Source organism: Nestor notabilis, unplaced genomic scaffold (genome assembly GCF_000696875.1).
Source record: "Nestor notabilis isolate BGI_N333 unplaced genomic scaffold, ASM69687v1 scaffold9422, whole genome shotgun sequence".
NCBI classification, from domain to species: Eukaryota; Metazoa; Chordata; class Aves; order Psittaciformes; family Psittacidae; genus Nestor; species Nestor notabilis.
This window is the reverse complement of record NW_009917884.1, coordinates 10,587-80,898: the sequence shown is the minus strand read 5'-3', so window position 1 is coordinate 80,898 and position 70,312 is coordinate 10,587. Positions and strand designations below refer to the sequence as shown.

At 45.6% G+C, this 70,312-nt stretch overlaps 3 protein-coding genes across 3 annotated transcripts in view; 1 reads left to right on the top strand and 2 right to left on the bottom strand.

Annotated features, from left to right (window-relative positions):
* The first annotated feature begins 11,084 nt into the window (after positions 1–11,084).
* Positions 11,085–47,693, top strand: MGAT4B (mannosyl (alpha-1,3-)-glycoprotein beta-1,4-N-acetylglucosaminyltransferase, isozyme B). The gene is made up of 16 exons (XM_010009447.1): positions 11,085–11,142; positions 12,134–12,227; positions 32,859–33,076; positions 33,737–33,877; positions 34,698–34,831; positions 37,471–37,517; positions 39,608–39,721; positions 40,112–40,187; positions 40,565–40,679; positions 41,417–41,547; positions 44,394–44,501; positions 45,361–45,554; positions 45,927–46,005; positions 46,448–46,535; positions 47,477–47,589; positions 47,670–47,693. Exons 1-16 carry the CDS (start codon positions 11,085–11,087, stop codon positions 47,691–47,693), a joined length of 1,734 nt encoding a protein of 577 aa, XP_010007749.1.
* Positions 47,694–49,140: 1,447 nt separating this feature from the next.
* Positions 49,141–55,073, bottom strand: LTC4S (leukotriene C4 synthase). Its single transcript, XM_010009445.1, has 5 exons — positions 55,016–55,073; positions 51,443–51,542; positions 50,201–50,271; positions 49,487–49,568; positions 49,141–49,273 (listed from the first exon to the last, which is right to left on the bottom strand). The coding sequence occupies exons 1-5, from the start codon at positions 55,071–55,073 to the stop codon at positions 49,141–49,143; spliced, it is 444 nt and encodes a 147-aa protein (XP_010007747.1).
* A 6,421-nt stretch (positions 55,074–61,494) lies between these two features.
* The window catches only part of MAML1 (mastermind-like 1 (Drosophila)), a gene marked incomplete at its 5' end in the record, with an annotated part of 10,061 nt that continues 1,243 nt past the window's right edge, over positions 61,495–70,312 (bottom strand). Inside the window, 4 exons of the mRNA XM_010009444.1 lie at positions 61,495–62,488; positions 64,146–64,260; positions 67,545–67,814; positions 70,143–70,312. The exon at positions 70,143–70,312 is cut by the window's right edge and continues 1,243 nt beyond it. Coding sequence (XP_010007746.1) covers positions 61,497–62,488; positions 64,146–64,260; positions 67,545–67,814; positions 70,143–70,312 — 1,547 coding nt within the window. The remainder of the gene's footprint in view (positions 62,489–64,145; positions 64,261–67,544; positions 67,815–70,142) is intronic.

Sequence of the window (70,312 nt, the reverse complement as noted above, 5' to 3'; positions counted from 1 at the left end):
GAAACAGCTTTTGCTGAGCCTAAGACACAACTTGGTGGCATTGCTGTCCCATGGCACACCATGCACAATCAGAAGGTGCAGCGTGTGTGTGGTGCCAGGCTGGTGGCAGGGCTGGGGGAAGGTGGTGTGGCTCCAATGGGCAAGATGACATGAGCCCATGTAGGTGCCCATCCAGCCCAGCCCCTTTCCCACCAGCAGGACAGGAGTGCCTGGGACGTGCCGCCTTCTCCTGGCAGTTGTGGGCATCTCATGGGTGGCTGCTTGGACTCCTCTTCCTTGTTGATCAGCTGAAGGGCTCTCCTGTTGTGCTGCTGATGTGTTTTAAATCCCATCAGAGCTGCCTCACGCAGAGGCTTGGGTGACGGGCACTTGTAATGAGGGAGAACTGCTGGTGGGTTGGTTGGCTAATGCTGGGGATGTTTTTAACTGGGCAGAACGTTTGTACAACCAGGTGTATGTGCTTTCAGCAGAGATGTTACACCCTAAGTCTGACACTCATAGGAACACTCCGAGAGCTGCATTCTTGTGGTTCCCACTAAGCAGGTGCTTTACCTGTAGCTTCCTCCCATAAATGAAGTGAAACTGACGTGTGACACTGCTTGGGCTCTGAGCAGTCACTCCTGGTTTCTGAAGCAGGGTGGCCAGCCCTGTGCTGTCTGTCCTGTGTCATCCTTTGACTCACTTCTGTTTTCTAACAAGTAGCTTTTCCCCATTGCTCAGTTGAGTGCCTAAGTAACAACCGTGGTCACCACTGTCCCTGTCCTTCTTGGTAGGACCCTCCCTGGGATACATGTTTTCCTCTGACAGCAACAGATTGTATCTTGCAAATGGCAATGGCTACAACAGGTCACAAACAACATGGGTCAGGCTGTGTCAGCACAGCAGGTTTCCGGCTATTATGGTCACTTACGTATCAGGCTGTTACTCAATACGGAGCTGGAGAAGACCTTGAGAGGTCATCCAGACCATCTCCTGCCTCTGTGCGGGATCGGTGATAACCAACCCCTTCCTGACAGATGTTTATCATGTTCATTCTTAAAACCCTCCAACGGCAGATGCCTGAGCTCTCTGGACAATCTGTTTGACATTTAGCAGCTCTGCCATTAGATTTTTCTTATGGTCTGAACAGAAATGTCTTTTCCTTCAGTTTGGCTTCACAATTGCTCTGCTTTTTTCCATTTATTGGGCACGGGCAGAAAAGTTCCGTCTATGCAGGAGCCTGTGAGGTATTTGGAAGTTGCTACTGTGTTTTCCCTTAGTCCCTGCTGATATAGATTAAACCACGCTGGTTCCTTTGATCATTCTTTTTAGCTTATGCATTCTTGGTCTGCAGTTGCTCTTGTTCCTCTCTTCTGGACCACCACCCTTCGTGAAGAGTGATGCTTAACAGAGTAAGGGATTACTTCAGGTCTTTTACGTGCAGCAATCCTGTTTGTACATCCCAGTGTGTATGCTTTTTGCTTTTGCTGCAGGTGACTTGTGTTTCATTTTTTGTTTAATCCCATTGACCCTTCAGCCATTCTCCAGAACTCTTCCTGCTTTTCATTCCTCACCTTGTACTTGCTGGCTAATTATTCTTACTAAATCACATTACCTCATGCTTGTCCTTGTTGAACTGTGTCCTTTTGTGTTTTTTCAGACTGCTCCTTCTAAAGTGTCAGGTTTGTTTTGAATTCTGATCTTGCTCTCCTGCATGATTGCCGTCCCTCCCAGCTTGGTGTAGCCTTCAAAGGCAATTAGCGTGTTTTCTCTGCCATCAGCCAAGTTGTGGATGAAAACACAGAGTGGTATCAGATCTGGGATGGGTTCTCCTGGAGCCTGCTTCAGTAAAGTCCTCCCAGCCTGTGCTCAAAGAGCATCAACCAGTTCACCAGGGGGCTTCCCAGCAGTGGTGCACCCACCTTCATGTGGCTCAGTACAGCCCCTGCGTCCCCAGGGGTGCTATGGGGACTTCCTATGAGACACTATCAGAGATCTCTCTGAAACCTTTTTCGCTCCTCCCCTTCCTACAAGTCCTTGCACCCTGTCACAGAAAGGAGTATGATAGATCTTGATAAACAGAAGTTAGCTCTTGCTCAACTTCTCCTTGTCTTCTAAGCACTTCAACCAAACCTAAGCTGATTATACTATAATTTCCTTCATCCTCTTTGTCCTTATCACCTTGTTTTTCAAAGACAGGCTTTGTGTTTGCCAGTCCTATGTAACATCAGCCATCCCCATGAGTGGCTGGAGACAACTCCCAGTGATCCTGAGCTGCTCGTGTCATTGAGTTCTGGGGAAGGCTGTCAAGGAGCCCGTGTTGCCTCCAATGGGGTAAAACATGATATTAAAACCCATGTAAAGCATCACAACCTTCTTGTCTTCCTGCTCAATGTTGGGAAGACAAAACAATTAGTCAAAAGAGAACAAACCAGGTCAAACCAGCTCTAGAGCCACTTCTCTGTGACTGATGCAGGGTTTGTTTACCCGCTAATGATGTTTTGCTGTGCTGTGGTTATTAGTGAAGTTTTGACCTCATGGTCTGCAAAAACAGATGCTTCATCTTTCCAATTATAAATGAGGTTCGAAATAATCTGCTGGAGTAGGAAGAGAAGGGCAGCCTCAAATAGCACAACCAGTCACCCAGGCAGCCGATGTCCAGCATCACGGGTGGTTTGGGGGTGGACCACGTGCTGCACATTGTGGTGGTGGGTGTCTTGGCCAAAGATTAATATTCTGTCGTTGCTGATTTTAGGTCTAAGCATGATTTAAGTTTCAAAACCGAGCGGCTGCTTTGGAAGAAGCTCTTCCATAAACCGCTGTCATGAGGTGGACCTATAGGGTTTAACTATGTAGGGTGACCTGTGGTCAGAGGATCAAGGCACGGGCAAGCTCAGGCATTAGTGTGGCTGACATCAAGATTACAGGGGGTGTTCTACTGAGGACTCAGTAAAACAGAGAAGCTTTCATGACTTTAGATAACTCACAGGTGCAGATGGGATGAAGGTGAACAATTAAACCTACCCGTAAATAAATTGCTCTGCTTTTTTTTTCTTTCCATGGTGAAAACTGTTCAGTTCTCATCCATGATGTTTGTTCTCATCTTGACTGACCAACGAACTAGGTTATCCCAACATGCTGCCCATTGGGAATGCTGCATCTTGAAGGTGGGATTGCACCTCCAGGGTATGGCTGCGTAGCTCAGGATGGGCTCTGTGACTATGCTGCCTGTGCAGGCTTCCCCTGGCAGGTTTTTCCTCCCTCAAATTTTAATGATTTATAGTTACCCAGGACCAGCCAGCTCCAGGTTTCCAGTGTAAAACCATAACTTCAGGCACCTCCGTACCTGTAGGTTTAAGTGCACAGTGGGGTTGCTCTTTGCACAGTGACTTCACACTTGTAAGATCAGTTTTGATTGCATGGTATTTTGGAACTGTTCTTCCCACGGGCATTGTGGAAGCACTTCAGAATAGATGTACACAGCTCCTTGAAGGACTCACCACTCGCATCCTGGGTGGGTATCTTGGTGCAGGTCTGAGCACAGGGTCTCTCCCGTGACTTGTGAAGGTGGTGGGGAATGGGGTGATGGGGTGAGGGTGCTCGTGGGGCACCAGCTGCAGTGTGGACATTGCTCTGGTGCCTGTTGCAGCCATGGAGGCTCAGACAACATCTTTGTAAGGTAATATTGCTTGTCTGATGCCACGTGTGGTGCAGGCTCCGCTCGCTCGGGGTGTCCTTTGTGGGAAACAGACTTTGTCCTGGAGGGACACTCCTCTGAGCATGTTTACAAAGTCTTCTTATATAATGTGTAAGAGCCGTGAACGCTAATCCTCTCTAGAAGCAGCAGAGTCAAAGCTTGTGATATTGCTAAATACGGGCCATCCTGTGGCATGCGCGGCTTCCTGCTGCTATTTCATTCCTGTTACCTGCAGCAGCTTGACTTCAGGATTCTGTCCTTTCTTTGAGGTCTTGGGCACTGGCTGCAGCCGGGTGGATGCAAGTGAAAGCCCGGGTCTGGGGTCATTTCACTATAACCCTTGGAAGCACTTAGCAGGAGGAGAGATGCCGGCAGCAGACCCAGCGTGTGCTCCTAATGGCTGGGGAGGTGCAGGCAGGGACCTGGTTGAGGAACCCCGGAGGTTAGAAATCTGTCATTAAAATGCATGGTGAATAAAAAGATGTGCAGGAGCATTTCTGAGAGCCTTCACTTGGCCTGTGTGGTGCCCAGCAGACGTTCTGTGGAATTGGTGGCTGGAATGCAGCAGTGTTTGCAAAATTATTCTGCATATGATTTGACCAAATTCATCCCAGGAGTGAGGAGCACCAGGCAATCTGTTCATATGCATTTATCAGAAGAACCCTTTCATTGTCTGGAGTCACCTGTATTTCTGGTTTTATTTCTTTGCAGTTTTTATTATGTCTTTAAATAGGGCTCTTGACCTGTACTGTGCAAGCACTTGTCCATGTCTCATTGCTGCTTCAACAATAAGAGCTGTGGTTGTGTGACAGAGTTGAAGTTACTGGAAAAGGGATTCTTCCTAGCCTGGATAATGTTCCCCCGTATAGGAGACTTGGATTCAGGTCCTTACTATGCTGTATCCCTCCCAGTCTTGGGAAGGTCCATCAGCTGGTTTCATGCCTCAGTGTCCATCTGCTCTGTGGGGACAGTGACATCTCTTGTCACAGGGGTTTGGAGGACACAGCAGTGTCTGACACCAAGGTCTGTGTCTATGCATAGTAGCAGAGCAGGCAGAGGAAGTTAACACACACCCCATTGCATCAAGCACTTCGCTTGGTTTACTTCTGTTACAGAACAAAACCCTTTCTCATTTGTGATTCCCTTTGATTCATCTAAAACAAATCATTGATTTGTGCTTACATCCTGAATGTTCATTGATTATTCACTTAGTGTTTAATGTAGAACGCATCTATAGTGGGCTAGTTTAAGTGGAGCTGCCTGCCAGTCATCTCTAGAAAGCTCTGAAGCCTGCTAAGTGATGGAGAAATTGCTTTGGTGATAGGCTGGGCAAGGCTGCTGCAGGTAGGCATGGGTTAGCCACGGTTCTCCCTCTTCACAAAACCCAAACCAGGCACCAAAGTACCAGTTTCTCAGTTCATGGATGGACAAGTATCAGTCCTGAGGTGCCTGGCTTGGCACAGACACCCACAACCAGCCGGCACTTTGCAGAGGTGGGGCTGAGCCGCCTGCCTAAAAGTGACAAATATTTATGTTCGTCTGAAGATTTTCCATCTCATGATTGTGCCAATTCTAATGTGGATGTTTTGCTTCTCACAAGACAAAGCCCAAGAGATGTTTGGGCCTCAGTGGGTGAAAAGGGCTGCGGCATAGGCAGAAGTCACTGGTCAAAGTAAGGGACTATGGAAACTATTAAAATAAAGAAAGGGTTTCAGCGGGGGCTGGCAGGTTAATGTGGGGAGGAGGAGAGGCTTTTTAGGGAGTGCTGATCCAGCATCTGCTTAACAGCTTCCTGATTCAGGGAGAGGATTGTTGTCTTTGATGAGGGAAGTGCATTTTTTCCACCTTTTTTATTTGAATTGAAGTGTAGGGAGCTTCTTATTCAACAGTGCCCTTCTTGGGTTTGCTTTTTGAGCTCATGTCAGGCTTCTTTTGGAAAGCAAAATTTCTGTTTTAAATCATCTCTTTCTGTGATAATTGGGCACTGGCCACTTCTCCTTCTGTTTTTGTCTTGGTGTCAAGTCACATTTGACTCTCCGGTGTCTGTGCATTAGCGTGGATGTGTGTCTGATGCAGTAAGACAGCTCTGTAACTCCATCTTCCCTCCTGCCTGCCCCTGCCTTGGAGTCGCTCCCCTGATGTTTAAGTATTCCTGCTCTCTTGCACTAGGTACAAGATAAATACTTACCTAGAAGTTAATTTGTATTTTGAAGTGACTACACACGTTTGTGCAAGATGTTTTAATTTCTCCTTATATTAAAGTGGACAGCATTGAAATGTAAACCATTAGGCTTTGAAGAAGCTTCTGTGCAAAAGTTAATCTCCACCCATCTTACTTTCATTATGAGTTTTGTTGCACTGCAGTGCCCATTTACTTATAATCGTCACGGGGGTGGTTTAGGGCTTGCTGGTAGTGGGATAGATGCTGATCTGGCGGAAGAGCACAGTGTTGGTTTGTGTCAGTGCCATTACCTGGTCCACATCCATCCTTCAATGAGTTTTTAGACCACCCTGATGACATTTTCAAAGCTGCCTTAGAGCACATAGGTTTTTCGTCTCTTCCTGTGATAGCAAGAGCTTTCTGGAGTAAGGTTTAACCTGGAGACCTTTTTTTGTCACTCACTACTTGTGTGTATGCTGCAATAAATCCTCTATGTATTGTCACTGCTCTGAGGAATTTTATGGCTGTGGTACCAGAAAAGTTGTGTAGCCTTGTAAATAATCAAAGAAACACTTTCAATACTGAGATATGAGCTACTTAAGATACGTGTAATAGCACTACGTGCTTGTATAGCCTGTTCTAGTGAAAGCATAGTAGCAAGACTAACCCTGCCAGTACCAAGAACTTCATACAGAAGAAGCTGGAGAAGTTTTCTGAGTGAGGACTAAATTGCTCTATTCCTCCCCAAAAGACGGGTGCTCAGGTGAGCAGAGCTGCTGTGCAGTGTCCCCATGGCCTGTCCCTATGCTGGATGCAAAGAGCAAGAACAATATTTGACTGTATGGGTGGACCTGGATGGTGTTGGATTCTCTCAGACTCAACCACTGCCACAGACAAGTACTTGTCAAGTGAATTGTTCAGTTAATGATGGTTAAAGCTGTGTGGTGGTCTCCCCTCCCTCCTCTCTGTGCCCAGACTGTGATCTTTTCCTTTTATTTGATCTTGCCTTTTGTGTTTTAACTATTCCTTTTTGTTGCCATCTCTCATTGTGTTCTTTCCGGAGCTGGCTTTGATATCTTTTCTCTTCGTCTTCAATTTCCCTCAGTTTCCTCCCTTCCTTCTTCCTTTGATGTTGCAGAAAATGACTGGGATGGACGTCCTCCCACACCTCTCTCCCTCGCTTAATCTTGTCCAGTTCAAGTTATCCACTATTTGAGCAACTTTATCAGATGCTCATCTAATAGTGCAGCTTTGTTAACTCCAAGCAATGATTTTGGGTAGAATCCCAGACTGGTTTGGGTTGGAAGGGACTTTAAAGCTCATCTAGTTTCAACCCCTGCCACGGGCAGGGTCACCTTCCACTAGAGCAGGTTGTTCCAAGACCCTGTGTCCAACCTGGCCTGAACCGGCCTTGGAACCCTGCCAGGGATGGGGCAGCCACGGCTTCTCTGGGCACCCTGTGCCAGCGCCTCAGCACCCTCCCAGGGAAGAGCTTCTGCCTCAGAGCTCATCTCAATCTACCTTCTTTGAAGGGGGTTGAAGCTGGTGAAGGTCGTCTGCCCAGGGAGGAAGTGGTGCTGGTCCTTGCAGTGGGTGTCAGGGATTGCTCTGAGTCCCTCTGGATCCCAGGAGTGATGGTGAGGCAGAGCACAGCCCCTGAGGATAAACCCTCTGGGTTCCAGAGTGGTGATGTGCCATGGCACAGGCATCGTGCGAGGGCAGCTGGTGCTGCTGGGCAGTGAGAGCACATCCTGCACCAGGGATGGAGCTTAAACCACATTGAAGGCAAAGCAAGAATCATATTTAATATCAGACTGATTTACTGCCTTTGAGGAGCAAGAGGTATTTAGGAAAGAAAAAAAGGGAAATGCAAATTCTAGCTGAGCACAAACATTGTCATTTGATGGCTAAAACCTTCTGCTCTGTCGTGCCAGTGGATCTGCATGAAACATGTCTTTTCCCTGGGCTAAAGAGCTGACCTGGGTGGGGGAGGCAAGTACCCGGAATGGTGGATGAGCATAATTAGGACATGGATTGCGGGTTGGCTCCATATAGATCAGTTTGTGTTCCATTAATGTCTGGTTCCACCCTGTCTGTCTGTTTTATTAGATTAATTTATTACTCTCTGAAAGTGCCTCTCCAGTGAGCTAAAATATCTATTTACTGGAAGTATTTGGTTACCATGAAGAAGTGTATTTGGCATGTGTTTGGCAAATATTAACAACATTCTTCTGTTTCTTTTGCAATTTAATTGTCTATTTATCTTGGGTATTGATTGCTGAAGGCCTTGGTAATTATTTGCTGATTTTGGAAATAATGATTTTTAAAGGCTCAGATTACTTTTGTAATATTAATCATTAGCTTGGTGCGCTTGCCTCAAAGGATGGGCTCTCTCTGACGTCTCCAGTTGCAATGTGGACATTTACTGTCTGAAACTATGCCGCTGTCTTAAAATAACAAAATCATTACTGGCGTTTTGTGCCTGAAACGAAGCAGAGATTTGCAGAGACGCAAACCTGGCAGTCACAATTAGCTCACAAATTTGCTGTTCCTGTTGGCGGGAGGAGTGGCCAGATCCTGGAGTCAAATACAAAGATAATTTGATTTACGTTCTGCCGTTTCACTCTTTTCCACATTAATTTTCTGCTGTGTTGGTCTCAGCTCTGGTTCAGGGTCGGTGGGGAAATGGGCTGCTCCTCTCCAGCGGCTGCACAGGAGCAACACGGCTTTGCTTTGCCGGAGAGAGGCAATACTCTGAAAGGGTGTTACGCTCGCAAGTGAATGTGCTGCCATACAGCAGCACATCTTGCTTTGGGGGAAGGTGAGAAATTGGAAAGTATCCTCTGGGAGCTGAGTAATTGGCACCTGCTCTTATTGTGTCCCTCTTCCCACTTTTAATAACTTGTTTATGAAGAGAACTCTCCCACAGATCTCATTACACAGCCATAAAACATGCTTTTTAGAAACATACATGCATTCCTATTCATGTCAGGTCTGAATCCCTACCTCCGTATGTTTCTGTAAGGAGGAGGCATAGTTTTTGTGTCATCCAGGCATCTTTACTCACTGCTGGGCAGACTCGCGGATGGCCATGGGGAGACAAGCTGTGTCCTTGCCATACCTGGGAGGAGATGTAATTCTTCCATTAATACAAAACCTGACAGGTGGTTAGAATGGCTGAGAAGGGAATTTTGTCTTCTTGTTGCTTTAGGCCTTGAAGCAAGGGATTGTGTTGGCTGTTTGAGTGATGTTGGCTTTATCGCCACTGGAGCTTGCCTAGTAACATAGATTACTAGAGAGCACAAAATGCAACATTCAGCATATGCCCCTGGGATCTCCAGTGCAGTGAATCCCACTTCTTTCTCTTGCATCAAGTGATTTGTTTAATTGGGTTTAATAGTTTCATCTTTGTTCTTTTATTAGTGGATTGTGGTGCAAAAGGAAGCTGGGGGAGAGCATTTTTGGATCCTGTCCTGAGTAATTTGATGACTAAGTCTCGTTGAGCTTCATCTCTGTGCAGGTGCAGTGATACATCTCCTGCAGGGAATGCGGTGGGAAGAGCATCTCCTCCTCCCAAAGGCACATGTGGGGAAGGAAGAGAAGAGGGCAAAATCATGTCCATGACAATTGTTTTCTGATTCTTTTCATCACCTTATAGAAGAAAAATGATAAGAGGAGCCTCAGAAAAGAGGGCATTGCAGCAAGCCCTGGAAGGGATGTAATCTCTTTTCTTTGTACTGAGGTATAAAGATAATTCTGATCAGGATTGAAACAGCGGATGGCAAATAATTCTTGAACAATCCGCTTATGGTGTTCCAGGATGCGAATGAAAACCACTAATGGGATAAAGAAGTATCAAGATAATTATCTCGGCTGCAGTAAATCCCATCCTTTCAGGAAAGTACTTTTGCGTGGCCACTAATTTCATGTGTATGAAATGCTAAAGCTGACTGGACATTTTCAGAAGTTAGGTGATTCCAAATGAGCCATCCTCTACCTTTTATCTACCTGGTTGATCCTAATAAACCTGAGTTCTGGTCTTTGCTATCCTTTTTCATTTCCCCCCTCCCTGCAGCAGGTTAAAGCTGTCATGCACTTTCACTCCAGGGCAGATTTGAAACCTCCTTTGCCCTTTTCTTTTTCATTTGGTCTGCTGTTTTGGGAGACTTCCTGGGGCTTTTTTCCCTTTTACAGCTGGTAACACTGTTGTTTTAAGTCTGACGGAAGAGCTGCTGCAATATTAAGGTATGCAAGATATTTCTTAAGTTGATCTATTTTTTTCCCCCAGCAAGAGCTCTGCTATGCAGTGCAGGGGATGGCACTGTGCTCCAAAACAAATCCAGTTGTACAGTCGGTTAACGAGGCTCTTGTTGTAGGCTCTTTGCTGCCTTTGTGTTTGAACCTAATGGGTGCCCCATGGATGAAATGAAAGGATGGCAGGAAGAGAAAGGAGCAGCTTTGTACTGACAGCATCCGTGATGTTTGGATGGGGCTGGATCACTTAGCAGCGTTCAAAGATCTGCGTTACAGATCTCTGATCAATACGACCAGAGGTCAGAGGAGATCTGCTGTCAGAGGTATGGGTGACAGAATGCGTTTCTAAGCGGCTGGTTCTTCGTTATCCCCCATTAGCTGCAGGCAGCTGCATTTGCCAGCTGTCAGAGAGTCATTTCTCTCCAGCCTCACACTAAGTGAACTGAGGCACGCCTGAACAAGCTGCAGCATCCTTTGGTGAGCCAGGCTGTGCATCCAACACTGGGAACCAGGTCTGGGCACTTCAGCTGAGATGGCTGCCCATGAGCCATCCTCCGGCTGAAAGAGGCCAGCATCATCCCTTTGCACATTGGAGGACAGATGCTGTGCATTGCTGTCTTGTTGGGGAAAGACTCCATCACTGAGCATGTGGAGAGCACCCAAACATAGTTTCTTAGTGGTAGACCCTGCCGAATCACAAGGTTCCCATCTTTTCTTGCTGGCGTGGCAGTACAGTTAATGTCCAGATGTCTTTTGGAAGTACAGAAGGGCTTCCTTGCTTTTGATGAGAAGTCAAACAAATGTGGTCCTGTCCACGGTGGGCTTGGATTTCCAGTCTCCTTCATGTGGCACAGAGAGGTTATAAGGGCCAGTCTTGCGCTGAAATTCAAAGAGCTGGTATGTCTATTTCTGCTGCGGACTGGAAGTTGCTCTTGATGCCAGATTTGCCATTCATACTACCATGAGCTGTCACTTGCCTGTCCTAACCGGAGGATGTCCTTAGAGGCACGTGAAGCTCAGGCCTCCCATACCAGTTTTGGATTTGGGACAGGTAGGCTGCACAAGGGTCTGATATGCAATTAGGCACAAAACTGATAAGGCAGTTGCTTACCAGGGCTGTGTGTATAGAAGAGGGTTCATGGGATCTGCTTCTGGAAAGCTCTTTAAGAAAGGAGTTGTGTTTAAGAAATGTGGTCACCTTTCATCTCAGTGACTTTCTTCTTGAACAGCAGCTCTTAAACTGAATTGCTTGCACGTAAGAGTCAGCATCAAGATTTCTTCCCTTGGCCACAGTTGCTAGCCCTGTAGCTCTAGGAGCAGGGCTCAACTTTAACAGTGATGCCTGGTGCAGGGTTTTGCCCTAAAAACGTAGACATTGTGCAAGAGGAGTCTGAGGTCTGGCAGTTGACCCCTGAGAATTGATCGATTGCTGTGTGAGGCAAAATATCCATCGTATCTCTGAGAACACCAGCTCCTACATGCTCTTGATGTGCACAGAGATCTTAATGGGGATTTTTATCAGGTCCTTGGTATCGCTGCGCACCCTTTGAATGAGCCAATCGCTAATCTCTTTGCTTGCTCCTTGTTAAAGGTGTCTGGTTAGTGCAGTTGCTAGTTGAAGTCTCCTTTCTTCAGCCCCATCCTGTCAGGAAGTGGTACCTGGGGCTGCTGTGCCAAGTGTTACCTCCACAGAGCATAATAAACTATCTCCTGCCATCTCCTGCTTGAGAGAGAAATGGTGTTTTCTTAGCGGCTGTCTGCAGAGTTCTCTGTGTGTACATCATTCAAGATGCTTGAGAAAGGCAGATATTTCATGTCTCCTTGGAAATCTGTCAACACAGTGGCAAGATTGCTTGGCCTGAGTGGTGTTGTCTTGTCTGTTCATACCTGCTAAAATGCAGGTCAAGAAGTATTGCTGTAATAGTTAAAGGTTAGGCAAAATGACAACCTTTAGCCCTTCATAGCAGCTATGGTCATCAAAGGAGGTGTTTTACTCCTAGGATTGAAACTTAAAGCACTCCTCTGTTCCTCTATTGCTCCAGAGCACTGGTTAATTATTCTTAGAGTCTTCAAAGCAAAGGTGGTCATTTCTGCAGCTACCTCTGATGATGACCCCGTGGTGCTCAGAAGCCCCAGGTGAGAGCAGGATTCTTTCTGGTGTGCCCTGAATGTGCTGGGAACATGGGAAAGCCTTCCATGTAGCTTCACCATGAAAGGCTGGGCTAGAAGTGGTCATGTAGGTGAGGCAGTCATCAGTGCAGAACTAGCCATTTAAAATCCACGTCTACTCACTGGCATCATTTGGTGACCAAGATTTCTTAGTGCTAGGGATGAGCATGTGGGTTGTTTGCATCAGACTTACAGACTTACTTTGAGGGTGCTGAGGCGCTGGCACAGGGTGCCCAGAGAAGCTGTGGCTGCCCCATCCCTGGCAGTGTTGAAGGCCAGGTTGGACACAGGGGCTTGGAGCAACCTGCTCTAGTGGAAGGTGTCCCTGCCCGGGGCAGGGGGTTGGAACTGGATGAGCTTTAAGGTCCTTTCCAACCCAAACCATTCTATGATCTGGCAGAGAGGAGGAAAGGGGACGATGTTGGCAAGAGAGGTGGGTAAATCCGGATTGCCAAGCAGTGCAGAGAAGGTCAAGAACTTCTTTTGCCTGCTGGTGTGTGGTGTAGCACACAGGTGAGAAGGTGTGGATTCATTTTCATGTGCACTCTTGTTTCATTTCACTTCCAGAAGTCCTTATTTCTTCTCTGCTGCCAGCTTCCTCTGCGTTGCCATCTTTCCCTCTGCTCTGCCTACATTTCTTGCTGTGATTTCAATTATTTATAGCATTTCTTTTCCCCTTAAACTACTCTGCTGTGTGTGCACTATTTAAGCAGCTGTCGCTTCCCAAACCCGTTCAGCTGACAGGTGAAGAGGCAATCCCTGTGCATACAACTCGTTAAGAGCATTTCAGGGCTCTTCAGCATGGGCAACTATGTGAATGTAGAATTGCAATTGGATCTCATCTTATGGAAGGTTTTGATTGCGGCTGAAGAAATAATGATGTGCTTATTAATGCAGAGTAACAGGAGGAAGCTGCTGAGGATAACAAGGGAAGCGGAGGAAAGGTTTTGCAGAGGAGCATGCCCTCTTTTTTTGGTGAAACTTAAACAGCCTAAACCAAGAGGCATATTCTCCTGTTGGTTACATCAATATGCATTCGGAAGGACCTCATTATATTAACTTAATTTCTTTTCAACACAAGCTGGTGTCACAGAGAGGGGAGTCCTGGGAAGCACAGGCTTACCATGCTGGGCTGAATTCAGAGCCAGGGCTGGGAGAGGCAAGTTTAGCTTGTTCAATTTAGTACTCCCTCATTTTTACCTCTGCAGTATTAAGCTTTGGGAATAAGCAGAAAATGTTTAAATCCCTTTCCTCATTGCTGCTGTGTTCAAACTGAATTAACTCTCATCCAGAGGAAGCCTGCACTGTAGGAAACATCTGCTGTGGTCCAAATTGTGTCTGAGGTCGGAATTAAAATGTATGTAACTGTTCAGTGGTGAGCAATGAATACACAAATCCTGCTCTTTGCCAGCAGTTGCTTTGTGAGACATGATTTGTACTCTTCCCTTGTACCTGTGTGGTTACATGAGTGTGTTATTGGAATACAAGCCAGCACAACCCATCTCAGGAAATAATGATTATAAGGTGGAGTGGCTTTCTAGAATGTCAGATAATTTCTCATTTCGAGCTTACATTTGTTTGTTTATTTGCCTTCCACAAATGGTGTTTCTGGAGTGTACTCATAATTGATGTGAGGATGTAATTGTATTCATGGTGCATCTGTGTTGGGGCAATATTTATGTGCAGCGTCTGCTCTGTGAAATATTTGTTCTTCTCCATCCAAGGAGTTGACGTAAGCTCTCAGGGAAAGCACAAACAATTTTTAGAGCTGTTCTAGATACAGTCCTTGTGCTTGTGTATCTCAAAAGAGCTTTTGAAAAGATAGAACAAGTCTCAAGTATAGATTGACCGGGGAGAGGCTGGTGCTTTGCTTTATTTGATGAGCTTTCAGTCTGCTGAATTAAGAAAACCTAAACCTCCCATTTTATGGAGTATTGTCTGAGGACTGGGACTCTGGGGTGTATTTGAGTGCCTGGGCTTTCTTCTGGCTTCTTTTGGGTAAAGACCATTCAAGTTTGAAAAAATTGTTCAAGTTCCTTGAACTGTGTCCTGCCTTTCAGTGGGAATTGCAGAGATAATTGCAAAATAAACTGAGGAGTAACTGACAAAAATGACTCTGGCAGAAGTCTGGGCAGGACTCACTCAGTGGTGTGTGCTGATGCTGTATTTCTGGTGCACAATGGCAAACGTTGGTACCACGTGTATTTCAGAGATCAGTTACATGATACTGCCAAATTCCTTCTGGATTAATAGATACTTTGGTTCAGACCGACAGCTCCTGAGGCCCCAGAGCAGCAGGGTGAGGGTGGTGGCACCGGACTTCTGGATGTGCAAGTGGATTGATGCAAAGTCCCCTGCAAAGTTGGCTGGGCATCATTCATCCTATTTCACAGGTGGGAAATCAAGGCACAAGAGGGGTTCCTAACCTGCAAGTTGGGACCTCCTTCTGACCATCCCTCCTGCAGGTCCTCAAACGCAGAAGCCATGTCTACAGAAGGATGGGTTTGTGTTTATTGGGTTGCTCTGGGAGGTCTATGCTTTTACTGGGCTGGAAAGTCTGCGGAGCTCAGGGCAGCGACCTCGAGAACAGCCAGATAAAGCATCCACGCTGCAGCATCTCGCCTTGCTCAGCTGTATGTTCCTCAGCAAGACTCCAGTGCTAGACAAAATACATGTGTGAGGAGGCAGACGGTGCCAAAGGAGCTCCAGGAAAGCAGCAGTTGGCCATCAATTTACTCAGAGGTTGGGCTCGGCGGATTGATTCTGCTGCTGTAGAAACCCAGGTGGATGAAGGGGCAGGAGGCCGGTGGGAAGTAGGTCACACCAGAGTCTGCTGTCAGCTCAGAAGAAAGAGGGGGATTTTTATGTTTTGTGGTGCCTCTTTTCCTACTTTGGAAAAAACTGCTTCTTTATGTGCCTGCATGAATGCTTTATAGCCCGAGCGCTGTGACTTTGAGTAGTTCCTTGAAAATTGGTGGTGAATTTTGACCACGTACAGCCAGTGTCTTCAAGTTCTTAAGGAGTCTTCTCTCAGTTTGTCGCATGCTTTCTTACTGCATTTATATGAGTGATTTTATATAACTTCTGAGTATTGGCAGGCTTACAATCACTTCCTCCCCCCTTTTTGGTTTGCTTGCTTTTTTGTCTAAGCTTGTCTTTTTCTAAGGGACTGGAGCTTTGTCCTTCTTCCCAGTATGTTTCAAACTTCTAGTCTCACTTTAGTCCAATTGGACCATGGTATGGAAATCCCAGAGGCGACCTAAAATCCTCCAGGTACTTATGGAGGTAGCCAGGAGAGTGAAGAGAGAAGGTCTGTTGGTGGCTCTGCCAGAGGGTAGCGTGAGCTCCTTTGTCAGGTGTGGGTGAATCCTTATAGAAGGTGTCATCTTCACAAAGCCCCAGCCACAAGAAATGCTTTAATCAAAGCTTTTGGTTGAGTATGGAGATGCAGATTTTGGATTCCCCCCTGAGGTGGGGCGTGCTGGGGTGGCCGTGGCCAACACCATTCTCTGTGCCTGGTGAACAGCTCAGCTGATTCCTCATGAAGTCCTGATGAGTGCAGAAAATAAACAAGATTAAGTTTGTTTTTTCCTTCTTGCACCTCCAGCAAGGGTTGGAAGTAACCAAGAAAGAAAATGGTCATCTTTTCTTTCTGGTAATGGGACCATCCATTCCATTACTCCTACCTACAGCCAATGCCTCATTCTCTAATTTTTGTTGCTCCAACTACTTTGTGTTTCCTTCGCTGCAATCAAGATAATGCAGCACAATATTCCACTAAGAATTTCAGCTATTCAGTTACCTTTCAGAAGTTGTCTTAATTGGCTCTTTAAGTGATAGCTCTCTGTGTGCAATCAGCACGACTCAAGGAGGGAGCAGGAAGAGGATAAGGACTTTGTTTCTAATCAATAAATAAAGGTCTTTGAAATAATGCTGCTTGCAGTTTGTATCACCGGTTAAATTACACCGAAGATGATAGTCTGTGCATTCCTTGTGGAGCAGGGCTGTGACAGAGTAACAAGGCTTTGCTATCAGCAAGCATGTGGACTATTTTACTCCGTGTTTCCAGCAAATCCAATATTCTCCCCTTGGTTTTTTTTCCTCCCAAGTATTAGAGAAAAACAAAACAAAACTGCTGCAGAGCCTGGCACAGATGGTTTGGGAAAGTCTAATATGTAGTGACTAATCATTTGGTTTGCACCTCATAAACTATGCAAATGAATGTGATACCTGATGATAAATAATTAAAAATGGAGATGCAAGGCAAGGGGAGATTGTAGATGGAAAAAATATATGGTAAATCAACTTAAAGAAAATAAGCAATTCCGAAAGCCTAAGCTGCTCTTCCAAGCTACAGTCCATAGAAACAGCCACTTCTTGGTGGAGGTTTGCCTCTGGTGCTTGGATCTAAGGGACTTTTGGCCGGCAGTCAGGGTTTGGCCAAAGCTGGTAGTCTCAGGAGCTGCCACCCTTGCACAGCTCTATTGCATCTCAGGTTATTACTGAGCTTATTCCTGCCCTGGTTTGGGCAGCAGGAAAACGTGGCCAAGCACACCAGGTTTCTTTTAGGTATATATGTTTTGGGTTCTTTTTCTCCTAGTTCATGGGGTAAAAGTGATTGGCTGCTTCATACTTTTTTTTTCTTTTTAAGCTAAGGTTACTGACCATAATTATTGATTTAGTCCTAATTAAAAATATTTTGCATCTAGAAAGGTCTTCTTGAGATTGCAAGAGGCACAAGCCTGGAAGTCATCCTCAATCCCCTGGTGCCGCCACTGCTTGGGACAATTCCAGCTCCTGTCACCACGGTCTCATCCCTGAATCTATCCCCTTCCCAGGCATGGGGGTAGATGAGAACTGTAGGCGCTGACCTGAATAGAGCAACAGGTTTTAAGTTTTAAGCATCCAGCACGCTCCTGGGTACGGTGCATGTGTCTCTGCACTTCATTTCCAACACCTCCTGCACTGTAGGGAGTTTCATTTCATCTGGGGGACTGACCAAGGGATGTTCTTTGCAAGGATCCTCTAGCTCAGACCATTAAAGCTGAGATTTAATTGATTAAAGATGCTTCTTCCTTTGCTCCCTGCCCCATCCTGGTATGGGATGGATAATCATCCTCAATGCAATGTTCTTGCTGCAGGAGAGAAGGTGGAGGTGATCCAGATTTATAAACCTGCACTGAAGAGCAGCTTTAGGACCATTTCACATGTCAGCTTGTAGGAGTTTTTATGAAACTGTGGAGGTAGCTTGAGCTTGCCCTTTTACCAGCTAGAAATAGTGATGCTACAGTGTCCTGGTCCGGCTCAGTGTTAAGCAGGTCCTTAAATTGCCAACAATCTTCTCCTGGCAGCCAGTGGCTGGTGTCAGGCGCTTTCGTGCCCAGACACCCCAACAAGGCTGTGTTTGTTAGCAGAGGGTTGGTACGGTCTTGCCTCAGTGGAGAAGTACTGAATGGTCATTTTGTGATGACAGTAATTGCAGCATCCATGTAGTTTCACCATCCAAGTGTTTTACTGATGATCCCAAGTGCTGGGTTGATTCCATACTGACTTTGCGGAGCACTGTGGCGCTGGGAAGGTGTATGGCATCTATTTATAAGATGCAGTAACTGCTGGTTTGCCAGTAATTTTGTCTGTGTTGAGTTAAGCAATACAGGGGAAGAAGGGAAAAGAAACAACTTCTCTTTGCTGTAAATTTACACCGTGGCTTCCTTTGCTCATGGGAGGGGCTGTTATGATAAAGTCTGGTCTGTTTTCACATCTGCCTATGAAGAAGGTAGGATTTATCTTTCAAATGAAATTTGCGTTGCTGTGCTGCCAGCAGGTTTTATTTTTTGAGTAGCTATTTTTGTGAAATATAACCTGAGAATTTATATTGGCTTAACACTTAAAATGTAGCCAAGGGAAGATGGAATATTCATCTTTATTGTATTTGTTTCTCCCATAATGAGACATTACTGTCTGTTGTAAAGGAAGCGGTCCCCAAGCCCGGGGAGCATGCCCAGGTTTTTTCTGCTTGCTCCATTAGCTCGTGTGCAGACCTCCTGATTTTTTTATGTGCATGTGCTTTTCTACTTGTTTAATCCTGCCAACTGTTCTTCTGGTTGGAAATCCATTTCTATAATGCTGGGTATTACACAAATTTGTTGAAGCTCTTAATGCAGATAACGGGGGTGAGGCTGGTTTGCCCAATCAGGCTGTGCCAATTTTCTGCTTCCCATCAGTCACACAGAGAGCTTTACGCTGCCGCTCACCGAGGGCATAAAACGCGCGCAGGAAAGAAAAATAAAGTTTAAGGAACAACTAGAGTGCTGTAAACGTCGCTTGGATTTTGATTTAGAATCACAGAACTTCTCTGCTTTGATTTACGACGTCCCAGCACAGCACAAATTGTATGGCTCGTCGTGCCCTGTGGAAATCTCTCTGTATTCTTGTTGTCTGAAACATTTTCATAACTAGTAATCATGGGATCCTAGCGGAGAGCCCTTGTGTAAACAGCTTTTTGGTCACCACTGCTGTTTGCTATTACCCTGTACAGCATGGTAATGGAAGCTCCTTATTCAATACTCATAACGAATTGCAGCACTGATGCAGGTGGTGGAGCTTTGCAGCCCCGGATTTCGGGGGTTTGTTGTGTGCATGATGCTCTGGGGACCGGAGCTGGGGCGGTGAGAGGCATATTCTCTCCCTGGGCGCTGCGTATGATTCACAGTGTTTGTGTAGTTGTTTCCAGCAAAACTGAGCACATCCCTGCCTGTTGTACTGTTCTGCTTGTTTTAATCTGTTGAATTTACCCATGGCATTTTGCCTGGTGGAGAGAAGTGGGAATGTTGTCAGCAGTGGCAGAGAAGGATGCCAGGCTGCTTTTTTATGATTATTTGTAGTGAAGCCATACAAAGTCCATCCAGGGCCTCATGGCAAGGGTTTAAGTAGCTCTCAAGCATGCACGTACCCTTTGTTTAATCAACAACCTGCTTAAAGTTTGATGTGAGTTTATATACTTGTCTTAACTCCTGACTTAGCTTTTATTACATATAAAGGGAACTAAATCATTCTGGCACACTTTGGTAGCTACAGCACTTGGAAACCCTTCAGCTTCTCTCTTTCCTCTTTCCTGATTTCTTCCCAAGAATAGTTGCAACACTTTCCTTTTTTAGGACTTTGCCCTAATAATTACATCTGTGAAGATCCGCTGGGATGGGTTATCCCACAAGCAGGATTATGCCCTTAAATGGAAAATAAGCCGCCGTAACTGCCAAAGTTTGGGAAAAAATAATATTGTGGGAAAACTAAGCTGCTAGATCTATTATTCAATGTCGTGGAGCTGCACAGTCAGGAAATGCTTGATAGTGTGGAGAGGAAATGCTCATGTCTGTTAAGTGCTTATTGCATTCTTTTTTAATTGTTAAAACAGGAAAACATACCTCTAATAAAATACCATCTAATACACCCTCTGTAAAAGGGTGGGAGGCGTGAGAAAACATCCGAGGGAGCTGGGGAGGCCAGGCTTGCTTTATGAACTCTTTCATTTATTTGCTGGCTTCTGCTCCCTCCCTTTGCCCCCCAAAACCAATGGTGGTCCTGGTCCTCTCCAGGCTGCCCGGCCTGTTCCCTCTCGGCAATTTGGGCTAAATAATCCAATTAAGCTTTGCAGCTTATATAACTCCCTTGGCTCGAGGCAGCAGCCGGACTGACGGGGATAGAAAACACATCTGGAAATAGTGTACTAAACATACTACTGCGGCCGGAGCCAAAGCGATTTGGACAAACTTGCTCATACGCACAAGATGTCCTTTGAAGAGCAAGATGTGTGCGTACCGTCTCCTCGCTGAAGGAGTTGAAGCTAGAAAATGCTCCTATCCATAAATCGCTGCCCTGGCTGGGAAACTTAACTGGCTTTTCTCCTCTCCCTTTGCCCTTGGAACATCATCTGGCTCTTCCTCCTCAGCTCCAGAGGATCAGCCAGTCCCTGTAGTTTGCTGGTCATAAATAACATGTACGTTTATGTATTTCAAAGGTGGGAAGGAACATCCAGCTTCATTTAAGCCCAGTTCTTGTCTGAATACCCATCATAGGAGTCGCTTTTTATTGAAACTGAAATGTAACTTGGAGCATAACTGGAACATAGCTCTGAAGAAACAATTGAGTTCTTTCCTGAGAATTCATTACATCCCTGGTAGTTTATGTTAATGGTTAATGACATTAACTATTAAAACATGTGCAGTTTACGTCAGCTTGAGGGTTGGGGAGAAAGAAGAACTCTGTGATTCTGTATTTCAAGTAGTGTGCCCAGAACAAGCTTAGTAAAAAACAGTGCACATCTTAGCACTCTCAGATGTCTGTTCTCCTGTTGATATCCATTATTCTCAGTAGGGAAGTTATGGGCATTAGCAGCAGAATGAATTTCCCCTCATGTGCAATGATATACTCTTATAGCTTCTTTTTATAGTCTACTGTCTAATGTTAAAGTAAAGAATTTATTTGCCTTTGCAGGTGTGCAAGGCTGGTTTAGCACTCTTGTTCTCCCTGTTTCTGGGTGCTTGCATGGCTGCCTGCCCAACACATTCCAAATCTGTGCTGGGGAAGCGCTGTAGAAACATCAGCCCCTGAAATGTGATATGCCAACACACATACAGAGGGGCTTGTCCTCGGGAAAGCATGTACAGGCAACTAGCTACAGGCAACATGCGCTGGCTGGGTTGCAAATGAGCAGTGCCAGAGCTGCAGGAGTGATGGAGGTGGTTTGGTGGATGTCACTGGGATGCAGCGATGCTTAAGCAGTGTTCTGTGGGATCCTGACCCTGCTTTGGCTTTTGAGATGGTCTGGCCACTTCTGAATGGTGCCCAAGGATACACACCCAGGCAAAACCCACAGTGGCAGGGAGGTGGTGCAGAGCGCACCAACACAGGGCTAATAAATGCTTGACCAACATTGGCACTACCTGGGATCCCTTCAGTACCTTTGCACTGGCAGGGCTTGCTCTGGTTTGTTATGGAAAACTCCAGATTTTCTTCCAGTGTTGATTTGTAAGACTGTCAGAATGCCCCTGGTCTCACCAGGCTTTGGACATGGCCATGGGAGTCTTCTAGAGCATCTTCGTAGTTGTAACTATCTACATACAGTCATGATCTTATAGTTTATACATTTTGGGGTTTTTCCACGGTCATTAACCTAAATAATGAGTTCCCCAAAAGAGGCTGTGTGTCTTGAGCCACTTCTCCCAGCCCTTGACAGCGTTGGAGCTCACCCATCTGCATTGCTCCTCTTCAGACAGGGGTTTCTGGAGATGATGACACAGCTCTGCCTCCACTTCTTCCACATTGCTACTTTATCTGACGGACCGACTGCCCTCTCTTGATGTTTTACCCCTAAAGAAGGGTGTATGGCTGCACTGGTGCTTCTGGTTTGCCTAAGATGCAACTGCTTAGTCATGGAAAACTCTACATGGGCTGCGAGAGGCTGTTTGCTGGGTGCAGCTTGTGGGTTCCCACAAGCAGACACAAGGGCTCTTCTCCTTTCAGCAGGTAGACTGTCCATCTTGTGTTCCCCTTGCAGCACCTAAGCCTGTCAAACTGAATCTTTCTGTAGCACAGCTTCCCTCTGAGTTGGAAAGTCTGGAAAGCTGAGCCACAGCAGCCCACAGAGCAATTAGCATTACCTTATGTATGCCACCAGTAAAGGTAACGGGGTGTGAAATACTGAAAACCCAAATGCATTTAAATAGACATGTTCAAAGGAAATGAGAGGCATGAACTGTGCATCTCTGCTCACAGGGAGCGTGAAGTGTCCTCTGCCAGCTCTAAACAGCACTTTAGGAAGAGTCGTGAAATTAAGCATAAATACCATGGTCTTGTGGTCCCGGGCTATGGGAAGCATACCTATTTTTGGAGGTGGTAAGCAGCATGTCGTAAGGCTCAGTGCATTGCCTTTAAGCCATTAAGTAAACCTGACATTGCAAGAAAGTGAAACTTCCAGGGATGTGGTTTCACAAGACATTGGAACTGCTCTCCATTTGGGCTGCTGTCCAAAAGGGCATCCTAGTTCCCATGTACTTCCTTTACACCACTGGCTCAGTCAGCAGGATGATCTGGCTGAAAATTAAACCCATAATGAGGATGCTGAACTTTCCAGCTGGATCAGCCCATGGATGGGGTGGACCATGGGGCTGCATGGGTGTTGGTGCCATCCAAAGAGGCACAGCGCAGGGAGCACCCTGCTCATTTCAGCACTCCTGGTTTGAGATCACTGAAAGCCACTCATGACACCTTGGAGCTTGGCTTGAGGGAGTGGAAGATGCCAGTAACATTTAAGAGCAGCAGCTTGTTGAGAAGCTTTCAGGCATCATTTAATAAGCAACCAAAGGTCTTAGCAGTAGGACACTTGTGTCGTCAGCATCCTCCTCCTCCCCAGCTGTTGGTTTTCTACCCTTGAAATGTCCTGCAACCCCCACCTTGTGCTGTGCCCATCACCAGCATCTGTGTTGCCTCACAGCAGAGCCAATCTTCTGGAATAACGCTGCTGCTGGCATGGGGCTGGCAGGCAGCTCTGCAGCTGAACTGTTGTTGGATGTGGAACTAAGGCCTCCTGGCTCTGGGTTTAGTCCCTGAGTTTTCAAATAGGAAACAGTTAAATTACTGCAGGTTACAAATTGGGAACTCCAGCTTGTTTGTACTTCCAGTGACATGTTTTCTGCAAGGGAAAGAAATAAGGGTTTTCTTTTTTCACTCTAAAGCAGGCTGGTGTGGTTTTGTAGAAGGGGGTGCTGGTATTACTTAATAACCCTTTCTCATGTTTTCTTGGCTGCCAAATGAGAAGAAGGAAAAGTGGGTCTTCCTACTCTTTTAGCGGTATGTTTTTCTTCCCAGGAATTATCCTAGCATATAAAATGAAACAAGAGCCCTCAGACAGCACCAACACTTAGGGTTGGTCTAAGTGTGCTATTTAATGGCAATGTCTTGTTTTTTCTCTGGAGAGAAGAAAATGTACCCCATTAAGTGCTCATGTTACAAGTCCGCACCCTGGGGGATAAATATGTCAAATATTAATGCTGAGTAATTTTTAAAAGGTTCTGTGTGCATTTTATTTTAAGCATTCTGCAGATTATTCAAGACTGTTAAAACAAAATGCAATTGAGATCAGCTCATCCCATGATCAGTATGTGGTGACTTAAAAATCTGCTCCTACCCACCACCAGCACAGTTGTGCATCCGATCGGGGCATTGGTACAATAAGGAAATTGTAATCTGCTGCCATGGATCTGTAGTTAGACAAGATGTACAATTTACATAGACACTGGAGCGAAGGGAACACTCTAAATATCCTTTCACTCTAATACAGTCACATGCATTGCAAATGAGTTACTCTTTTGGAAAAAGAAGTCAAACCTGACTTGCATGGAAGTTCTCAGCTATTAACATCAGCGGAGCCAGGGACTCCAGCCAGAACTTCTGTGATTTCCTTGATACCCCTCTTAGTACATCACTCTAACTTTCCCATATGTGTTCTCTGATTTATAACACAGCAATACTTTATTTTGTAAAATTCTTTCATACACTCAGCTGTGCCAAAAGATTCATATGTTCTTGATTAAACAAATACCCCCTGTTCCAGGATTTCGGCTGTTCTGAGTCTGGCGGTAACTTTAGTGGAATGATGAGTGCGATGGTCGATCGTACAAGGTGGTGGAGAAGGACAACGTCCTGGCACTTATTGCTGCTGATCAATACGTTATCCTTCAGTTTGCAGAATGGAACTGCTTTTTCCACCTGCTGCTGCCGCATCTCATCCCAAGATGGGCTGAGCTCATCCATCAGCTGTGAAGTGCCGGTGGCTCGTGGTCATTTGTGAGGATGATGATGGTGGTGGTTTTGGATTTTAGTGGTGTTGGGAGGAGGATTAACAAGAATTTCATATCAACTCCTTCACAGGCAATTAGCGACAGCTGCTGCTAGAGAAAGGGTGTGATGATTAACACAGTGACCTTTGCAAAGATCAGCTTCTCTTCCTGGAGGGATTCCTTTTGGCTGGACTCACTAGCCATTAGCACTAGGCACAGAGTGGGATGCATGGGTGCTTTGGGGGTTGGTGGAACAAGGCCTCTGTTTTGCTGTTAACATAACTAGGTTGAAATAAGAAGGGGTTTCCTAGTAGACTGTGAGGCATTTGCTCTGCTTCAGGGTTTTCTGCTTCTTTAAAGCTACAGAGTTAGGTTTTGCCAGCACCCACAGGAACGTGGTCCTGTGCGCTCCAGACTTTAGCTGTTTCTTCAGGGCTGATTCGGTTCATGAGATTTTACTCACTAACTTTGGTATTTGTGGTGAGAACAAGGCGAAAGGGAAAGAAATCCAGTCTGGAGGTTTGCAAGTGGTGAGAGCCAAGCAAGTCCAATTTGGGTTTTTACTGTGTGTGATAGTTTGCAATCCAGCATGAAGCTGATGGCCACAAGTGACAAATAAAACAACCCATGGCATGGTCAGTGCCAAGAGTGATGTGCCTGGACCTTGATGATCCAAGACCAGGACTGACCACATATGCAAGCTCCCAGCTTTTCCCATTCTCCTTTCTCCCCCCTTTCTTTCCACCCCTCACCCAGGTCTGCCTCTGTAATGTCTTCACTTAAAAATCCTGTAGAGCTGCAATTATTACGAGGCGTAATGACCCATGATTTCTGTAATGCTTTATTTTGCTCACTTTCAGCATGTTTTTATTCCCCAATCAAATAAAGAGTATTAAAAAACCTACCAAGAACAAAGCCTTCACTTTCCATTTGTGGGAAAAATGCTTCGAAAGCTGTATTCATGCTACCCAGGTAAATAATTAGATTTTTAATGACTTAGCTTTGCTTTGAAGACGAAAGCTGTAGTGTTCCTAATTACGTTGTGAGGAGAGACACAGAAATTTGGGGGGTTTTCACCCAAGAAAAAGGTGGGGAAAGAGGACTGCCACCCCAGACAAGGCTGGGGACCACCTTGGTCTCAGCCCCATCTCGTGAGGCCTCTGTGCTTGCAGCACCTTGTTTCAATGTTTAAATTCATTCTTTCAGTGTTTTCCCATGACAGTGAATTGAGAGACATAATATACTTTCTCTGTGCACCACATTTCCTTTTATCAGTTTCGAATTAATATTTCAACTGAATGGTTACTCCTATATTTTGAGACAAGAAGAATGGAATTCTGTGATATATTTTCATTATATCACTCTGGTTTATATGCTTTTCATCATGAGCCCTATTATTATGCCCATCCTAAAATGAGTAATCTCATATATTATTTTCTTTCTTCATAGAGCAGGGTGGGTGTTTTTTCAGGCCTTTGATCATTCTCATCACCCTCTTCTAAAGCCCCTTTTAAGTCGGTAATAATGCTCCTTTTCAGATGAGGTGAAAACTATTCTGGGATTAGCCAGCATAATTTTAATAACGTTATAACCTTCATACTATTATGCCCTATCCTGTCCATTAAGCAGACTAACATCTTGTTTGCCTCCTTTTCCACCCCCCTTTTTCCCCTGGATTGCTGCTGCCCGAAGAGCAGCATCAAGATGCCGATGCTCTGGTCTCCTTCCCAGTTACTATTGTTAATTAAAACCCAGGTGAAAAACACCTTGCTCCCCCTGCCCCCAATTAATTTGTATCCATCAGCTTTGGTGTCAATTTGCCATTTTGTTGCCTTTTCTCCTGGTCATTGCTGGTTTTCTGGCTCTGAGGAGCTTACCTCTCTGTTAGCTCTGTATTTGGCTACTTCACAAATTCCTCTTGTTCTCCAGATCCTCACTAAATCTATTAGATGGTGAGTTTAATACCAATCCATATGGCTTCCTCTTGATAGTTAACCTTTTCCTATGATGAAAATTCACTATTTAATTCTGTCTTCTTTATCTTCAGCTCAGTGGCAGTATTTGCCCTCTTCCCTTCTCCTCCTTAGCTGTTTTACAGCAAAATGAATTGCCAGCTGTTTTCTCTGTTTTGTTAAATCCCTTGAATGGGTTGATAAAACCCCAGGAAAAATCAGGAGGACTAGTTCCTTTTGCAGAAGCTGGTGGTGGTTTATGCCTGCTGGGGGTTTCCTCACCTCCTGATGCTTTTGTTTGGGCAGGTAAAACCCAGGGGATTCACAGTGATCTTGGAGCTCTTTGTATCATTCAGTGTGATTCACCCTTGGAGCTGGGCTGCAAAAAGAGATCCCAAACCTGCTCTGCAGGTACTGGAGAGCCGTCTGATGGCTCCTGCTGCCTCCTCTGGCCTGATCCAAGATATGTGAGGTATAGGAGAAGGGCATCGCTGTTTGCTTTCCCAATTCCTGAGTTTCTACATCCTTGCTTTGGAGCCTGTACCCCTCCTGCAGCTCCCCGGGGAGTTTTTGAGTCTCGCCACAGGTGCCCCTGTGACCTGCTTTCCTTCTTGGATTTATAATGTTAAGATCTATGTTGTGGTTCACCATCCTCATAATGGGAAATCTACTCATCCCCAGCTCAGAAAACTTACTTCTTAGGACTTTAAAGCTTATTTTTGGAAGTATCTGTGTGAATGTTGTCTGAACTTGATCTGAGATGCAAACAGTTGCTCCTACTTTGAAATAATAAGGTGCAGGTGATATGTATTTTCCTCTCTCTTTCTGAGGACATATGGGCTGAGACAACACTAAACTCCACCAAGGAGACATGCAACAGGAATATGATCAAAACCTACTGCGGGAAAAACAAGAAATGGTGGCTTATGGGAGCCTGTGTTCCCTGAGTAGAGACCATCAGTGGAGAGATGCACTGCGTTTCTACCTCATTATGCAGAGCTCTTGAAATGTTGTTAAATATACCACAGGCTCTTCTTAAATGGCTTTATTAGAAAAAAGCCACACACCCCCCCCAGATTGCAGCTGGTAGAAGCACTTTCTTCATTTGAGGATCATCTTGTCAGACAGGCTGACTTTTAATAAGCCTTTTCTGCCAGCTGATGTGTGTGTTCAGCGTGATGGTGACAGAGTGGGGTACTCAAATCTAGCAGCCAACCCAGAGCAGTGCAAGACCCTCCATGCTGGTGGGCTGATCACTTCTGCTAACATCACCCGGCTGGGCAGCCAGCACCTTTTACTGGGTAAGGACATTGGGTACCTCTTTTTGTACCATGCCATAGACCCTGATGCTGCAGACGCTCAATGAGCAGTCAGGACAGTGCTTGAGCACAGGCTCTAGGTTGGAGTGTGGCAGTGGCACTGAGGAGTGCGTTTGGCTGGTGTAATTGAAATACATTAATGGACCTTATTCAGGATAGCACACACCTATGCTGCCAAAATATTTATGATTTTAGAAGATGAGTCTAAGGCTGGGTACAATGATCTGCTGGCTCATGGAAGCAGAGATGATGCATCTCTCATCTTGCTGGTCTTACAGGAGCACAGTTACTGTTTCTTCAGGTTTGAAGGAAAGGACCTGCTCAATCTTCATCTTGCCTGGTAAGGCAAGGACTTTTGGGGTATTTTAGATGCTCAACTATCCTTTTTCTTTCTGCCACTTAAGAGAACATTTTTAGTGTCGCAATTTAACCTGTAGCTCCATGTACCCCAGCAGAGTTGCTTCCCAGTGGCCTTTTGGGGGATGTGTTGAGGTTAAGTTCATGGTGAGTCTCTAAAGCTGTTTTCTTCCTTCTCAGCCAAAGAAGCAAATGGCAACATTTTGCTTTTAATGTTATTAAATGTTTATTATGGAGTGACTGCTGAATCCTGTGTAGCTGTGTGCAAAGTGTCTTAATACCTGTGTGTTTCACTAACCATCAGATTGCCATGTAAAGCAGGACTATCCTTTTTTGCTGAGTTTAATTCACCAACACGGCGCAGAAACTCCTAATATCCATTTTAATGGTCCAGTGAAATTCTGTTAGCAAAATGCCTAATGAATGCTGTGATTCAATCAGGGCAATCTAGAGTGTAATGTGTGGAGTGGTGCCAGCATTATATCAATCACTGAACATCAAAACATAAAAGGAAGAAAATCCCTAATCATCATCTAACTCCAGGAGTTGCTGTGAATGGCTGGGGATGAAGCCAAGCACCGGCAGCCTGGGATGGGGACAGGGATGGTGGTGAGCTGGGGAGGGATGGATCACCAGCTCTATTCCCTGGGCTTCACCGGTTGCATTTTTGGACTACACAGATGCTGTAGCCTGGGGAGGGGGTTGTTTGTGTGCTCCAGAATCCCCCCAGGGCCTTGCAAGTCCTAGAGGGGGAGTGGTTACTTATTAAAGGGGTGCTTTGAATAAAAGAGAATAGTCATTGCAGAGACATTTTCTGTAGGCAGTTTAGTTTTCTGCTCCAGCTCCCTTCGCAGTGTGAACTGGGGACTGCACTTTTTTTTCTGTCTCTTTGCCCTGGGAACTCTTGTAACAGACGGGTCAAAAGGTGCTCTCAAAGCCCAGATTTTATAAAGATAAACAGTTTAGTGGTTTGGGGGTTGTTTTTAGTTTTTTAAACAAAGTCTCTTGAAAGTCTTCCTAATGAGAAGCAAATCCAGCTAGCAAAGACTTTGTATTTGCTTTTGAAAAGATTGAATTGGAGGGAAAGCTTTGGCTTTGGCCATGGGTCTGCTCTGCTGGGAGAGGTTATCTACAGAGAACAAAACCAGAAGTAATTGGTCCTGAAATACGGACACGTTTAAAATGCTCTGCAGGTTCCCTGGGAGGTTGGAGTGTGAGTTGAAAGACTAATGCAGAATACAGAATTATAATATTCCTGCCTGTATATATATATAAAGAGATATATATAGACATATATATAGATATGGAAGACTGTGAGATTTCATGGTGGGGTTTTATTGGCACTGGTCTGATTTTGTGTCCATCTGCTGGTTTAGGATCAGATTAGGTATTTTGCTTTCACTCAAAACCTGAAAATGGATAAGCTGTGTGGACACAGATGTCCCAGCCTTGACCTCTGCAAGCCTGGTTTGCACTTAATAGTCACTTAAATAAGAATGAAGCCACAGAATTCTCCATCACTGAGAAATACTTGTTCCTAAATGCATGCTGTCTTGGATGGATGAAAACCTTTGGGAATGCTGCAGATCAGCTCTGCGGAGCTCCTATGAGGCTCCTGGGGAGCAGCCCATGCGCCCTACAGTGTGTGCCCATCACTGCGCACTGCTGCATCCTGCCTCCTGGGGAAGGAGCCCGTTCAAGCATCCCTGCCTGCTGCTTCACCAGCAGTTCCTGCTGTCACCCAGCAAACCCAGCACAGGGTTCTCAGCTGGCAGCCGTGGCCAGGCACAGCCAGGGCAAGAGAAGGGAGCAGAGGGGGACTGTGGGTCAGTAAGTGATGCTCAGCTGGATGCTTCCTATGGCCACTGCTCCCCCCTCCAGGGATACACCCCCAGATCCGCTCCCACAGCACTGGGATGGACAGATGGAGGCCAGAACTCAGCTGTGTCCAGTGCTGCCTTCTCTGGCCTGCAGAGACACAGCCTGTTTGGAGCTGCTGGATGCACGCTTGGAGCCTTACAGCCAGCCTGTTTCTAAAGGCAGCTTTGCAAAAGACCATTGGGTGCAAATATTAAGCATGACAAGGTGAGAAATGGGTTATTCGCAGGGCACCGGGCATGCACGATGTGTGCTGCAAGTTTGAGAGGATTTTGGTCTCCCAGCTGTGTCCTGCGGATGATTGCCTAACTCTCGACTTTCTTTCTTTATTAAACCAGTGTATTTTAAGCCTGAAGCAATGTGTTATCTCACAAGAAAAAGTAAGCTGAGTCTTTTTTTTTTTTAATATAGTTATAGCTATAGGAGTTTTTATCCTGCAGTGCTTGAGTCTGGAGATATTTTAAGAGCTCTGCTATCTTGTGCTGGGAGGGAATACAATAAATATGTAGATAGGGAGTGCTGCTGCTTTGAAAGGTAAGTAAAGGGTCTGTGCTGAACTGACATGAGCTGAAAAATCTGTTCAGCCTAATTAGCAGCAAATCACTTCTGTGTCCAACCTTGCTCGTAGAGATGGGAACTGGTTCCCTCCCCCTTTATCCTCTGATGTCCTTCGTGGCTTTTCAGAGAGCCCTGGCTGAGCGGCTGAGGGTTTTTGTGAGGACGGCAGATCCGCATCCATGTGTCTGCGCAGCCCGGCGAGCCCAAAATGGCATTACTGGGAATTCATGGGAAACTGTACACCCATCCTGGGCTTTGTCTCAGACTGTTGGAGCTGTCACCGGAACCAGTCATGATCGATCAGCTTTTAAATTTCATGAAATTTTAATTAAAGAATGGAAAGCCTCCGAAGACAGCACAGGACAAGAGCACTGGAAACAAATACAATTTCACTTCCAACCATTAGCTAGAAAAGCAGTAAATGGTTGACTGCACATCACCATTGCAGTTCTAATGAAAAGTACAGCTCTTGGCTTCGGCAAGCAGGTCATTAGTGACTGAATAATCAGTGACATTTCCCTTCTAAATCTGACACAAACGAAGTGCAGTGCTCTGGAAAAAGCCATTAAGTGCAAAGCCTTGCCTTTACTGTGCTTCCAGGTATTGCAGGACGAGATCTAATGGCAGCCTTTAGCTGTGATTTGGCTTTGATAGCATCCATGGGATAGTAACCCCCTGGTATGCTGAGCCAAATGCTTCCAGTCTTGCACAGGCACAGTTCCTGCTGCCATCACATCTTGCAAAGACAGAAAGTGAGACTTGTTCCTTGCTGCTGTTCTCAGAGGCAGCCAGTAAAAGATACAAGTAGGAAAACCTATAATCTAGAGTACTACTGGGAAGCTGAAAGGTTTATTCCGTGTCTGAGAGGTGCCAGCAGGTAAAGCTCTAGCTCATCATGGAGTCAATTTAAAGCCTGACATCCCTCTGTGAATTCCCATGCCAGCTCCCAGATTTTTGTGCACATTCTTCAACGTTTTCTCAATGGGAGTGGAAAGCGAGTGGCACCACACAGGAAAAAGGAAGGACTGGTCTTGTTTATGTCTATCCCTCAGCTCTCTCTGAATAACGTGTTGTCAGATGGACGGAGTCATCAGATGGGTGTGACTTCCTCTGCTCGCTCTCCACGTGCCAGTGCCTTTGAAAATAGCACTGAAAGGTTAATAGGAGCCAGAAGGCCTTGGGGGGATCCCTTGTGCTGAAGCAGGGAATCTTTAAGAGGGTTTTTTTGAGGGGGAAAGAGACCTCATAGGGGAAACTTTTCCTAGACAAAAGCATTAGTGGGAGCTGGATTGGGAAGCACTGTTGTCTTGGAAACTCTCTGCTTTGGAGCTGGGTATGTCTGATCTTCAAAATTCCTTTTTCTTTATGGACCCCAAAATAGAAGCAGTCAGTGTATCTTTTTTCAATGGCTCTGATTTATATTTAGCCCTGTGTTGGGAAGGTCCAGTGCAGTGGTTTTGGCCATTAGCTCTCCTGGCTGTGGGCTCTCTCATTAGCTCTCCTGCAGACCCTGGGCTAAAGGTCTACTAGTCAGGGAAAATCTGTTTTGAGTATAGTCCTGTGAGTTATAGCCTTCCTAAAAACACATGAGTGACCACAGATAAAAGTAGAATTTTTTTTTAATGAGTAGTTTCATTAATAATGGGGTAAAAAACAGCCCAGGAAAGTTCATTAGTGGCTAACTGATTCCACTCCCAGCTATTGTATAGTTAGTTCCAGCTGAAAGCTCTTGGTAGTTTTATTGCTTTAAGAAGGCATGCTGATAAGATGTTGTTTCAAAATAAAAAGCTTTGTTACCCTATCAAGTTTATTTTTTATATATTACATTTATGATACATCCTTAAGATTTATATCCAAACACGTGGATTTATATAAGCATCCAGACAACTATTTCCATGTGATATTCTTTACCCCGCTGTGTTTCAGATAGGTTCCAAAAATCCCTTTTGGCTGTTAGAATTTGAGGTTCTGTTCCAAAGCTGGAGGAGGTGCTGCCTCCTCCCTGCCCTCGTCTCCCTGCAGAGCAGCATCCCCTTGCCAGTATCTGGCTTTCCATCACTCACGGTCATCCATGAGATGCCCTGTGCCATCTGTAGGAGACCTTCAAGATGCTGTCCAGGGATTCTCCCAAATTACCCACTTGAATGCCCTTTGATGTGTACTCTTAAAATGCTTTCCTTTGTGTGCCATAAGGAAGCCAAAGCAAGGAGCAAGGTGATTAAAAATATTGATCTTCCTTGGGTTTGTCATGGCTTTAACAGGCCATCACCACCAGTGCTTTCAGTTCTTTCTCACTTGACTCTGATTCCCTGCTGCTCACTCCAGCAGTCACCATCACACACACCCAAACTTCTGGAGGTCCAGAGAGATGCAGAATATTGCTTGTAAAATCAATGCCAGCAGCTGACTCCCCTTTCTGAGTATAGAGTGAAGAACTAACTACCATGCAACTTACTCTTTGCTGTGTGCTTCGATCACAGAGAACCAGACTGCATTTCTATGTGACCTGGAAACCAAAGTTTAAAGAGAAAACCAGGAGAAGCTTTTTAATGGTAGTTCTATGGCTTAAACTGCCCCCTCTGCAGCCCTCTCGCTAACCAGTGTGCTGGACCACAGCTCCCTAAATCCACATGGACTGTGGAGGCAGGGGAGGTATGAGTGATGAGCATTGCTTGTATGGCTTGAAACCCTTCGGAGCACAGAGGAGAAAACTTCTCTCTCTTTTCCACCTGCAGGTGACGTTGTGGACATCTACCAGCGGGAGTTTCTCGCCCTCCGGGACCGGCTGCACGCAGCCGAGCAGGAGAGCCTGAAGCGCTCGAAGGAGCTCAACCTGGTCCTGGAGGAGATCAAGAGAGCGATCTCAGAGAAGCAGGCCCTGCGGGATATAAACCGGACCTGGAGCAGCTTATCTGGTGAATAAACAGAGACGTTGAGGATCTCGGGCTGTGTGGAAGCTGTTGCTAATGAGGAGGTAGAGAGGTGTGTGCGCGTGTGTGCAGGGCTGCGGACAGGACGTGCTCTTCTCTCCCCAGCAGCAGTGAATTGTGGAGTTCAGAGGGACTTGGGAACCCTTAAACTCCCATTTAATTAGAGGTGCACAGTCATCATTAAACACTGAGATTTGCCCGTTTGCTTGCTTACAAGCTTTTTTTTCCTTGCAAGTCATACATGCCTTTTCCTATGGCGGTATTGAATCCATATGGAAAATGGGTATCCAAAGAGAGCGGGCAGGAAGGAGTTAGGCTGGCTGAGCACCCCGTACCCATTTGTTTGTTCTTTTTTCTTTAAGTTGCATAGTTGAAGAAAATTGGATCTCTACAGAGAGATCCGATTTGACCTTCATTTTATCTTCATTCTCCCCCGACATCCCAAATATTTTGGGACTTCTTCAAGGCCCTCATGGCTCCTGCTGTACTTTTTTTTTTGGGTTTGTGGTAGCATGTTAAAGGTTGGCCTGATTTTTATAACCCAGCAGTAGTCTCGGGTGGCCAGGCTGCTCTAAAAAGGCTTCTTGCCTTGCAGTCTCTTCCTACCTACCGTGCCTTGCAATTGATTCCCTTTTCCTTTTTAAGACGAAACCAAGTTAAAACTGTGGAATATCACCAACAAGAATGTGCTGCACCTTCCCACCATCTTCCATCATTTGCCACATTTGCTGTCAAAGGAGAACAGTCTGCAGCCAGCCGTGCATGTGGGACAGGGGCGCACTGGAGGTAAATGGGAATTAGTGCTGCTTCTGGTGCTCTTCCTCACCTTGATGCCTGTCCCTCCCCTTTCCTCCGGGCCTGGCTGTGGTATGGACATGAGCAGGGCTGGAGGAACGGCTGCATGCATCATGCAAGCTTCCTTGGTGACACGTGGGGTGGGTAAGTCATGTCACGTCTGCAAGTCTATGGGGAAGTGCTGTCTATGCTCTTGACTGGCACCGAAATGTTCTCGATGCTTCTGCCAGATATTTTTTGCTGCTTTCCATCTCCAGAGTGCTCTAGACTTTGCCTGGAAGGTGGTCAGATGAAAGCATAGTTTACAGGGTGTTTCATGGAGACTTTCAGGTCGTCATAGGCAACAAATCCCATCTGAAATAGGACTTTGGTTACTAGATGATTCCCCCCTGCTCCCAAATCCCAAAGCCAGAGAACTGACTTGCCCCTCCTAAACTGAGGTGCTTCTGGCCATGGAAGGGATTTGGAGAACAAAAGTGATCTTGAAGCTACCATTCACAGGCTGAAAAGGCCCCTAGGAAGAGGGAGGGTTTGGGTTGTTTCCTTAGACACGAGGCTTGAGGGAGAAAAGAGGTCTGTCTGACTGCCATGGGTGCCCTGCCAGCCTGGCACACTGGGGTGCTGCTGGTTGGTGTTGAGATGGGGGACAAGAGTATGGGAACCCTACGTAGCCCAGGAACCTGCCAGCCTGCTCATCACTGCTGGTGTTTAATGGTGGAGCGTGGCACCAAGCAGGTGCGGTCGTGGGAGCAGAGCAAAGAGTCTTGTCCCAGCACACCCCTCTCTAAAATCTCTCCATGGCCCTGGGCAGTGTCCGTTGTGATGGGAATCCCCAGCGTGAAGCGGGAGGTGCATTCCTACCTCACCGACACCCTCAACTCCCTCATCTCGGAGCTCACACAGCAGGAGAAGGAGGACTCTGTCATCGTTGTCCTCATTGCTGAGGTAAGACAGAGCTTTGCCTGTTTACCCCATTTCCCTGGCCCCCATCCCATCCCATCCCATCCCACTGTCTGCCAAATTCAGTGCCAAACAGGATGTCTGCCCACCTGCAGGTCAGCTCTGCTGCTTGTTGGTGCAGATAAGCCCAGCCTGGGGCTGCTGTCTGTATTAGGTGCATCCTGCCCAAAACGAAACAGTGGTTGGGACATAAGAGGGTCGGGATGTGAGCAGGCAAACATGTTGCGTTAGTAGCTACCAGTGCAGCACATCCATTTATCTTTTCCATCTAAATCGGGATGGTTCTTGCAGGGTGCTTGAGTGGTTATTCCCAAAATGTGCTGGAGCATCCCCATGGCCATGTCTAGGGGAGATCTCAGACCTGCTTCTGAAGCAGTTTTGTTTCTCTGCATACCTGTGAGACAGCACTAACACCCCTTCAGAACCAATCAGCAGACCCAAGAGTCTGCTGATTTGGGGCCGTGATTAATATGCCTCTTTGTACTGGTATCTGGAGCCCAGAATCAGTTGCTGAATCCAAGGGTTAAAAAGCCTTGATACATTAATCCACAAGAGCTGCTTTGATGTATGGGTTTAGATGGTTATTTTTCTCCGTGGCTTTCCCCTCAGGATTATTTTCTTGAGCCTGAAGTGCATTTGTCTAAATTTCCAGAAATCGGTGAGAAGGATAAACCTCAGTTTATCAGCATGTTACGGGGAGCGGAACAGAGATAAATGTCTGGGTTTCCTGCCTGTTTACCCATAACGTGATGTTTTGAGTAGCATTTGGCCTTCAGGTCTCTGGCTGGTATTTTGTACAAGGAGAAGGTGTGCACAGATGGGTGCAGCCCAAAGTGCCCGGGATGAGGTTGAATCCTGGTCATCCCTTTGAGCCAGGGCAGGTTTGTTGGCTGAGTTCACAGCAGGTGAGTTAAAGCAGGAGATGTTTTAAGCAGCTTGACCAAAACCATGTCCTGTTTTGGACTGCAGCAATGTTGTTTGTAGTTAACTTGCTGTGATGGCAGCTCCTGACTTTCCCTGTGTACCTGTGATGAGGGAAGCAAACAATGAATACATTAATTCTGATTCTGTGAAGTGCAGGAGCACACGTGCCATATCCCAGCAGCAGTGATGGTAGATGCTGCAGATCACCACCACCATCTCTGTCTTCTCTTGCCAAGCTTGCTCTTGTAGCTACACAACATACTCTTTCCAAGTGCTGACCACCACCATGCCCACTCTGTCTCTTCCCAAAGTGTTTCTTGATGCACTTGCACTTGGCATTGCTTATAGAGCTACTCAGGCACAGGATAAAGAGTAAATAGTAGAGAGGGTGGTATGAACCTGGAGTGGACACTGGAGAATTTGGAGACTCAGGACAATAAGTGGGGCAACTGAATGTCCTTTTTGGGATGGGGACTTCTCATTTCTGACCCATTTCTAGAATGGGTCTCATTTCTAGATGTGGGTCTCATCCACAGTGGCTGGGCAGCCTAGGAAAGCTGGGGCTCCTTGGCTGATGGAGGGGAGCCCCGGGGTGAGCTGAACAGCTCGGCTGTCACCAGCACATGATGACCACTGCAGCGGCAGCCGGGCGCTCAGAGCAGAGCTGTGTGTTTGCTCCCAAAGCCAGGAGTTTCTTTCCTGTCTTTGTTTTTCCCGTTGCTGTTTTCGTGGTAGCACTGGGGTAAGAAATCAGTCCAGCACTGGGAGCCTGAGCCTTGTTTGGGAAAGGGACCTTTTACCTCCTGAGAAAAAAACCCTCCCTTGTCACTGTTCCAGTGTGGAAACCCTGTCCTCAGCCTGACGCATGCATCCCCAGCATCTCACTTCTCACCTCTGCCTGGCGCCAAGTGCAGCAGCAGCTGATCCCGGCTTCTGCGATGCTGCGTCTGCAGATCCACCCAAGACACGCGGTCCCATGATCCATGCGACTGCCCAAAACAATGCCAGCATCAGGAAGCAGGAACAGTTTTTGCTTCTGGGGCTCCTGCCCTTTGTTCTTGGATTTTGTTTTCCTGGTCACCGTGCAGATGGTTTCTGTCCGGTGCCTGTCCCTGTGTTTGCACTTAATCTCGGCTGCAGGTAGCTGTGTGCGGCACTGATGACCTTTGCCTCCCGACTGTTATGGGTTGCCAGGTTGATTGTGGGAACAAACTGTTTTTCTAGGATGAAAAGCATCAAAATGAACCTGAAATGGAAAATGAATGCGTAGAAATAGAGCCCTCTTTTCCACAAGAGGGGCGGGGGGAGCCTTTTCTGCCAAGAGTATTTGCTTGGATGAAAGCCAGTGTGTAGAGAGAAAATAAATAGCCCAGGAGTTAACACTTCGTGCAATCGCTTGGTGCTGGCAGGGGCAGAAGTGCCAGGAGAGAGCACATGGGGAAGATGTGCAGGGTCTTGAGTCCTTTGGGGTGGATTTTGGTGTGTGATGCCTTTGGTTAACACTGGCCATAAAGGAGGGCTCCTAAAAGTCCATCAGCATGGGGAGAGCGGTTAAATGGGATGAAAGGAGACATGAAGATGAATAAAGATGGTACCGAGGTTCTGGCAGTACCCCTGGAGCATGTTGAAGGGGATTTCTGAGCCACGGGGAGCAGAGGCTGAGGCTGAAGGATCTAACAGTGCTTATCTTCTGCTTTCAGACGGACCCGCAGTACACAGCCGGAGTGGCAGAGAACATCAAAAACTTGTAAGCAGTTCCAAATGACTACAGCAGTACAGTCTGTGCCTGTCGTGAGGCCAGGGAACGGCTTCATTAAGGAGAAAATACACACTTTGCTGCTTCCTTTTTGGTTGTTTTTTTGTTGTTGTTTTTTGTTTTCCTTCTATTCTTAGACTCTGCACTGTCTTTGCTATTGCTGCTTCCACTTTCTGCTTGTTCTAAGATGCCTCCCGTGTGTAGCTTCCAGTAGGCTGCTTTGTGCCTGCAGTATGTGACACACGCAGTAATGCTGTTTCATTTTGCTCTTTCTGTCCTGTGGTGTTGTGAGAGGATGGATTATTTAGATTTCCAGCAATCCTGGCAATTGTTTCTGTGTCTAGTGCAGCCCTCTACCTGCTCTGTGGAGTCAGAGCAACCGGGCAGTGTGGTAAGCACACCCGAATGCTCCTGCCTTCTTTTGCTTTAAAATCCATGATCCATTTTTCTTCCCGCTCCAGCCTGTTTGTTTTTCCCTTGTTCTAGCCACTAGTTACATTAGTCTCTTACACTAGCTGCTATTTATGTCCTGGAGTCTTAGTGGCTTTTGCAGCTTCGTCTGTGGCTGCTTAAGCAAAAGCCAGTGATGGATTTTTAACCGTGAGCTGGTCCAGGCGTTAACAACATCAGAGCTTGGAGGCAAAAGAAAAAGGTGGTGAGAGAAGAGGCTGTGACTCCCGTCCAGCTCCTGTGATTGCATGTTTCTAAAGGACTACACTCGCTGTAAGGAGGAGATGCAAAAGGGCAGCACATCCGTGTCCCAAGCCGATGATGGGAGAGGGGCTGGGGTGTGCGTCGGAGGGTTGTGTTCCCGGGCACTTGTAGAAGAGCTGAAACAGAGCCCTCCATCTTGCAGTGCAGGAGCTGGCAGAGCTCCCCTCCTTCTGCTTGCTGGCAGGAGGACGCACTTATCGGGGGATAATGGACTGATTGTCCGATGGATCCTGATGAAATTACTGGGCGCTGCTGCAGGGAGCGCCTCTGTGTAGAAGGCCTGAAACTTTAATTGACTTAATGATTTGATTTCTTGCCATCCCCCTCTCCAGCACCTCCTGCCCCTCCCTCTTTCACTGGAATGATTTCTCTTCCAAATTGAATTGAGGTGGTGTGGGGCCAGGGCAGGCTGGGCTTGGATCGCAGAGGGGAGAAAGCAGCGGCTGCTTCGTACAGGTTTTATCAGCTCAGTGAGAAGCATCTGTTTCACTGCTGCCCGAGGAAGGGGAGATTTGATAATGTCAGCTGAAAATCTTGCCAGTCCCAAAGAGGGAATAAGGAAGGGAAAAATAAGTGAGAAGTTTTTGGCAATCTCACTGCTTTGTCTCCCTCTGCCCCATCTCCCGTCCTCCAGGCTCTGCACAAACAAAGGAAATCAGCCTTGCACCAAATGTTCTCAAAAAGCAGTGTAAAAATAACTGGTTTTCCTGCTTATCTCTCACAGTCACAGTCATCTCTGGCTGTTACTTGCCAGGCTCTTGTAGGTACCCATTTTTCAGATGGGTGACATTTTTTTCCTGTTTGAGTTTGACTCTTTAAAGGCTTCTCAACCACATTATAGGGAAAAGAGATGCTGATTTTATCAGCTTTTTTTTTGCTGGTTGTCCTAACTACAGCACAGCAGTGGTTTAAGTTACTTATCAGAAATGCATAACAATCTCTGCAGAATGGCTTTTAATGACTGATGCATTTGGAAAAGTCTCTAAATGTCAGGAATGACGGCAAGTATTTCTTTGGTGCGCCAGTCTGTGGGTCCATTTAATCCTATAGAGAGTTCCTGGTCCTCTTGGCTGGTCTTAAGAGCTGACCTCTGTGTGCATGCAGGAGGGAGGAGGGATGCTGGGGGCGGAACATGTAAATGTGGGGCTATTGGACACCATGGGAAGGAGAGAGCAGCTTTACAACTCCGTGGCAGTCCCTGCTGATGTCTTTTGATGAGGCCTGGGAGTGCTCTTGCTGCTGGGGAGGTTTTCTCTTAGAAGCTGTGTTTTTTGTTTGGTTCTGCAGCTCAGTGTTTACCCAGTGATTTGGTCTATGAAATGATGTGTCAGACATGGTGTTTGTTTACTGCTGCTTTTCTCCCTCAGATTCCCAAAGGAAATACACTCAGGTCTCCTGGAGGTAATTTCCCCATCTCCGCATTTCTATCCTGATTTCTCTCACCTGCGGGAATCCTTTGGGGACCCCAAGGAAAGAGTCAGGTAAGAATCAGTGAGCTTATAAACAAGCCAGCCCTGAATTAAGTAACTGCAGCATCTCTCCTGCTGACTCCAGCAGGGAAAGCTCTTCTGCAGGGCCAGACAAGACCCTAAACTTGCTTTATCGAAGGATGTGGTGTGGGGGTATGAACTGGCACCAGCTTTGCAGGACTTGCCTTGTGATGTGGTTATTTTAACCCAGATGATGGTCATTTTGGAAGTCCCTTAGTTACTTGGAAGTAACTCTTAGCTGACCAGTTTGAGACCAAAAGGGAGAGGCCGTATGCTGTTCCCTGCTCCAAGACCTGTGTCACCTTCCCAGCTTAAAGGCTCCCCCCAGCAGCCTGGTATTCCAGGAGAGATCGGCGCTCCCATCGTGTTTGTCTCTTGCAGGTGGAGGACAAAGCAGAACCTTGACTACTGCTTTTTAATGATGTATGCCCAGTCCAAAGGCATATATTACGTGCAGGTGAGTTTGGTGCTGGGGGTGGCGGGGAGGTGGGTGTACCTGTGAGTTCAGTGTGGCTCATATCCAGCTGAGGGAGGGCAGACAGCGTGTCCAGTTGTGTGATGCAGCAGAGTGGGAGCAGGTTGTAACTGGATAAATTCAAAAGCTGGGATTCTAAGATGCTTGAAACTTGGAGACGTCCCACCGAGGGAGGGTAGGAACCCTTGATTCGTTTATTTGTTAGATTGGGTGACAAAAATCTGCTTGGAGCATCTTCTGAAATAAACTAGGTCTGTGCCAAAGCTTTCGTCTGGTCTATGGCGTGATTGCTCTGCATGGAGAGGCTCTTACTGGAACCTGGGTGGATCATTAGCACTGAGTGTCCTTTCCTCTTGCAGCTAGAGGATGATATTGTGGCCAAACCAAACTATCTCAGCACGATGAAGAACTTTGCCTTGCAGCAGCCCTCCGAGGAATGGATGATCCTGGAGTTTTCTCAGCTGGGGTTTATTGGTAACGTTCTCTCCTGCTCACCCCCGTCCCATCAGGCACAGGCACACGTAACTGCTGGTTCTTGCAAGCACTTACGCTCTTGATCCAATGAGTTGTCCCACAAGATAGTAAAATACTTGGACTTGATCCCTCCCTATTTTTGCGATGACCCTTGTGTTTGCACACAGCAGGTACTGCTGATGCTCACTTTTAATAAACATAAACCTGATCACTGGCCCAGCCGACAATCGAACTGCTTAGATGTGACCAGTAGCTTTTAGGCTGGATGTGATCTGGAGTTGCCTAAGAGCGTGCAAAAGGAAGTTTACATCAGCACAGAACTATTTTGGGAACAGCAGTACATGGTTGCATTAGCAGCTTGATCTGTTACTTTGGATACTGGTTTGACTGGCTTAAAACTTGTAGTTTTCAGGGCAGGAAATGGCCTGTCCGGCAGCTGGCTGAACCTTTTTTACCCTCATTCCTCACTACTGAATAGGAGAGTTTTAGACTTTCTGATACTATTATGACCTGTGAGACTCTAATGCTTTCTGATTCTGCAATGAGTATTAAATCCAGAACTGTATTAGTAATGCCAGCAGTACTGGTACATAAACCAGAGCTGCATGCTATTTCCTTTACGTAGCGAGATGGGCACATCCAGCCTCCACAACCCAGTCTCCCAAGCTTTTTTCCTTCCCAGCTCTGATTCTTGACCATTTTATACCATAACTGCTCTCTTTTTAATTTCTTTGTAGGAAAAATGTTCAAGTCTCTGGATCTGAGCTTGATCGTGGAGTTCATCCTGATGTTCTATAAGGACAAACCCATTGACTGGCTGCTGGATCACATACTTTGGGTGAAAGTCTGCAACCCTGAGAAAGACGCAGTAAGTAAACAACCTCTGTTGAAGGGAAACCTTCTGTTGCGTGTGGGCAAATGTGCCCTTGGTCTGTGTGTCCAGAGGATCTTTCCTGTGAGCTCTGGTGCTCACTGGCTTTGCACCGAACCGTGCCATCCCTGGGGAGCGTGCTGGAGGGTGTCCTTGCAGATTGTGTAAGCAAAGACCTGGGAGTTCAGGCTTTTGTAGTCTGCAGCTGCCAGCAAAGGCATTATTTCTGCGTCTGAGCACTAACAGGGTATTCCTGCTCCAGTCCTCGAGGAGAGTAGCCATTCCCCATTCTTCTGTGCTGCTTTTCGTTCCGGTGTGCTTCTCTCCCTGAAGCTCTTCCCTGCTCACTGACTATAACCCCAGAATAACCCTCTGGCTCTGGGCTCGTGTGCCATACCCGCCTCAGCACACACGCAGCCTGCTCAGACAGCTCACCCCAGATGACCCAAGCGCAAGCCCGCCGTGCATAGTGTCCCAGAAAGAAGCCAGAGCATGCAAAGCTCTTGTCAGGGTTTCTAGGAGGTTGCAGAGAGGTGAAATGGGCTCCATCTTCATGCTGCTATCTTGTTTGAGGAGCCGTGTCTGCACAAAGCCTTGCAGGCAGCAGCACAGAAGCCCCCGTGCCCTGCGGAGGTTGTGCTTGAACTCCCATCGGAGCAGCAGTGAGGGACTAAAGCGAGTGGGAATTGCAGAGGAGGAACGTGTGTGACAGCAAATGTAAGATGAGCTCATCACCAGATACTCTCTTGTCTGCTTTATGAACATATTGTATTTACTCATATGCTTGTTTGCCCTCCTCCCCCGGCAGAGAATGAGCAGTAGAGTCCCCGTGCAGTTGAAGCCAGTTGCTTAGGACAGAGCTCATGGTCACAACTACTTTGTGGTGGCAAATGCCAGAGCAAATGGTCACCCTGGGTATAAATACTGTATTTGTGTGTTTTGGGGACAGGGCATCCTCAGGGCTCTGCAGAACTGAGGTAAACGTGTTTTAATTTGCTCTGATCCCTGGTTAAAGCTGTGTCATCAGCTCAGTCCCCCATGTGTAGCAAGACCAGTCTCGGTTGGTGTGGTTGCATCCTCCTGGGAGTTCAAACCATGTGTTCAAGTGTGACAGAGCAATCCCCAGCCCTGTCTGGCAGCCCCCAGGGTCCTCACAGCTGTGGGTGAAGGCAGGGTGGTGGGATGCTGGGATGGAGCTGGGAATGATGCCGCTGTCTGTGTCCCCCTGCCTTCAAAATCCTCAGCTTGAGTGTAGATTAAATGCAGATCCTGCTGCGCAGGATCATCTTCTCCTTAGCTCATCTTCGCTCATCTTCTCCTACCTGGCAGAGCCCAGGTTTTCCCAGGGGAAACCGCGGACCTCTTAAATGTGTTGCCTTTTTAAAAATTAACCTACTTTCCGTGTGGATTTCTGGCTCCTTTCCCCCACTGTTTGCATGATTAACTCTGCACAGCGCCCTTTCAAACATGACTTCCCCGTCTAAATCCCACTGTGCAGAATCAAATTGGTAGCGGGGAGGATACGTCTTTTTTGATTGAAATTTTGTTTGACCTGAGCTTTTGGTAAGTACTTTGCCTGCTCTGGATATATTCTGCTTTTTCTTTTTCAACTAATTTTAGATTTACCTGGGCTAGAGCTGTGTGAAAGGATGACCTTCTTACCACCAACAGAGCCATTCCCCCTCCTGGCTCAACTGAGACAACACTGCTTTCAGCAAGTGCTTCTTTAGGACAAGGGGAAAAGGGAGAAAGAAATCAAGCGATGCTGTAGCTCCCTCTGTTCCCCTTCCTCTTCCTCTCCCCATCCCGAGTGAGATCACACCTGATGGGTTGCATCTAGGATTGCTGGCAATGAGTAGCCATAGTCATTAGCATGGCTAGTTTTAATTTCTTTAATGTAACATGAGCTGGATCAGGGGATTATCTCCTCTGCAGCTCACACGGGTCATGCCTGGAATTTCCCAGCTCCCGGCACTGCCCATGCAGGCAGCACATCATGGGGGCTCTTTGTGGCTGGCATTGCCTGCTGTGCCCCGCCTGGTGCCAGGGTTTCTCTGTCGGCTGTAGGAGCAGATGGTGGCAGGGGTGTGCATGAATTTCATCCCAGGGAAAAAGCAAAAGTCAGAACCTGCTCCCCCAAACTGAGAGAAAGCTACTGGTTTTAAACGTGACTTCTCATCTCCATGCTCTCAGGGGTTTTTCCCTTTTGTCCTTTTTTTCCCATTCCATCTCTCTCCCTCCACTCCATGGAAAATCGCTGCTGGATCAGAGTTGCATCTCCCAAGTTTATTTACATGGTGAGATGAGTGTGAAACAGTCAAACAGCTTTGACAATGGCACGTGCCAGACATCTGCTTAACAGCACCTGCCAACAAGCTGAAAACTGCCCGTCTGGAAAGAGCCCGCGCCTGCTGCCTGTTCACTTAGGCTCTGAATATCCCTGGACTTAATGTACTTCAGACACTTGTGATCCCAAGCTCCAAGTTGTAGGAATAAGGCTTTCCCAATGAGCCAAGGACAAAAGAAACTAAATTCTCTGACCGTCCCTAGCTGACAGCACAGAGATTTGCTCAGCTTTGCTAAGCTATACTTGGCAAGGAGAAATCTGGCACATAAACCTGGGCACTGCGGCTGCCTGGCGAGTGAGTGGCCAAGAGTTACAGTCAGGTTCCTCCAGAGTGTGGTTAGAAGCCCTCTTATCAAATGAAAGCCAAACCAGCACAGAAGGGCACAGAGATGGGGAGGCAGGGATGTTTATCACTCCTCCTTGTCCATTCTTGTCGTGGGTCACAGTTGACTGCAGATGTTTAAGTTTGGGGCACTGAGGGATTGTCTCGTTTCAGAAACACTGTGACAGGCAGAAGGCAAACCTGAGGATCCGCTTCAAGCCCTCGCTCTTCCAGCACGTGGGAACCCACTCCTCCTTGGCTGGGAAGATACAGAAGCTGAAGGTGGGTACCAGCAGTCTGTCCAAGCTGCAGATGGCCTTTGTGCCAGGCCTGGCCTGCAGGCACCCAGGAACTGGCTGCTTTTGGTGTGGGACATCAGTGGTGGTGTTTTATTCTGAATTACAGTGAGCTCATGTGGCTCCTTCTCAGAATGGCAGTGTCATGTACCAAGAGTCACTGCAAGCTTTTGAGTCCCGGCTGCCCATCCTGAGTGTCAAACCATGATCCAGGCAATCGATTTCAAAGCATCTACTGGAAAACCCTGGAAAACTCCTGGGTCGGTCTGACTTCCTTTCCACCCCACTCCTTGTTCCTGGGGTTTGCTGATAGGTGAACTAGAGTTCAAATTGTTTGTGTGTTTAAGTATCAACAAAATCAAGCTTCCCAAGGCTGTATGTGCAGGACCCATAGACACATCCTTGGGCTGTGCCCAGTCCTCTCTGTGTCTGATCCCCAAGTAAATGATTGATGTAATCCAGTTTGTATCAGTGCCCATCAGGCTGTGTAATCCAGTGTTTTACGCTGTTGTCAGCCTCCCAGCAACCTTCTCTTCAGGTGTAAGGACTGTTTGCAGCGCTTCTGGGACAGGGATGCTTGGACAATGAAGGGCTCCTTGGTGCTGGATCCGAGTGCAGAGCAGTGGTGCTTCTCTGTGCTGCCTCTCCTGACGTTGTGTCCTCCTGGGATCCAGCCACGCATTGCCTGTCTGGTGCCTTTCCCAGATCACTTCCATCCCTCATCCTTCCGTGCTGTGAAAATAGAGAGCTTTCAGTGTGCAGTGCCTTGTTGCTGGAACCCATGTTCCTCATGGGGGAGAGCAACTCATGATCCTTTCCTGCCTTTTTGCTTTGTGCCTACCAAGGACAAGGACTTTGGCAAGCAGGCCCTGCGGAAAGAGCACGTGAACCCTCCCGCGGAGGTGAGCACCAGCCTGAAAACCTACCAGCACTTCACCTTGGAGAAGGCTTACCTGCGGGAGGACTTCTTCTGGGCCTTCACTCCCACTGCCGGAGACTTCATCAGATTCAGATTCTTCAAACCACTCCGCATCGAAAGGCCAGTGCTTTGGGAGGGTCAGTGGGGGGACAGCAGAGACACTTTCCTTTTGCTCTTTTGGCTCATGTTAAATGTTTTGCCTGTCTCCTGCTTGTCTGCCCAGGAGGAGGAAGTGGTGCTTTTCCAGGCAGATGGCAACCAAACCCTTTTTTGGTGGGGCCACATTTGCTGGAGCCCTTTGATTTCAAGCACTTATGAGCAATCCATGATGTAGCTAATCTGGTGCGGAAGGTCTCCTTCCAAACCATGTGCTCATGGGCTTTTTGGGAAGGTGCCTGATGGGTTGCGCTGGTTGGTGGTTCAGTTGGGGTGAAAGCCATCGTGTCTGCCCTCGCTCAGTGTGGGTTTCCATGGCTTTGGTCTGTGTCACAGGTTCTTCTTCCGCAGCGGGAACATCGAGCACCCAGAAGACAAACTCCTCAATACGACTGTGGAGGTTTTGCCGTTTGACGTAAGTGTTTTATTGAGGATTGAGCTGGGGGTGGAGTGGGAAGCACAAGAGGTTTGAGAGAAGGGAACTGCTCAAAGCGTCAGGAAAATCTTTACAAGACTCAAGTGCCTTTGAGAGTGCTGCCTGGGGGTCATGCCTCGTGTGGTACCACCCTGGGAGCAGGGATGCTGCGCTGAGCAGTCACTGTAGGAGCCATCCCTGCCTGCAGAGGGGATGCCAGATGGGCGGGAGGGCTGCAGAGGTGGAGATGGAGCCAGGATGGTGCAGTGGAAGCAGCAGCATGAGGGCACCGAAAGTCCTCTTGTTTTGGAGCACGATGCTCAGGGTGCCAGGCAATGGGACAAGGTGCTGGCGAGGGCAGCTCCAGGATTGCTGCTATTGCTTGGAGCTTTTGAATGGCTCTTGCTACTGGCCTTGCACAGCGCTTCTCTTCTTCCCACAGAGCCTGCAGTCGGATAAAGAAGCCTTGCAGGAGGGAAGAGGTGCAGTGTTCAAATACCGCAGGACGTTGGATGGCTACATCCAGATAGGTACAGCAGGGTGCGGGGTGGTCAGCTGCCCACTGGGTTGGATTACACAGCCCAAAGCCTCACCTTCACGGGAATCAAGACCCTTAGTACTGTTCGCTTGGCAAAGAGTTATTTCTGCTCATCAGGAGCCAGGCTGGAACAGGATTTAGTTGTCATCTCCTCTCCTCCACTGCCCTCCCTTCCCTCTTGGACTAGGTGTCCTCTTCAGGTAGTTTTCAATCCTGTGTTTCTGTCTCTCTCTGTTCAGAGCTGAGACCAAATTACTCAGATTATCCATTTGCCCAATCTGGTGTTAAAAACCTCCACCATGGGCAATTTCACACCTTCCCTCCATCGCTTGTCTCAGTCCTCACACCTCTGGAAGCTTGGACTTTGTCTCCTGCTACCTGAGCTTGTTTTAGTGCTTGCCCTGCCCTTGGACAAGAACAAGTCATTGCAGCCTATGGGGAAATGCTGGTGCATGGTAAAGCTTTGTTCTTGCTAAGACTTTTTATTTTAAATAGGCAAATTAAAGTCCCTGGCACGTGTAGCTTTTTGCCATTTTAGCATTCCTCTGCAGTGCTCTCTGGTTTCTTCCAGTTACATTTCAAACAAAAATAATAAAATCACAACCAAAAATGGGACATTTTTGTCTCCATGGCATGGATCCTGAGCCAGCATTTGTCTCTTCCAGGCCAGTGCTGTCCCACTCTGCCCCGTTTCTGCACAGCAGTGATGTGTAGCCAAATACTCCTCATTTTGTTTTGTGTAGCTGATTTTTTGTTCCCCTAAGCACAGCGTTTTGCACTGTATTGACATCCAGTCCACACTGATGGTTTTCAGCCCATCTCATGTTGGGGAGCTGCAGGCAGAGGGTTGCCCTGGCTGTTTGTGGTCTCCTTGGATGAGGGGCTGGATGCCAGGACACTGTCCCTGTGTCACCCCTGTGCTCTCCCCACCAGGCTCCTTCTCCAAGGGCGTTGCAGAGGGCGAGGTGGACCCATCCTTCGGGCCGCTGGAGGCCATCAGGCTGTCCATCCAGACTGACTCCCCAGTGTGGATCATCTTGAGCGAGGTAAGCCGGGCTCCATCACCAGCGGGATGTCCTGGGGCTCCTGCCCCGCTCCCTCTGATCCCGGCCCTCTCTGTGTGCAGATTTTCATCAAGAAAGCGGAGTGACCCGGCGTGCGGAAGGGTGGATGGACACACATGGATCCTGTCCTGCTCCCTCCCCTCCCGCTCCCTCCTCCCGCGGCGCCTCGCCCGGGTGCAAGGGCAGCGCCAACCGGCACCGCCATCCCCAGCCCGAGCTGCAGGGCCAGGACATCCTGTGCTCCAGAAGAGGAGCAGAACCAGGCAAACCCCGGTATCCCGAGCAGAGGGCGATGCCCATCGTGGCTGCAGCTGCTGAGCTCAGGCCACGCGGACACAGGGGTTTGGGGTCGGGATGAGCTTTGGTAAGTGTGGGAACAAAGAGCCCAGGACGGGGCCACCTCTGGCTGTACTTGGGGTGCTTGGGCACAATGAGTCCCACCGGCTGACCCCATGGGTGTGCTGGGATGGAGACAGGCAGGGACCGAGGTCTGCCCTGAACAGTCCTGGCCACAGCTGAGGATTAAGTGAGGGTGAAGACTTGACCCTCCTTCAGCAGAGGAGGATGAATCCGAAGGGGTTGGAGCTACGAGTATGGCAGGGAAAACAAAAAGAACTATGAAATATGCCACACTGTGCCTGCCAGCATTGAACACAGCCCCTTCACTCACAGTGAAGTCTCCAGTGTCTTCATGCCTTGAGATTGAGTGCAGAAACCATGGTTTTTAAAAGAACTGTTTCAGTTACTGATTGGTGTGAAATTTATTTTGGGGGGGGGAAGAGAAAAGAGCAGTTAAGCAGAAGTAGCCCAGTTCAGAACTAGTAGGGATTAGTGTAAATCCCGCTGTCTCTTCAGCTATACACTGGAATGCATTATACTACTTTCATGTGCTGTATTTTTTATTATTGGATACATTTGATTTTTCAAGTACATCTCTCTATATGAATATATAAAATAATGTGCACTGTAATAAAAGCTAAATTTAAAGCTTTGTTGCGGCAGCGACAGTCACTTGTGGCAGGGAAGCACTTGTTCTGCCTCCCTGTACCCTTCTCCAGGACTGGTAAGTATTCCTGGGGACCAGGGGCCAGCTGTAGCCCCTACACCCAAAATGAAGCCTTCCTTAGTGCTCACCAATACCTGATACTCCCAAAGCACTGCTCAGTCCCCAGCCATCTTTGGAAATCACAGGTTCTGCTGTGATTTCTACTTGATTTCTATTGAGAGAAGGGATTTATTTTTCGGTATATCCGTGGTGTGATCCTTCAACATCGATCATTACAGCAGTAAGGAGGAGTGATGACTGTGCAGGTCAATCCATGCCAAAGGTATTAGAGGTTTGAGAGCACAGTGCTACGAAACCTGGCAGTGAAGCTTATCATCAGGAGCAGAAGCTGGGCATCGTTTGCTTTCTAGAAGGGCAATGCCCCCTGAAGAGTGGAGCTCCACTTGCAGAGCAGTGCCAGCATCCACCTCCCTTCAAAGGTAAGCACTGAGGGTGAACAGGGGGTTTGGGGAGAGCCGTGGCCCCTCTCACCGGGCTGTTTCTGCTTGGAAAGGTGAATATGTAACCCCCAAAATTTTAGCAAGTGTGCCAGAAGCCCGGCCCCCCCCCACCCCCAGCACCAGCCACAGCACCCGGGCGCTGGCGTACAGTGGCCCCAACCTGCGTGGGGAAAGGGAGAACACCATCAGACACCGCCAACAGACCCAGGGCATGAAGCATGAAGCACCCTCCTGAGCCAGGGGAGAGGCCACAAGCACATAGGGACAGGAGCGGAGGAGAAGGATGTGGTAAGGAAACCTGCCCCAGGGCTGCATCCCACACCAGGCTCCCTTGGTGGGTTTGGGGTACCTGCAGCCCCAGCTGGGTACTCACCGTCCCTGCGCAGCCACAGCGTAGCCCTGGAAGTACCTGAAGCGTGTGCAGAGGTAGAGCAGCCCACATGCTGCAGCCATACCTGCGGGGAGACAGGACCCGAGTCCCGACGGGGCCGAGGATCCCCAGAGGGACTTGGCTTTAAAACACAGTGGGAGTTTAAATGGGTTTTCCTCCTTCCTTTTGGTGACGGATGATCTTCTTTGCTTCCCCCCAGATAGCAGTTTTGGGATTGCGACACTCCCATCCATGGTCCTTCCTCTCACCCTCTCTGTGGTGGCAGCTGAATACCCTACCTGCTTGGTACAGGATGGATGGCGGATGGCCAATTGTTTGGGTGATGGTTTCTCATTCTGATGATGAGTTTCATGTTGCAGCTCTGCTCCAGCTCATTGTACCCTGTTCCCACCTGATCGTATGTAAGAGAAGCAGCGCTGGCGGCAGAGCTGGGCTCTGGTGAAGGAGCAAGGGCTGCAAATGCCACCAAACCTCTTCTCTGGGCAGGACACTGGCTTGGTTGCTACCAGCAGCTTTGTGCACACTGGAGTTGGGCACTTCTTCTGTCAGGGCAAAGGGGACTTTGCATTCCCAAACTAACAGCAAAGGGATTTTCTGTACTCATGGGTACAGAAAGGACATGCCTGAGTCACAATGGGATTTAAACTAGGTTTCTTGCTTTGTGCATGTTGGGATTCCCCCCCCCATCCCCATTACCTTGATGGAAGAAGATGCCAGCAACCCAGAGGAGTGAGATGAAGATTGGGAAGTACTCTGAGCAATTCGCCCTGATTAGAACCAGAGATGAGAGTTAAAACCATACACTCATATACAGCACCTGCAGAGACACTGGGTGAGTGCAGCTGAGAAGCTGCATGGGTAGAGCTTCCTTAACAGAATTCAGGGAGCTCATGCTGTAAGAGGAAACCTTCTGCCAGATCAAACTCAGCAGAAGGCAATCTTAGATACAAGGAAGAAGTTCTTCACAGTGAGGGTGGTGAGGCACTGGAATAGGTTGCCCAAGGAAGTTGTGAATGCTCCAACCCTGGTGGTGTTCAAGGCCAGGCTGGACAGAGCCTTGGGCGACATAGTTTAGTGTGTGGTGTCCCTGCTCATGGCAGGGGGGTTGGAACTAGATGATCTTAAGGTCCTTCCCAACACAAACTATTCTATGATTCTATGAATCTGTAGCCAGGTCCTTCCTTCCCTGTTCCTTTCCTTCCCTTTCCTCTTTCCTTCTTCCCCAAGTCACTCCTCAAATGTTTCCCACTCACCAGCAAGGACGCGCAGCTGCTTTATTCAGGATTTAGTGCCATGCTTGAACTACCCTTCAAGCCAGCTCCAGCCAATTCCTTTCAATTGCTTATGAAACAGAATGACTGAGATGAAAGACAGAATCTGGTGCTTGCTGGAAGCTGAAGTGATCTGTGAATGTTTCCAGTTCAGCTCAAGCATTGCTCTCTCCGTAGGCACAGAGCAAAAAGAATCAGCCTCAGCAGGGGCCTGCCCTATGTTCACAGGACAAGGGCTTAAAATAAGGCCAAAAACTAAAACAACCTCGTGGATGATTCTGCCAGCAAGGTCCTTTGCTGCAGTTCAACTGCAGCAACTTACAAGCAAATATTAGGTTATTAATTTGGAGGCAACATTAATATTAAACTTAACGATTATAATGCATTAATGCACCTCTTTCATGCAGCCACTAATTTGTAACGTGGCTGTCTCTCGCAGTGCCAGAAGGAGGATTATCACAGATGGACAGAAACACTCCAGCCAGAACAAAGTGTCCAAATCACACTCAGACCTCTGCATACAGAGCATTTAAAAGACATAATTTAAAATACTTAGTATGAGTGGTAGTAAGTGAAAAGGTGATTTGAGGATGACTTCAGTCCTTCCTGGCAATGACACTTGACTCAAGTCATATCTAGATTCACCACAGAGAAGTCAAAGTCTTACTGAGCTCTGAAGATGCGCTCAAATTCAGGGTGACCTGTTGTCCTGGGAGGTGAGATCCTGTACTGCCGCCGGGCATAGATCACCTGCAGTGCAAAATAGGCTGTAAAAGGAAAGAACAACACAGAAAGGTAGCAGTCCAGCAGCGCTGTATTTAGCCAAACCTTACCTAACCTGGAATCGAACAAGTGGTTAGAAGAAAAGAGCCAGCACTGCCTAGGTTCATAGTTCAGGCTGTCACACACGACCAGGAATAAATGTGCCATTGTTTTCATATAAATGAAATAAAATAAAAGCTCATACTTTAAATTCAGATCTGGTTATGCTGGCAGAGCACCACAGAGCCAATGTGCTGGCTGGTGCTTTGCACAGAGCAGCGTCCAAACTGTGAAGCACTGGGATGCCATTAAGTCAATTAGAGATGCTCATAATCACAGCAACAGAAGGAAATGGGGAAGGGTGTGATTATTTCTTGCACTTTATTCATGCTGCCAACGATGGCTAAGAGCCTGTGCCAAGTCTGGCCCCAGGTTCTCATTCTGTCTGTTACATCACTCCTTTGTACATTAGTAAGGGACCTGGAAAGCCACTTCAAACCAACGAAAACTTGTTAACATGAAGATCTGGACTGTTTCACTCTTTGATGGAAGTTCTTACTCCCACATTGCTGATGTTTCAAGTGTTCATATTTAGGTGCACTGCTACACTGCTGGTCTTGTTGAAAATGAGACTTTTCCTGTAGAAGACAAATACATTATAAAAACAGTCACTTTGGTGGCTGTGGCTGCGTGCTGCTGAGGAGTCACCTGGATTAGCAAGGTCCTAATGCAGCAGCGTTTCCAGAGCACTGAACAGGGAGCCAGGCTGCAAGGAATGCCTTGTGGACTGTCTCATTCTAACAAAGATAAAAGCAGAACAGCAGGATAGAGGAGGGAAAGTAGAGACAGATGCTGCAAGATTAAAGACAAGACAGATACAACTATTTAACGCTCTCAGGGTCTCGTCCCAGTCACTGCTCAAGAAATAGACTGAGCTAAAATTACTGCATCAATGCATAGCACTGGCTTGTGGCATAAGCCTGACTGCACTGGGCAACGATCTTCATCCTGCTTGGTGCCATGTGCACCCCTCCTAAGGAGCATGGCAAGAGACATAGCAGACCAACTCACTCCATCAACTCTATGCTTAACATCTTGCTTGTATACAGGGGCAAATATCCAGACAAGTCCAGCAACCAATCCTGTATGCCTAGGGCTTAATACATAAATCAAATAATATAAAACAACCCCCAAGAGGAGTAAGAGCCTTTAGGGAATGGTTAGCTGTCCTCTAAACCTGGTGTACGGCTGAAGCATTAAGGATGAAGAATCACCCTCAAATCACCGTCTCAGAACGAGTTGAAAAACCCACACTGCTAAAGCCTTCTCACCATGGACTTTTAGGGAAAAGAGTTCAACCTCCTCTGCAGAACCTTTCAATCTAGTCATCTGTGGGTCATGTCTCCAGGTTAAATGTCTCGATAGGTTCCCATGTGGCTCACACGGGCTGAGCACTTTGCTCCTCAGCCAGACTTTCATTCTCTATTTAATTATGTCCACAAACTTGGCAAATCACATTACAGCTGATACCTGTCACATTTGAAAGAACCTGGCAAACAAGCTCTGTGGGGACTGGCAGCCGGTAACACTGCATAAACTTTATTTCCTTTTAAGTCATAAAAAGGGGGGGGGAAAAGCCACCTAAACCATGGTTCTGCTCTCTAGTACGGTGTTCAATACAGGGCAGGGGCACGCACCACAGGGCACTAAACTGAGAGCTTTGCTAACCTGAGCATAACTAAATTAGAAAAGGAAAAAGTTACTTGAAAGAACGTGGAAAGTGTGAGCTCCCAGGAAACACAAAGAAAAGCTAAAAATCAACCACCCCTGTACTAAGCTCAGCCATCAACCCAGGTCTCCTACATCAGGATGTGATGGAGGAGGATCAGTACGTACAGCACACGTCATGTTTCAGTGCTCTGCCTTCTCAGAATGAACTTCAGATGTGTCACTCACCTACAGAACAGCATTTCAAACTACACAAGAAAAGCTACCGCACAGCTCTGACTCAAGGTGACACAGGGCACACGTAGTTCATACTAGTAGAGGGAAAGGAAACACGCAGCATTTTGTAATTGCTCCTTCACTTCCCATGCACAGACCATTAAATGAGGATATTTTACCCAATTTAACACAGATAAGAGGGTGACGTTGCTTGCTATTTACCTGCTGGCTTCACACCTATGTGTGGTTTGCCTAGGATGAAAGTTAAATGCCTAAGGCTGCAACCTGTGAAAAAACTCCTGAAGCTCTCATAAAGCAAATGTATTTATTTGAGACAAAACTGCTATGTGGGGATTTGCTACTGAGGGTTTCCCAGTGGAAAGGGCTTAGCAGCATTTCCATAACTCAATTTCAAGTTCTTTTCACGTCTTCTCTTTGCACACTAAACACTCCCTCCATCCCCACTTAGTAACAAACAGAATTCATGTAACAGAAGTATCTTCTGTTTCTAGTTGCAGATATTTCTCTGTAAATTGTTCGAGGGGAAATTACTGATAACTCAGAAATCTTGAGCTGTATTCTTCAAGGAGCCTGTGTTTTAAATAATGCTTATATTAAGAGATGGATCATCTGATGGCTAAAAATACCTCAGGCTGCTCAGAGATTCACATCCGTTTGTAAGCAGAGGTGTGATAGCTCTACAGCAAATTAATTCAGTAATTAAAAACCCACAAACCAACCTTGCCTTGTTGAAATGGGAAGATTTTAGTAAGATGGGGGCTCTGTCCCCACCCCAGGCAGGGGGAATGTCCCCTTCCATGGCCCTCCTGAAGCCCAGGTGGGAAAGGCCTTTGCCCAAAGGATCTATGATTAAACACAAGAGGTGGACAGAGCTTGACAATGCTCCTTTCTAAGTGGTCTAAACCAAACCCATCTGTGGAAATGACAAGAAGTTACCGAGTTTCTCTGAAGATGTCCGTGTGTTTCAGACCAGAAGGGGTTTTGCATTAGTTTCTAAATTACTGTCAGCTCATCCTGTCATCCGCTCTGTGCAGCTGAGCTGCGTAACACCTAACAGCATTGGTCACAGGCAACTACATGCGCTTTTCCGTAGACAACCAATATATGCTTGTACACTGACCTCTTCATCAACATATTTATTAACCTGCCTTTGTTTTGGCCACCTCCAGCTGCTCTTAAGTTACAAATCACCTGCTAAAATTCAATCACAGAAAATACTTTACTTTGAATACATTCTATCGTTGAAATTGGTTTAAACTTAGAAGTAAAACTTAAATCTCATTTCCTTCTAGGATGCTGCCTTTGAGGTTTGTGGATCATTGCAGTCCCTATTGAGTAACGGGCATCCACGACAACACTTCTGCCATGAACAGCCAAACGTTTGCATCTTTATACCATGTTGGAAAACAGCAACTTTTACTCCACAGACTCCCAGCAAAACACAGGAATCGAGTTCCACAAAGTTTAATACAATTAGCTTAATACTACCTAGTATTACAGAAAAGACATTTACCTTGCTCCAGCACTCCCAAAACTGTGACAGTGGCCAGCAGGTCTATCTGATGCCTCATGCTGCTGATGGTGGCCCAAACCCCAAGCAGATGTGACGAGTACAGATGCTCCCCAGCCCTCTCTGCAGGACACCACTAGGGCTCTGGTGTTCCTCTGCAGCAACATGTGTTTCCACCTCCACCCCTTAACTCTCTCCACGTCACACCATTTCCCAAAGCAGCCAGTCACCAGGAAATGGTGATTTCAGACCAGTGTCTTCTGGAACAGCACGAAGTTCTGCATGCATAAACTGAGAAATCCTTCCTGTTGTATTTACAGACTTGGTACCATGACTGAATTCTATGGTGCTGGCAGTGGAAAGATAACAAGACTTTTTCCAGCCCTTTTGCTGCTAGTTTTCATCAGCTCTAAAGCATCTAAATTATGTGTGAGGTTGTAAAAATTATTAATGAGCATTTACAAATTAATGCCTTGACCTTCTGCTCTTATTCCAAGTAGTGGAGTTGATCACATGGAAGGTTTTTCTAGACTCCAGCTAGGAGTCTACGAGCTTAATTCTGTTACTGGATTCTGAATTTTTAAGAGCATTCACATATTTTATCCTATTAATACTGTAAGTTTACCAAATAAGAGCATGGTTTTTTTCTAGCACTCGGTCACTTATTGTGGTTTTCTGATGTTTTTACTATTCTGTCATATAAACCTTTTCCTGGCTAACATACAAACTGAAACTTCTCAGTTCCAAATGGAAGGCAGCAGAAGATGTAGAAACACGTGGACTCTCAGAAACATTACCCTTACATTAGAATTGTAACTGTAAAATGCAAAATTTGGAAACCAGCAATATTTTAGCCATGAGTAGCATTTTTCCCCACTCCACAAAAGCAAAATATGCATCAGTTCAGAAAGTTATCCTGTCTTTTGGAGCAACTTTATGTGGGTAAGGCTATTCTGAGTTTGAAGTTTTTAAAACCAAAAAGGAGAAGAAAGGCATCAGTCATTATCAACTAATGTTTTCCCTTAGTTTTGGTGAAGAGAGGGCACAGGATGTGGTTGAGCCATTGCATTTCTCTGTCTATAGTCCCCTCCCAAAACCTCTGTACAGAATTCATGTACAATACCGACAAGCAGACTTCCAGTTTCTCCTGTGGGAGGCAGCAAGTTTGTTCTCCTGGTTTGGCTCTTCATCACCTCAATGATCATGTTGAAAACCTAATTCAAATATACAACTGCACACTTTCTGTAAAAAAAAAGCCATGCATTTAAGTAGCAAAACTGCTGCCTTTCTCTGCAAAACACTCATATGATGGGACTTCAGATCCTCCAAGCTGCTAGCAGACCCAGACTGAAATAGAAATAAAACAATTAACCTTAAGAGAGTCTATTGGTGACCCAAGATTTCATCTGGGGATGAAAGTCAGAGGGGATATACCACCAGGAATCTACTTGTGCTCACACCATTTCAGCAAATCCAGGCTTTAGAAAACATTTCCATTACAGATTGACATTTGCCTCAGGGAAAACACTAACATCAAGTGCTAAATAAATAAATAAATCTGTTTCTGAGCTGAGAATCCTTAAAATCTTTGGAAAAACATAGAGGTCACTTCAACAGGGGACAGTTTGGGAAATGTCCATTCCACTCAACATTAAATACAATGCAGCAGTTTTAAGGGGACAATAAAGCAAAAGCTATAGTGTATGTGAACGTCACTGTTGCCCACAGGCTAGAAGCAGCTCATCCTGGTATTGCTAATTATTATTACATTTAGTTCTTCATAAGCTCCTGAAGTCACAGGTCCTCTCCTGCCCCCAAACACAACTCACAACTTGTAGAGTAGGAATATACACGAAATAGAAAGTCAGGGTGCACCTTGTGAGGAAATGTGAAGGCTGGGGCTTTACACGCAATAGCTGTATAAAACACCAGCTCCAATGCTTGGAGAAGGATTCCTCACTGTTTGAAGCTGATTAAAACCCTTGTTCCATAGGGGGATGCTTGAAATCATAGTAACATGTAAAACAAATACAGTCTTTGAAAGAAAAGCATGTGTCACACTTTGCAAATTCTTCTTTATCACTACTGCTAAATCTGTGGTTAGAGAGATTGAAGATACTAGTTTAGAACTTATGAGTAGATATCATCAGTTAAAAGGCGCACTTGACAAACAGGAAACACTACATGCAAGGAACTGAATTCTTGGGTCTGCTGCAGGTGGTATGATTCACTACAAGAACTGCTTTGAAATGCTCCATTCGGTGTAATTTGTCAAGTAATAACTTGTTAACAAGAACGTATTAACATCCAAACACACACCACCAAAGCCGGGCTCCTTTGGGCGCTGATTGGACCACAGCTCCTTGCTTCACCTCTCTTCTAACCAACACAGAGGTAAGTGTCCATCAACAATCCAGCAGCATCTGAAAGACCTATTTGCTACTATTTTCCACAGCCCCTTCAACCCACCAGCTCTATGCAGTGGCTTGGGGACCTTACCAGCTTCAAGCCAGTATTTTGTTCCCCGTTCAGAAACATTAACTCGTGGTTGGAGTAAATGTTCCTTGTTTCTCAGTGGGGTGCCGTTTCTTAGTATGCCGTCTGCCTACATCAAACACACATAATCCTTGTCTTTTTACAAGAATCAAGGAAATCCGGTTGATCCTCTAAGGCCTGTTATTTTGAGGGCATCTGAGCCTATTTTTGGAACTCTGCAGTTTTGCACATGTGAGGTCTCAGTGGTCATCAACATCTTTTTCACCAGCAACAACCCCCTCTGCAGTCCCATCTCCTACCTTAAGGCATACGGCTGCACTAAAAACCCAACAGACCAGAAGCAGTGGGTGTAGCATCAGGCCTTGTTTTCAAACTGAAGTTTTCCAAAGCCTCATTATCCAGTTCTGGCCCGTTTAGTTGGACTTTCTGACACTCTAAGAATTGATAAGACACAGCAGAAGAATTTGAGCCCTAGTAGCAGGCTGACCAAAACTGTGTGTTGCGATGAAGGGAACCATGTCACTAGGAACAACAATGCTGAACTCTGCTCAGCTCACACAAATGTATAAAGTCACACCATGTATGTTTAATACACTAGCAAAATATTTATTTTATAATGATAAAACAGAAGTGAAGGATTTCTTTTTGGTGTGCACCAGTAATTGTAGTAAAAGAATAAGGGGATTAATGGACTCTTTATACATTTCAATGACAAAAATTCATAAAGGTTAGCATCAAATTCAACTGTTCTCCATTTACAAGCATAAAACTTACCATAATACCCCCCAAACACATATATAAAGAATTATAGTTTTAAAATCTATAAAAAGTAAAAAATATACAGTCAGAAGATCTAACTCTTATTCAAATCTTTAATATAAAATTGTAAACATTTATTTACACAAAGGAAATGTGTATAACAAAATTTTGAGCACCCTTTTCAATTGAATCGTGGTTTTTGGAAGGCAGTGGATGTTGCACAGTGACACTCTCACCTTCCCTACCCAACCAAAACCGCAGTTTATAAATAAAGCCATGGGCGGCTGGCTAGGTACAGTTCAGGGGAGATACGTTTTATTGCTCTGAAGCTGCAGCAAATGGAAAGCCCAAGTGCATATATAGACAGCTACATGTTCAAGGGCATAAAGGCAAAGCCCAGCCCTACCCATGCACCTATATACATCTAGACTGTATGTTCATTTCCATTGAACTGTTTCCACTTTGTTACAGTGACACCATCTTTCCAACGGTCTGATCACTTTATGTGGACAGAGACCAAAACCAGAAGGGATGGCTGCTTTTCCTAGCAGGTTAAATGCTGTTTGGATCCTGTTCACATATGAAGACCAATGGGCATTATAAGCCAGTTTGCCTAGAACTACACTTAATTTTACTTCAACAGTACCATGAAAAGGCCCTGTCATCGAACCTAGATACCTTCCTGAACAAACCCTCTGGTCAAGCAGGGCAATATCCACCTTAGCTTCCAGAAACAGTGGAGGAAAGAGTACATCTGCATTTTCCTGGACAGTTAGTTGGATTGCTTTTTTTTTGGTAGTAATAATGCAAACAGCAGATGCTCCTTTCCTCCAATTAAGAAAATCACAACTGCATGGATTGTTTTTTGACTTATTCAGAACAAAGCCTGTGTGCAAAATCTACTGGAAAACGCAGCAGATTTCACCACAACCTAAACAGGGAAGAAAGAGAAGCTGAATCCTACTACCCTGTTATTTCTCTCAAGTGTTTGTAAGGGGGAGAAAAAACTAGTGACACAGAAGGATGTCACTTGAAATTCTGAGGTCCCAAGCACCCCCAACAGGAAGGGAAGGCACACTGGTGCAAAGTTAACCCTTAGAAATAAAAATACAGCAAACACTCCTTCCCCTGCCATTGCTAGTTTATATCTATACTCTTCTAGTGACACTTACCTTGGACCAGGTTTTGGTTTAACTGAGATAGTAAACCAAACTCACTAGCTCTTTTCTTACATTGCCAGTATAAGAAAAGTTAGCATCAGTTATTTGCATCTCAACTACTTATTCTAGAAAATACCAGAAGTGTCATTGACTAACACCTTCATCTTCCCATCCAAGGACAATCTTTATGTTATCAAAAGCTCTATGAGGGATTAAGTCTGCTTCAGTGAAGTTTTATCCACTATTCAACGGTGGGACCCACTGATCAATGCACATCTTTCACCCACAGTTCAACATGATACAACATCAAATCTGTTCAACAGAGCGCAATTCATCCACACTAGGTAAGTGTGCTGGACAAACCATGTTCCATGCATATTTGGAAAGGGTTAAAGTATTAGTGTTAAAAAAGCAGTTTTTAAAAGTGCAAATTGTCTCAAAAGGAGCTGCAGATACAGTAAAATACTTTCCTTCTTTGAAATCAATGTTATCTTTCACTTCCCTTCACCCACTCTGGAAAAAACCCTCTCACACATCTCTGCAGTGCAGAAAACTCCTGAAGAAGCCAGTCTGTGTTGAAGGAAATTGCTTTTAAATCACAATGCTGGGTTTGGTTAGAAAGTTTAAAGGAGTTTTCCAAAACAGTGGATTTCGGAAGGGAAGAGGTATTTGTGCATTTAAAACAAAAGCTTTCAACTTTAATTTTAAAATAAAGGTTAAGGCAAGGTGGTTTGTTGGTGGATAAGGGATTTTTTTTGGTAGAAAGTAAGGACTTTGGAACATTGGCTGTTCCCACTGTGGTTTTTGTCCTTTCTGGGACTGACCCAAACATACGGATGAGAGGTCTCCTCAGGCTGAGCTGAAGAACCAGCTTCAAGGGCTATTAAAGAATCCACCAGTCTATAGAAACATTATCAAACTCGTAACCCAGTAATTAAAAAAAAACAAAAAGGTATTTAAAGGGGGAGACTTCCATATTGGAGCAACCCTGATACAAGTATCCTCCCAGGCTGCCTGTGCTATTATTGCTGATAAGGACTTCCCACCTCTCAGCCAAATTCCTTTTTCCTCATTTTTGTCTTGAAGTGACAAAGTCTTGTGCTCATTGCTAACCTTGGGGAATGAACTGATCTCAAAAGTTAGTTTTACTTTTTACAACAAAGAAAACTAGATGAGCTGTCATGAAGCAAAGCCTTCATTTAAATACAACTACCTTTGGAAATAAGTTATGAAGAAACAGGTGCAAAGTAAATGGCTTTACAATTCATGTTAAACCTACTATAGTTTAAAAGTTCTCCCATAAGAAATTCCCCCTTTAAACACAGCAAGGTACAAGCCAAGAACTGTGCCTCTCTACAACAGAGTGCAAACTGCAGCTTAAAAGACTACAATCTATTAAGATGACTACCTAGACTAACTGGCCAGGTTTTAATACTTTCTTTCATCTATTACCAGCATCTAGCAATATTTACTGTGAAATATCACTTGCTTATTGAGAGTACAGGCACATGCTTCTGCAATGGGGAAAAGAAACAACTCAAAACATTTTGCAAGCATACTCAGGTGCATACAGCCTCTTCTCAAATAAAAAGTCAGAAGTTGGATGGACAGTACTACAACAGAATGTCAAGCTATGAACAAATAATTATTGCAAGTACTACCTGCAGGAGACTAAGCCCTAAACACAATTTGTGCAACTATCTGCTTTCTTTCTGCACTATTTCTTGTGGAATTTTGTTTTTACTTTTAAATAATTAAAAAAATTCATTTTAGAACACTGCAAGTGAGATTTCTGAAAGGCTGGCGAGGACATGCACAGGATTTTTTGACCTGTTCAAGTGTGCGACTCCTTAGAGACACCAAGCTAAAGCGCACTACTCCTGCAGACCTGCTTGGTGCACCATCACCACCTATCAACACTCATTGAGAAGCAGCTCCAGTCCCTTTCCCAACCATTTGCCTCTAATGCCTGCAAGTCTCCTCAATGCCACAGGTTTTTTGGTCCAAGTGTTGTTTATATTTCATGAAATAATTAAAAAGAAAAGTAGAACCCCCACCCCTGCCCCATTTTAATGAGTTCCTAACAACTCATCCAGATCATTCATCCACTCCTCTGAAGTCCTGTTTTTCAGCAATGAGTCTATCAGATCTGTGTCACCAGTTAAGTTCTGAAGTCCGTTATTGCCCGACTGACCGCTGTAGGCAAAAGGCAGCTCTTGACTGGTTGTCCTCACAGGGTACCCTTGACTACAGTGCAGATTACCTCTGTTGGGCATTTGCTGATTTGGGTTCTGGTTGAAAGCATTCAGATCTGGAACAGTCTGGTTGATGCCAGGCAAGACTTGCTGTGAGGGTACCTGCTGTTGTGTAGGTGGGTTTGTCCGCTGCTGCGCACCTAAAGATGACGACAACATCTGCCCAGAGACAGCAGCGTTCATAGAGGTCATCGGTCTGCTGGTGCTGAGGCTTACCTGAGGCATTCCTTGGGCAAACTGTTGGTTGGCCATCTTTAGATGAGTTTGCTGCATGTGGAAAGAGGAGCTGGCAGTAAACGGTCCTAAGCCACTGTTTGCTTGTGTCTGGTTGTTAATATTAGGGATACCTTGGTGCTGCCAAGACGGATTTTGAGCCCCCATAGCAGCTGGTACTCTTGCCATCTGTGGCTTAGATAAGGTTGGATTCAGACCACCTTTATTGTGCTGCTGAGAAATACTTGAGTTTGCTAAGGTATTCTGCCCATACCCAGCAGGAACAGCAGCACCCTGGCCCAAGCTGCCTTGTCTCTGCATCGGTGGCTGTCCGTTGGCACTCTGAGTTGCATGCTGGGGAACCATCTGTGTCATACCAGACGCCAAGTTGTATAATCCCCCTCGCTGAATGTTTTGCATATTGGTATACTGAGTCACCCCCCGGTCCTGCTGACTGGAGCCCGACTGGAGTGGAGGAACAGAACTGTGTGCAGGTCCCATCTGAATCATGTTCTGGGTCTGAGGAAACATCCGTGGACTACTGGAGCTGGATTGTCCTAAATTACTGACCCCGGGCATGGCTGAAGATGACCCTGAAATACAAAGCAGTATTTTGTACATCAAATACCTCGCTTCAAGCAGAGCCAAGCCAGGCCTGTGGACACTGTAATCCAGAACAGAGGTGCAGCTGCATTTGTATAAGCCAACCAATGCAACCAACACACAAACAGCAGTACTTTAATTAAAGAGTGTCAGCTGTTGCTCCAGTTAGCACCTCCACCTTGATCACAAACACAGATATGCCAATGTCCTAAAAAATCTGAATACCACTTCTGAGAGTTCAGCATCATCAATTAAAACAAAAAATTAGACTTTAAAGCAGGACTCTGATATTTCTTTGTGAACAAAGGTATACACACAGACTTTGAAGTGCATGCGAGGCTGTTAAAAACTACCACTTACTGCACACATACATTGTCAGTTATGCCATGCACACACTGCATATCTCTTATTGTACAACTGTAGGGTTCCCACTCCTGTGTTTTCCCAATTCCAGAAATTTCTTTAACTTCATATAACTGTCTGAAATTTTTGGTCAAGTATCTTTTGGATTTCCACAATGAAATATTTGCTGTGTTAACAGGCACTGCTGATAACCAGGCAAGATGATTTGGCAAAAATATCTCTTCTCAGCAAAAAAAAACAGGCAAAAAAAGAGTCCTTTGTTCTTGTAAACAAATAAAAAAGTTTCTTTACTCTATTTCTACTGCATTTCTGTAGAAAAATAGCAGCAGAAACAAAATGCTTCCATGCATTATTTGAAGGATGCTACTGATGACTGTGCTAACACACAATGGTTTTGTATTGGTATTGAGTTGTTTCAGTTAAGTAAAATCCAGTCATAGCTCTGCATAGACACTGCATAGTCACAAACTCTGTCAGAATGAGGGTATCACGTTTCTATTTGCATCTTTTCCCTTCACTATTTATTTCTGTGGGAATATAGAGAGTAAGGGAACAAAATGTAGGGAACGACCACTTTTTTGTACTCTAGGTTTATGAAAAAAGACAAGTGGCTTCTTGGTGTCCTGTTAAGTAAAGATTTTTCAGGTAAGGGGATGAGTTTTTACTCTTCTCTACGTTCATGAAGCTATTCCAGCTTAAGGGTTACAAGATATTTTACTTATCAGCATTAATACTGAAGATGTACCAAGCTGCTTCTCCTACCAAAAAAACCCCATGCAGGACGCTACATGTAATGAAGAGAATTCAAACTGCATTCCCTTCTAAAGGTAGAAGGCATAAAAATATTAGAAAATGTTAAACTCATCCTAGAAGATGAGAGAAATAATACATCCCTTATTTTTCTTTAATGAGAGCCTGTGACAGGTACAAGCAGCAGTGATGTTAAGCTTCAGGACAAAAAAAAAAGAAAGAATCCTAATATATAAAAGTTTGAAGAGTTTACAACCTGTAAAGGCAAATAGTGGTATAAAAAGGCCTTCAGAGTAATGAAGGTACTGAAGAATTTTTACCCATTTCCAAAGCAGTGTTAAGAATCAGAAGCTTAACTTGTCCCACATATCTGGGTCAGGGGAAGCTGTTACCTTGCAACAGAACCCCACAGTGACGTGGGAAGGTGTTGTAATAAATTAATTAAAAGCTATCCAACCCAGGAACTTTGAAGACGCCTTCTTTTTTACTCCTGCTATTTCTAATGCCATTATTTCCATTGCCATGTTTACTCACCTGTGAACTGTCCAACTGGTTGCTGGTATGGATTCTGCGGCTGATCCTGATACTGGGGAGGTGGTCGAGTCAGATGCCGCTGCAGCTGCTGCTCCTGCTGCTGCCGCTGCTTCTCCTAAGAAAGGTCCAATGTAAGACAATAAGAAAACAAGCCAAGTTTTTCCAAGGGTGACTACCTTGGATGAAAACAAGGTATCTGCATACTTTCATGTGGAGCTGGTAATTAAAGGGGCTTCTGAAAGTGACATAAAGTCACTTCAAACCTTGGTTCTCAAGGCTCAAACACAGTCAACTTAATCTGATGAGTGACAAGAGTAGGAACTCAAGACAACAGCATGTATTACAGGAGTTACTGCAATGCATGTGTGCAACCTTTAAAACACTGAAAAATCTGAGATTAAGAATCTTTTAATCACTAACAATCAACAGACATTATTTTTAGCAATACTCTAAAGACACTAACAGGTACAAAAAGAGCAAAAGAGAGTGTGTATGAAAGAAATTTACACATCCTTTTTAGCTCTTTACCCCAGATCAATTTATTTTAGACCTCTCTTAGAAATCAAATAGAAGTACAAGTCATAAGTATCATCAGAAAAGTAAAAACTAAACACTTAAATATTTTCTAGCCCTTATTTCCAAAAAATGAAAAAACCCACTCACAAGCCTAAATTCTTCTATAGACAGGTTTTTCTAGAAGATTATGGAAAAGTGCAGAACTAAGTTTATAACAGAAGCTATACAAGTTTTGCAATCATGCTCAAAACCATTTTCTTAATGCATCAAACAATTGAAAGAAACCCTACTAATGGATCAAAATAACCCTGCCTCTTTAAAAGCACATTCAACCTGTATCTGCTTTATGATAAAACCATTTGTAAAATAAACCAAGCTAATTTTCTGTTAGGAAATTTCTGGGGAAAATGAAATCTAAAGCCTTGAGGGGAACATCAAGAGTGTTTGTACGTGCACTAATGGCACACTCAGAGATCTTGACAGTGTAAACAGCCAACAGACTGCTTTTATAATACAAAATGTATCAGGCAAAGTATTTCTGGCTCTTCTTCCACAGCTATCTTCAAGCAGACTGAAATTCTGAGATAACTAAGGAGTGATACAATGGACAACTACCTATCTATCTGAAAAACTACACAGAGCACAGAAGGGGACAGAAAGTCCCTTCCAAGAGTACTGGGGTAAAGACATAAGCAATAAGCCTTTAAAGAAAAGACTAGTGCAACGTAACAAATAGGCAGACAGACATTACTGCCATCCTTCTGAAACATCTACAACTAAGAAGCTGTTGAGACACGCAGAGGAATGAAGAGGGCAGGCTGCTTGACAGAAAGGACCTGCTGCTTGCAGGACCAGTCAGACCTGAAAGAGGCTGACCACAGAAGCCAAGAGATGCCATAGCTCTGAGAAAACCAAGAGTCGCAGAACCTGGCTCAGAAAAAAAACACAATGGGAAAAATAATAAAAACGCAGGATACCAAATGTAAAGACAGCTTCAGAGTGGCAGGGAATGGCACTGAAACTACCTGAAATTGTAATTCTGCAAAATGGATGTCAACTGATTCAAGGATCTTTTGTAAAACTATATCCAGTACCATGTGTATCCAAAGAAATAAATATCAAATTAGAATGCTGTCGAGATCTAGCCTGACTGGGCACCACAAGGCCAAGAAGTGTGGCCAATACAGCTTCTAAGTCTGCTCAGCTCTAAAGCAAAGCTGCTCCTTATTTGGATCAGAGTCCCAGTATCAACATACAAAGATGCAAGTTGTGGAAGTCAAAGTTACCACAACTAGGACAGGAATATAATATTTTCATAACACTGATATTTACTACAATGACACGCTGGCTAAGCAGAAGCAAAATAGGTTGGAAAATGGAAAAAAGTATGTATTTCAACACTGTGTTTGAGATATGCTACTTATCCCCCTCTGTGAATATACCACTCCACTATTCAGAGAGGTCTGACAGCTGTTGGGTCCATTACTAAGCTAAGGAAACCTACTGGGACACAGCTTTAAGAGCTCTGTTAGAGCTCTAACAATCACCATCAACCAGTGGAGCAGAAGTACTAGCAGGATGCCAACGCCCTTTGTGTCCCTTCTCCCCACCTTCTTTCAAAGGGTACCTGTTTGTTAATATTTTGGAGGAGTAACAATCAAATGTCAAAAATTACATCAAAAACTGAATTATGTACTAAAAAGTATTACATTTACTTATATAAGTTTATAGATCCCAGAACTCATACAGAAACTGTTATTTTACTGATGCTCTGAGCGTTATTTGTCCTTCCGACTTTGGCAGTATATTTCCACTGTGATACTCCCTTAGCCAAATTGTTTTTACCCAAATATCAAAAATACACCTTTACCAACATTCACACAATTTTCTTTAGAATGTTATTATCTACACTGGCTCCAGACTTAAGGGGCTTTTTTTATCACCTCAATCTAGTTCTCAATTTTAACAGAAGTCTCCAGGTGATCAAAAAAGCCATTTGCTAGGACTTGGCACAGCTCCACTGCTGCAATAAATGTTAAGGTTCTCCCTGGGTCTCAAACCTTCTTTGAAAATTCATTTTCCCCTTCCTCCAGACATTGATAATTTCTATGTACAGTGCCAGTGCCTGGAACATGCCTGCATGGACTTTTAAAAGCACAGAAAAGCACTGATGACAGGAACAAAGCCCTTTGGGCTGATTCCCAGCTGAAAGACTTTGCAAAATGTTTAAAGCTTAGAAATGTTCACACAAGGAGCCTGTTGCCCTGAGAGAGGCTAAAGCGGCTTTCTGCAGTCTGATGGACAGCAGCGTTAAATTCCTTTGGCAGGATAAGATGCAAGTTGGATGCAGATGCCTGATTATTTTCCCCAAATAAACAAATCAAAGATGTTTTCAAATCTGAAGCATGAACTGCTGTGGATCTCAGAGGGAAAACAGGCAGAAGGCACAATGAGTTTGCAAAGTCCCTTGCTCATTGCTTCCACTTTTAAAGCCCTACAGAACACATCAACACTATCTCAACCTTAGCTTTTATTTTTGCTCTGATTCCATTTGCCTTTCTTCTTTCACAAATTACACTATTGCTGGTATGATACATTCTCTCCATGTATTGTCTTGTTCTTCACACTACTCTATTCTACCTAATTTATTATTTTCATTCACCACAGTGCCTTGTAACAACAGCAGAAGTCTTTACAAGCAAGTGCTACGTATTTGGGTTATTATAGACACATAAAACAGCAATAATACTTACGATGCCAAAGTGCTTTGCAGTTTACATCCCCTATCTTCTAACGTGATAACTGTCCAACAAAATCTCAAGTGCTTTTTCATCCACCAAAGCAAATCAGTGCAAAGGAAACCAGATTCCTAACACCCCTCACCTGCTCAGCCAGAAGATGTTGCTGTCTCTGCTCCATTAGGAATTGCTGCTTCTGTTGCTCCATAAGCAAGTGCTTTTGTTGCTGCTCTCTCTGCTTCTGCTGGTCCATCAGCATTTGGTGCTGCTTCATCACTGCTGCTTGCTGCTGATTGCTGAGATAAGGGGGGTTGCTGTGGTTACCTGCCATGGAGACGTTGGGAGCCTGGGCACCCACACCAGTGCCCGGGACAGAAACAGGAACACGAGGAACGTTAGGAGAAGGGTTTTGATCCTGCAGAACATAGAAAAAGTGACATGAGCTACAGAAAGAGGTGAGCCCTCCAGAATTGAATTTAGAAACTATGTAGTTACACAGGTGAGGAAAGGCACTTCCATGGTGGTGACCATGATTTGTATTCTTTTTACGATTGTACAGGATACAGAAAAGAGACCTTGTAAATACAGTCTACACAGGGAGGGGAATCATAATACACCTCAGAAAACCAGAAATTGTCCATTACTGCTGATTTTCACTTTTACACTACTTAATAAAAAATTAGATCAGTTCCTTATATTTTGCCATCTTTATGCAATAGCTTCCTCACCTGCAAAGCATCTAATAGAAAAGGCAAAGTGTGATACAATTTCCACTTCAGCTAACTAAAGACAGTTAAAACCTCATCTATAACATGCCGGACACAGAAATGATGGTTCAGAGTTAAGGTCAGAAGCTTCACAATGTTCAGGAATAGAGGCTTTAACTTCAGTCTCAAAGTACTTCCTAAAGTCCAGCTCAAACAGATGGGCACAGCTCTGTGTGCTTCTGCTTAGCCAGAAGGAAATGGCACCGGTTATAAGGAGCACTTCAAGCACATCAGCTCCTGTTTACTTTGGTAGCAGCTTTTCAAACACTACGTTTTAAATTCGCATTATACAAAACATTTATTTAAATCCTGACTCTTCTGCCAACATTTATGTTTATGCCTCCCCTCCTATAGTTGATTTTTTTGGTACTTACTATTTGCATGTGAAGGGGAAGAAGGCTATCACTGATTAGAATGAGCCTTAATGTATTTTAATGGCATCCAACCATCACCATATTCCACAGAGAAAAATACTATTACAGATGAGCCTGTTACTAATTTTTCGTAAGTCTGCTTCTCTACAGATTGGAACTTGGGATAAGCAAAAGTAACATGGACTAATTATAATCCAAGATCTGATACTGCCCTCTTTATACCATCAAATCCATCTGAAATTTGACAGGTTTTATACTTTTTAAGCACAGTTCAGCCTCGTCTCCAATTACACGAATACTACTTTCAAGATTAGACTTCAGCTAATGCTTTGGCTGCTGGTTCTCACTCTCTGCAGTTTCATAAGAAATCATGAGCCAAACAGAGGTAATGCTGTGCTAAGCTGCTCTACACGCAAGTTTTGGAGAAAGTCTCCAGAAGTATTTGTGTTAATTCCATGCAAGTGTAGCAATATAGACGCAAGGTGACCCTCACGGTCTTCAGCGAGGGGAAGATGTGACATTCACAATCATGCCTGCCCTTCCCCTTCTTCTTCTGACAAAATGTTATCAGATTATTCCTTCTGCAGCTTTTGAAGAGGTTAATCTTCTAGTGCCTTATGAAGCACACATTGATTTCAGCTTGTTATTTGTCCATCAGTGTGGTCTTTATCACAGGCTAATCAGATCTTTTTCACTGGGTTTTTGTTTTGTTGAGGGAACGTATGATTAGAGTTGGATCTCCAACAGCTTTTGCTAGAGGAGCTTTAATCCTTGTAACAAAGACTTTTTTCCTCAACCAGCCCTCTAGTATGTGCATTGCAGGCACGTTACAGAATCCCAAGTCTGTACTTCCATTCACTACACGAACTTTCACCTGCAGCATACCTGCAGTAAAAGTTCTACAGAAGGCAAAGAAGCACTTCTGTGATTTTCCTTTAGAGGAAAACCTGAAGCATATTGCTTCAAGCAGACAAATATTTCTATTATTCATTCTAAAAGATATATTCCTCTCCCACTCTGTGCTTCCCTAATCCCCAGAGACTTAACCAGTAACAAATTCATAGATTTGAAAAGCCCCACGGAACACCCAAGAAATCAGGAATGCGGCCCCCACTTCCATTTCTCTTCAAAAAAGCAGCAACTGAAGGCATGTCTTTTTATAGTAAGCCAACTCTGACACAAGTAGGGACTGAAACCAAGGTAAAGAAATCAAAGCTTCTTTGAGAACACTGCTTAACACTACAGTCTTATGAGAGTTATTTTAGGCAAAAGTTTACAAAGCATCTATTTATCTTTGTAAGTAGAAGCTTCTATGAAGTGTGACATAATTTGTCACCCACAAAGTATATTAAGCTGGAAATCACACATTACCACATGACCTAGAACTGAGTATTAATAATTGTCCCCAGTGGAAAACAGAGTTCTTGATTCTTGTTTCATCCTATTGCATACTGTAATTTCCTTCTTAAAACCACGTTTTAAAGAAGGCAACTGTCTCGAAACAACACCAAGTAATCTGTACTCTAACCTTATCTATCCAACATGCTCTTGCAAGACCTTAAATCTGCTCCTAAACAAAGGAACAAACCCCAGAACATTCACCTGGCTGTGCGGCAGTCGGTAAGCAATGTTTCCAGGCTTGGGTTTCAACAGGATCATCCCATTTTGGTCATCACTCACATGAGACAGCGGTGGCTGCTGGCGCTGTTGTATGTATGCCAACATGGGCGCCTTGTTCTGACCAGGTACTGTCACCCCCTGTTCACATTCTG

What these genes read in the sequence shown, in the direction of transcription:
- MGAT4B (XM_010009447.1), top strand. Translation starts at nt 11,085, where the DNA reads ATGTCCTTAGAGGCACGTGAAGCTCAGGCCTCCCATACCAGTTTTGGA. An exon ending in TCGTTGTCCTCATTGCTGAG is followed by an intron (nt 34,832 to 37,470) that starts GTAAGACAGAGC and finishes TTCTGCTTTCAG; the next exon opens with ACGGACCCGCAGTACACAGC. An exon ending in GCAACCCTGAGAAAGACGCA is followed by an intron (nt 41,548 to 44,393) that starts GTAAGTAAACAA and finishes GTCTCGTTTCAG; the next exon opens with AAACACTGTGACAGGCAGAA.
- LTC4S (XM_010009445.1), bottom strand. Translation starts at nt 55,073, where the DNA reads ATGAGGCATCAGATAGACCTGCTGGCCACTGTCACAGTTTTGGGAGTG. An exon ending in TTTGGGAGTGCTGGAGCAAG is followed by an intron (nt 51,543 to 55,015) that starts GTAAATGTCTTT and finishes TTCCTTTTACAG; the next exon opens with CCTATTTTGCACTGCAGGTG. An exon ending in GCTGTGGCTGCGCAGGGACG is followed by an intron (nt 49,274 to 49,486) that starts GTGAGTACCCAG and finishes TTCCCCACGCAG; the next exon opens with GTTGGGGCCACTGTACGCCA.